Genomic DNA, 72,089 nt, shown 5'->3' with positions numbered 1-72,089 from the left:
TAAGGACCTCCAGCCCCAAAAGTCACCGACCTGGAGGAGTGGGGTGGGACATTCACTGGCCCTTGTGCCTCCTGCCAGCATGGAATTCGAACCCAGGAGTCACTGGTCTCTGTCCTCAGCAACTACCAATCTGACATCCAGGACCTTTGGCCTTTGACTGCAGAGTGCTCTGACCTGATCCCTAACCCACTGCACAGTACCTGAGAAGCAACTATGTCTGAGCCACGAGCTCAATGGACGTCACAGCTCGCAGCCACTTTGAGTAAGATGCAAGTCATCAAAGTTAACCTCTGCAATTCTACCAGGTCCCTCCTCACCGCCCTATCTCACCTCCATCTACCTGTTGTCCTGGAAAGATGCCATTCAATTGGAAAGAGTGCTGAGATTTTTCAAGGACTCAAGGGACCGAGGTTTGGCTGAGAGGGTGGGACTTTATTCCTTGCAGCATAACGAGGGACACAGAGAGGGTGGACTCACACTGAAAAGCATTGGGGCATCAAGAATTGGAGGGATCTGATTTAAGGTAAGAGTGGACCTAAGGGAGGAGAGATGTGCACGCATGCATACACGCACATTGAAAGCCACACACACACACACACACACACACACACTCTCTCTCTCTCTCTCTCTCTCTCTCTCTCTCTCTCTCTCTCTCTCAGATATACAATAGACAATAGGTGCAGGAGTAGGCCACTCAGCCCTTCGAGCCAGCACCGCCATTCAATGTGATCATGGCTGATCATACACAATCAGTACCCCGTTCCTGCCTTCTCCCCATATCCCTTGACCCCGCTATCTTTAAGAGCTCGATCTAACTCTTTCTTGAAGGCATCCAGAGAATTGGCCTCCACTGCCTCCTGAGGCAAAGCATTCCATAGATCCACAACTCTGGGTGAAAAAGTTTTTCCTGAACTCCGTTCTAAATGGCCTACCCCTTATTCTTAAACTGTGGCCTCGGGTTCTGGACTCCCCCAACATCGGGAACATGTTTCCTGCCTCTAGCGTGTCCAATCCCTTAATAATCTTATATGTTTCAATCAGATCCCCTCTCCTCCTCCTAAATTCCAGTGTAAACAAGCCCAGTCGCTCCAACCTTTCAACATATGACAGTCCCGCCATCCCGGGAATCAACCTCGTGAACCTACGCTGCACTCCCTCAATAGCAAGAATGTTCTTCCTCAAATTTGGAGACCAAAACTGCACACAATACTCCAGGTGTGGTCTCACCAGGGCCCTGTACAACTGCAGAAGGACCTCTTTACTACACTCAACTCCCCTTGTTATGAAGTCCAACGTGCCATTAGCTTTCTTCACTGCCTGCTGTACCTGCATGCTTACTTTCAGTGACTGATGAACAAGGACAACTAGATCCCGTACTTCCCCTTTTCCTAACCTGACACCATTCAGATAGTAATCTGCCTTCCTGTTCTTGCCACCAAAGTGGATAACCTCACATTTATCCACATTAAACTGCATCTGCTATGCATCTGCCCACTCACCCAACCTGTCCAAGTCACCCTGCATTCTCCTAACATCATCCTCATATTTCACACTGCCACCCAGCTTTGTGTCATCTGCAAATTTGCTAATGTTACTTTTAATCCCTTCATCTAAATCATTAATGTACATTGTAAATAGCTGTGGTCCCAGTACCGAGCCTTGCGGTACCCCACTAGTCACTGCCTGCCATTCTGAAAAGGACCCATTAATCCCTACTCTTTGTTTCCTGTCTGCCAACCAATTTTCTATCCATGTTAGTACCCTACCCCCAATACCATGTGCTCTAATTTTGCCCACTAATCTCCTATGTGGGACCTTATCAAAGGCTTTCTGAAAGTCCAGGTACGCTACATCCACTGGCTCTCCCTTGTCCATTTTCATAGTTACATCCTCAAAAAAATTCCAGAAGTTTAGTCAAGCATGATTTCCCCTTCGTAAATCCATGCTGACTTGGGCCGATCCTGTTACTGCTATCCAAATGTGCCACTATTTCATCTTTTATAATTGACTCCAGCATCTTCCCCACCACTGATGTCAGGCTAACTGGTCTATAATTCCCTGTTTTCTCTCTCCCTCCTTTCTTAAAAAGTGGGATAACATTAGCTACCCTCCAATCCTCAGGAACTGATCCTGAATCTATAGAACATTGGAAAATGATTACCAATGTGTCCACAATTTCTAGAGCCACCTCCTTAAGTACCCTGGGATACAAACCATCAGGCCCTGGGGATATATCAGCCTTCAGTCCCATCAGTCTATCCAACACCATTTTCGCCTAATGTGAATTTCCTTCAGTTCCTCCGTTACCCTAGGTCCTGACAGGATATTCCTTAGGACCTTGAGGGAAGTTAATGTAGAAATAACTGGGGCTCTGACAGAAATATTTCAAATGTCATTAGAAACGGGAATGGTGCCGGAGGATTGGCGTATTGCTCATGTGGTTCCATTGTTTAAAAAGGGTTCTAAGAGTAAACCTAGCAATTATAGGCCTGTCAGTTTGATGTCAGTGGTGGGTAAATTAATGGAAAGTGTTCTTAGGGATGGTATATATAATTATCTGGATAGACACGGTCTGTTTAGGAACAGTCAACATGGATTTGTGTGTGGAAGGTCATGTTTGACAAATCTTATTGAATTTTTTGAAGAGGTTACTAGGAAAGTTGACGAGGGTAAAGCAGTGGATGTTGTCTGTATGGACTTCAGTAAGGCCTTTGACAAGGTTCCGCACGGAAGGTTAGTTAGGAAGGTTCAATCGTTAGGTATTAATATTGAAGTAGTAAAATTGATTCAACAGTGGCTGGATGGGAGATGTCAGAAAGTAGTGGTGGATAACCGTTTGTCAGGTTGGAGGCCGGTGACTAGTGGTGTGCCTCAGGGATCTGTACTGGGTCCAATGTTGTTTGTCATATACATTAATGATCTGGATGATGGGGTGGTAAATTGGATTAGTAAATATGCAGATGATATGAAGATAGGTGGCGTTGTGGATAATGGAGTAGGTTTTCAAAGCTTGCAGAGAGATTTAGGCCAGTTAGAAGAGTGGGCTGAAAGATGGCAGATTAAGTTTAATGCTGTTACGTGTGAGGTGCTACATTTTGGTAGGAATAATCAAAATAGGACATACATGGTAAATGGTAGGGCATTGAAGAATGCAGTAGAACAGAGTGATCTAGGAATAATGGTGCATAGTTCCCTGAAGGTGGAATCTCATGTGGATAGGGTGGTGAAGAAAGCTTTTGGTATGCTGGCCTTTATAAATCAGAGCATTGAATATAGGAGTTGGGATGTAATGTTAAAATTGTACAAGGCATTGGTAAGGCCGAATTTGGAGTATTGTGTACAGTTCTGGTCACTGAATTATAGGAAAGATGTCAACAAAATAGAGAGAGTACAGAGGAGATTTACTAGAATGTTACCTGGGTTTCAGCACCTAAGTTACAAAGAAAGGTTGAACAAGTTAGGTCTTTATTCTTTGGAGCATAGAAGGTTGAGGGGGGACTTGATAGAGGTATTTAAAATTATGAGGGGGATTGATAGAGTTGACGTTGATAGGCTTTTTCCATTGAGAGTAGGGGAGATTCAAACAAGAGGACATGAGTTGAGACATAGGGGGCAAAAGTTTAGGGGTAACACGAGGGGGAGTTTCTTTACTCAGAGAGTGGTAGCTGTGTGGAACGAGCTTCCAGTAGAAGTGGTAGAGGCAGGTTCGGTATTGTCATTTGAGGTAAAATTGGATAGGTATATGGACAGGAAAGGAATGGAGGGTTATGGGCTGAGTGCAGGTCGGTGGGACTAGGTGAGAGTAAGCGTTTGGCATGGACTAGAAGGGCCGAGATGGCCTGTTTCTGTGCTGTAATTGTTATATGGTTATATGGTCCTCTGGCCACTACTACATCTGGCTCCCGCTCTTCACATACCTAAAGAAGCTTTTACTCAATGGGACATTGGAAAAAAAAGTTGAATTTCCCCATGGGGATGAATAAAGTATCTATCTATCTATCTATCTACTATCCTCCTTTACATTCTTGGCTAGCTTACCTTCGTACCTCATCTTTTCTTCTCGTATTGCCTCTTTCGTTATCTTCTGTTACTCTTTAAAAGTTTCCCAATCCTCTGGCTTCCCGCTCATCTTTGCTATGTTATACTTCTCTTTTATTTTTATACTGTCCTTGACTTCCCTTGTCAGTCACAGTTGCCCCCTACTCCCCTTGGAATCTTTCTTCCTCCTTGGAATGAACTGATCCTGCACCTTCTGTATTATTCCCAGAAATACCTGCCATTGTTGTTCCACTGTCATCCCTGCTAGGGTGTCCTTCCAGTCAACTTTGGCTAGTTCCTCCCTCATGGCTCCATAGTCCCCTTTGTTCAACTGTAATACTGACACTTCCGATTTTCCTTTCTCCCTCTCAAATTGTAGATTAAAACTTATCATATTATGGTCACTACCTCCTAATGGCTCCTTTACCTTGAGTTCCCTTATCAAATCCAGTTCATTACACAATACTAGATCCAGAATTGCCTTCTTCCTGGTAGGCTCCAGTACAAGCTGCTCTAAGAATCCATCTCGGAGGCACTCCACAAACTCCCTTTCATGGGGTCCAGTACCATTCTGATTCTCCCAGTCTACCTGCATGTTGAAACCCCCCATTACAACCGTAGCATTACCATTGCGACATGCTAATTTTAGCTCTTGATTCGACTTGCACCCTATATCCAGGCTACTATTTGGGGGCCTGTAGATAACTCCCATCAGGGCCTTTTTGCCCTTACAATTTCTCAGTTCTATCCATACTGACTCTACATCTCCTGATTCTTTGTCACCCCTCGCAAGGGACTGAATTTCATTCCTCACCAACAGAGCCACCCCACCCCCTCTGCCCACCTATCTGTCCTTTCGATAGGACGTATACTCTTGAATATTCATTTCCCAGCCCTGGTCCTCTTGCAGCCATGTCTCTGTTATTCCTACAACATCATACTTACCAACTTCCAACTGAGCCTCAAGCTCATCCACTTTATTTCTTATACTTCGTGCATTCATATACAATACTTTTAATCCATTACTCCCCTCGCTTCTCACATCGATCCCTATTGCACTTGGCCATACTCTCCGATCCCTTCCTGAGCTTTCTGCCCCGTCAATTCTGTTGTCTTTCTTAACTTTTCTTATTCTCTCTTTCCCTTTAACTCCATCCTTATATTTCCAGTTCGTCTCCTCACAAACACAAACACACACAAACACTCAGATACACACACACACACACTCACTCAGATACACACACAGGCAGACAGACACACAGACACACACACTCACTCAGATACACACACACACAGAGTTAATAATAACCTCTGGAGGAATCGGCTGTACATACTATCAGCCTCATGACTCTTTCTAATGTTGCCTATTTCACATTTCCAGTGGGGTAATACTTATTGCTTCTTAATGGCTTGGTCAATTTTTAAATTCTCAGGCTTGTAATTCGCAGATGTTCAAAGGCATTCTTTATTCTGCTCCCTTTGTCGCCTTAACCAGTTTGTCATTGAATTGGTAATTTCATTCAAGTAAGGAAGTGTAGCACAGGCAGACAATAAGTTGCTAGGGTCACAATGAGGTAGATAGTGAGGCCAAGAGTGTCTTATACTAGGGAACTGCTCAATAATCTGTGCGATTGAAGCTGTTCCCATAAGCCTGGTAGAACGTGTTGTATCTCTTGCCCAGTGGAGAGGTGCCTGAGAAGAGAGAACGTCTGGGGTGGGTGGGGTCTTTGATGATTCTGGCTGTTTCACTGAGACAGTGAGAAGTGTGGACAGAGTCCATGGAGGGGAGGCTGGTTTCCTAATGTGCTGAGCTGTATCCACAACTCTCTGCGGTTTCTTACAGTCTCAGGCAGAGCAGCTGCTGTACCAAGCCGTAATGCAACTGGTTAGGATGCTTTCTGTGGTGCATCAATAGCAATTGGTAAGAGTTGACGGGCACATATCAAAATTCTTTAGCCTCCTGAGAAAGCATAGGTGTTGATGAGCTTTTTTGCCTACGTGGTTGGACAGCCAAACAGAACAAACACCAAACCGCACAACCCTAATCACTGAGGTAGAGTCGGTTGGTTCAGGAACCGAGTGTTTGAAGGGAAGTAGCTGTCCCTGAACCTGGTGGTGTGGGACTTCAGGCTTCAGTACCTCCTGCCCGATGGGAGTTGTGAGAAGATGGGATGGCCCGGATGGTGGGGACCTCTGATGATGGACGTTGCCTCTTTTGGAAGTTCAAATGTAAAGGGAAAATATATAGTGCATTGATGTACAGAGGGATCTTGGAGTTAAAGTCCACAACTCCCTGAAATCACAGGTTGACATATGGCACACTTGCCTTCATCAGTCAGGGCACTGAGTGTTAGAGCCCTAAATCATTTAGCATGGGTCTTCAGGCTCCTGTACCTCCTCCCTAATGGAAGTAATGAGAAGAGGGCATATTCCAGATCATGAAAGTCTTTAGTGATGGATGTCACCTTCTTAAGGCATGGCCTCTCGATGTTGGGGAGGTTTGTGCCTGTGATGGAGCTGACTGAGTCTACAACCCTCTGCAGTCTCTTGTGATCCTCTGCACTGGAGACTCCACACCAGGGTCCCACTTAGAATGCTCTCCATAATTGCAGAAATTTGCAAGAGTCTTTTGTGACATGCCAATGAAGTAGAGCCACTGGTGTGCCTTCTTTGTGATTGCATTAATATGTTGGGCCCAGGATAAATCCTCTGAGATGTTAACACCCCGGAACTTGAAACTGCTCACCCTTTCCACTGCTGACCCTTGTTGAGGACAAACTACCTCATTATGACCTCGCATCTTATTGTCTACCTGCTCTGCACTTTCTTTGTAACTGTGACAGTTTATTCTGCATTCTGTTATTGTTTTACCTTGTTCTACCTCGATGCACTGTGTGATGATCTGATCTGTGTGAACAGTATAGAAGACAAGCTTTTCACTGTATCTCAGTACGTGTGACAATAATAAACCGATTCCAATTCTTCCTATAGCTAGGCGGCCAGAATTGAACCCAATATTCTGGGTGCAATCTTACCAGTGTCTTGAACCACTATAACATGGCATCCTAATTCCTGTACACCTCACTCTCTGCCCTATCTACCCGTGTCTTTACCATCAGGGACATGTACCTACTCCCATCCAACCCTCTGTCCTGCAATGCTCCCCAGGGTCACTGCCACCCTCTCGGTTAACACCATCAACTTCTGCTGGAAGTCGAACTTCTCCCAGGTCTATAACAACTAGAATTAGGCTATTCAGCCCATTGAATCTGCTCTACCTTTCCATCATGGCTGATTTATTATCCCTCTCAACCCCAGTCTCCTGCCTTTTCCCCATAAACTTTGACACCCTGACTAATCAAGAACCTATTAACCTCCGCTTTTAATATATCCAATGACTTGGCCTCCACAGTTGCCTGTGTGGTAATGAATTCCACAGATTTACCACTTACTGGCTAAAGATATTCCTCCTCATCACTGTTATAAAGGGACATCCTTGTATTCTGAGGCTGTGCTCACTGCTCCTAGACTCCCCCACTATAGGAAACATCCTCTCCACATCCACTCTATCTGTGTCCTCTGGTCCTAGACTCCCCCACTATAGGAAACATCCTCTCCACATCCACTCTATCTGTGTCCTCTGGTCCTAGACTCCCCCACTATAGGAAACATCCTCTCCACATCCACTCTATCTGTGTCCTCTGGTCCTAGACTCCCCCACTATAGGAAACATCCTCTCCACATCCACTCTATCTGTGTCCTCTGGTCCTAGACTCCCCCACTATAGGAAACATCCTCTTCACATCCACTCTATCTGTGTCCTCTGGTCCTAGACTCCCCCACTATAGGAAACATCCTCTCCACATCCACTCTATCTGTGTCCTCTGGTCCTAGACTCCCCCACTATAGGAAACATCCTCTCCATGTCCACTCCATCTAGGTCTTTCAATATTCAAAAGCTTTCAATGAGATTCCCCACTCATCCTTCTAAACTCCAGCAAGTACAGGCCCAGAGCCATCAAGCACTCCTCATACATTAACCCTTTCATTCCTGGAATCATTCTTGTAAACGGCCTCTGGACCCTCTCCAATGCCAGCACATGCTTTCTTAGATAAGGGGCCCAAAACTACTCACAATACTCCATGTGTGGTCTGATTAATGCTTTATAAAGCCTCAGGTCATCTCGAATTGGGGTGAAAAGGGTTGGCTGGAGAAGTCGAGGATGAATGATGGATGTATTTAATATTTCAGTAGTATTTAAGTAATATTGTAAATATAATGTTTGATTAAGCATTCTTTGCTTACATAATTAATTATGAGTTATATGTAAGCAAATGTGAATGGCAGACATTATTATGCCACCACATCATATATGAGCACCTCACCCAAAGGAAAACAAAGTTGACTAAACAAATCCCAGCTCCTGTGTTTTTCTTTCATTAATTTCTGGGGTTACAAACCATAACAGGGGGTTGGCCCGCCGAGATTCCAGAATGTCCAACTTAGCAGTGCTACTGTCCAGCAGAAGCATTTGGTCGATGGGGTTTGTGACGGCCTGCTCTGTCATCGGTCAGGACCACAGAATGAAAGATTTTCCACACACACACACAATCACAATCCCCACCACCTCCTCCTCTGATCGATACTGCTGGGTCTTGGTGATGTATTCCAATCAATATCCCATCAGTCAAGGATGCATTAGGGATGCCCTCGTTCCCAGCAGGTTGCTGTCATACATTACACAGCCTGTGATGACTTACGCACTGAAAAATCTCTTAGTCATTTGGGTGGGGAGTGGAGGTAGGAGGAAGGAGTGAGGCAGAGAACAGAGTCAGCGGCAAAGACATCGTATATTACAGTGGTCCGACATGCCCTTGAGGGAGGGGGGAGATGTGGGTTAACACAAAGCTGTTCTCCGCAATGGAGCTGTTGTCGATGTGGCCGATATCTTCGAGTCCCAGACATCGAGGGAAACAGTTAAAGGAAGGAGATAGAACCTTATACATAAGACATTGAACATAAAACATGGAGAGAGAACATGGAACCTAGGACAGGGGACAAAGAACATAGGACACCAAACACAGAACATTGATCAGAGGACATAGAACATAGAGTGTAGGACATAGGGCATAGAATTTACAATATTGCAGCTCTTTTCCCCTTCACCCATTCAGTTATTGAACTAAGTGGCACCTCAGCACAGTGACACTGGCCACTTGGCATTGCAATGGACTTTGTTTTGCTTTTTATTCTAATCATTCTTTCTTATAAAAATTGGGAATAACCTATGGATTAATCTATGATAAGATAGGGATTTTTTCTCTGGAATGAAGAAAGGTGAGAGGTGACTTGATTGGGTGTTCAAGTTGATAAGAACCCATAGACAGAATGGACAGCCACTGTCTTTTTCCCAGAGTGGCAATGGCCAATACCAGAGGACATTTGTTTAAGCTGGGTGGAAAAAAGTATAGGGGGGATGTGAGAGGCAGGCTCCGTATTCATAAAGTGTGTGGAACACACTGCCATGGATAGTGGTAGAGTTAGAAACATTAGGGACATTTAAGAGACTCTTGCGCATACGGATGAAAAAAATGAAGGGCTATGTGAGAAAAAAGGGTTAGAGTGATTTTAGAGTAGGTTAAAAGGTCAGTACAGATTCATGGGCCAAAGGGCCTGTATGGTGCTGTACTGTTCTAAGTTCATCTTATCATACTAGGAGACCATCCAATAATCTGATAACAATGGGGTAGAAACTGTCCTTGAGCCTGGTGGTGTGTGCTTTCAGGCTTTTGTGTCTTCTGTCAAGAATGGGAGAGGGGGAGAAGAGAGAATGTCTGGTGTGGGTGGGGACTTTGATGATGCTGGTGACTTTACTGAGGCAGTGAGTCCATGGAGGGGAGGCTGCTTTCTGTGATGTGGACACAGCTCTGCACAGGTTCTTGCAATTACGTACAGACCAATTGCTGTACCAAGCACCCAGACAGAAAACTATCTATGATGCATCGATGAAAATTGTTGAGAGTCAATGGGGACATGCCATATTACTTTAGCTCCGAAGGAAGCAGAGGTGTTGGTGAGCCTTCTGAAGTCAATGACCAGCTCTTATGTGCAGTTCTAGTCTCTTTACTTGAGGGAGATGTATTGGCTCTGGAGGGGGTGCTGAGGAGGCTGAGTCCAGAGATGAAGGGATTAGCCTATGAGGAGAGATTGAGTCACTTGGAACTATACACATTAGAAGTCAGAATGAGATGAAATTTTATAGAAACATAAAATTATGAAAAAGATAGATAAGATAGAGGCAAGATAGTTGTTTCCACTGGTAGGTTAAACTAGGATTAGGGGACATAGCCTCAAGATTCAGGGGATTAAATTTAGGACAGTGATGAGGACGGACTGCGTTTCACAAAGAGTAGTGAATCTGGAATTCTCTGCCCAGAGAAGTAGTAGAGGCAACATCATTAAATATATTTAAGACAGTGAGATGGATTTCAGCATAGCAGGGGAATTAATTGTTATGAGGAAAAGTCAGGTAGGTGGAGCTGAGTCCGCGGTCAGATCACCCATGAATGACCGTGAATGGCGGAGCAGGCTCGACGGACCAGAATCTTGTTTCGTATGTTCTTCTGTATTTAGTGAAGGCCTGTGTCCCTCCTGTGTGTCTTCCTCACCACCCTATCTATTTGTGTTGCCACCTTCAAAGATCATTTGATTTGTGCCTCAGGATGCCCACCAAAGCTGTAAATGCCTCCGTTAACAGGTAAGAGGGTGACAGTAGGAGGATATACAGTAAGAAGGACCCTTAACAGCATTGATGTACAAAGGGATCTTGTGGTCCAAGTCCACATCTCATTGGAAGAGCCACGCAAGTGCATAGGGTGACAAAGAAGGCATATGGCTTGCTTGCCTTCATCAGTCTGGGGTTGAGTTCATTAATTCAGGAAGTCATGTTGCAGCTGGATAAAACTCTGGAGTATTGTGTTCATTTCTGGTCGCCCCATTACAGGAAGGGTGTGGGGACTTTGGAGAGGGAGCAGAGGAGGTTCACCAGGATGCTGCCTGGATTAGAGGGCATGAGCTACAAGGAGAGGCTGGACAAACTTGGGTTGTTTTCTCTGGAGTGGCGGATGCTGAGGGGAGATCTGAGAGATGCTTATAAGATTATGAGAGGCATAGATAGAGTAGACAGACAGGATCTTTTCCCCCAGGGTGGAAAAGTCTAATACCAGAGGATATGCATTTCAGATGAGAGGGCGAAGTTCAAAGGAGATGTGCAGGAGAAGTTGTTTTAAGAGGCTAGTGAGCCAAGATCAGGGAGGCTAAACTCCAGCAGAACAACATGAGAGAGGTCTGGAGTGGGATGAGGACCATCACTGGGTTCCGGCAAACCAGCAACAGAGGAGCTGAAGGCAGTGTGGACATGCTGCCTGGATTAACTGTAATGAGAGGGTGGACAAAACTTGGGCTGTTTTCTCGGCAGCAGCGGAGGCCGAGGGGAGACCTGAGAGAGGTTTATAAGATTATGAGAGGCATAGATAGAGGAGACAGCCGGTATCTTTTTCCCAGGGTCCAGAGGGCGGGGGAGGGGGGGTAAGTCCAAAGGCAATGTGAGAACGGGGCAAGAGTGGTGGCTGCCTGGAACGTGCTGCCAGGGGTGGTGGTGGAGGCTGATGTGATAGAGGCAGTTATGAATATAGATAAACCCATCATTCCCCCTCATAACTTTAGACATCTCTATCAGGTCCAGAGAGAACAAACCCAGCCTATCTGTTCCCTCCCTCTAACTAAATGCTTCAAATCCAGGCCACGCCCTGAAGAATCTCCTCTGTAACCTCTCCAGCACAGTCTCATCAACCCTCTTGGCCCCCTTGGGAGTGTGGATGCTGTTAATGAATGAGAAACAGGGTGTCCAATTGGGAGTGAATGGGAAGGGATGGGGTCCCATTGGGATTTTGGATGGTGGAAGTGAATGGGACGGGGTGGGGGCTTATTGGGAGTGTGGATGGTGTGGGTGAATGGGAAACGGGTCGCATTGGAACTGAATGTGAATGGGGTAAGGTACGTTTGGAGTGTGTATAGTGGGAGTAAATGGGAATAGGTGGGATTCATTGGGAGTGTGGACGTTGGGAGTGATTGGGAAGGGGTGGGTCCACTGGGAATGCAGAGAGTGGGAGAGAATGGAAAGGAGTGGGGTCCATAGAAGACAGGACCAGTGAGACATTTTCTGGCTGGAGGTCCTTGTCTAGTGGTGTTCTGCAGGGATGTAAACTGGGACCTCTATTGTTTGTGATGTATAGAAATTACTTGGACGAAAACATGGATAGGTGGGTTATTAAATCTGCAGGTACACAAAGATTGGTGGTTCTGTGAACAGTGTAGAGGGTTGTAGAAGGATACAGCAGGATATAGGCCAGGTACAAATGTGGACAGAGACATGGCAGATGGAGTTTAATCCAGGCAGTTGTGAGGTGTTACATTTCAGGAGGCCAGATGTAAAGGGACAGGACACTGTTAATAGAAGCTCCTATGACAGTATTGATGTACAGCAGGATATTGGGGTCCAAGTCTACAGCTCCTTCAAAGTGACCGTGCAAGTATTTTTACACAGAGAGTAGTGGGTTCCAGGAATGTGCTGATGTATTAAAAGTGTCTAAGAGGCTCACAGACAGGCTGAGAGTGGAGACATAGGCAGAAGGAATCCATTTAATTAGACATCACGGACTTAATTAATATGGCATAACATTGTGGGCCAAAATGCCCATTCCTGTGCTGTATTGTTCAATGTTCAATGTTCTATGCTTTGTGTTCTGTGTTCTATGTTCCAAGTGTGAAACTTTGCAGGAAAATGTCCCAACCTCTCCTTAATTCCCCCCACCACACTCCAAATGGAACCACAGCCTTTCCCATTCACTTCCACCATCCACCCTCCCAATCGACCACATTCATGCACACTTTCTTGCCCTCTCACAGTCTCCCTCTCCTGCTCCCATAAACCTTGAGTGATCTCCTCCCTCAGTCTCACTCCCCCAGGGACTCCACCTCTCTCTGTTCCCTCCATCTCTCAAACACCTCATAGGGGGGAAAGAGTTCCTAAGATTCATCTCACCTTCTGTGGGAGGAAATCGCTCTCCATCTCTGTCCCCTCATTCTAAAACTGGGTCCCCGGGTTCTCTAAATACCCTCCTCCTCCTCCATCTCTCCCTTCGAGAACCTGTCCCGTATGTTCCAATGGGATCTTCTGTCATTCTCCAGAACCTGAGAGAAAACAGGATCCAGTCCACTTGATCTCTCCCCACAGGGCACCCCCTCCGTCCCAGGGATGGGTCTGGTGGAATCTCCACTGCTCTCCCTCTGTGCTAGGTCCATCCTTCCTCAGGAAGGGAGTGGTTCCTGGACACAGTGTGGACTTCACCAGGATTCTTGGATAATTGGGATAAGACTTCCTTGTTCATGTACTCAAACCCTCTCACAGTAAAGGCCAGTGGCCACTTCTTTCCCATTGCTCACTGCCCAGCATCTCAGCCTGGGGCGACTTGTCTACAAAGACAATCAGATCCCTTTGACCATCAACAACACCCCATCTCCAAGCTGGCTCCCCAGTTCCAAGAAGCTTTACTGGGCCCATTGCTGGAATGGCAGTAGTTGATGTACCACACCTGGGGTTGTGTGGACAGGGTCGGTCTCCTCATTGAGGGAAGGATGTGGATGTATTGGGGGCAGTTCGGAGAAGGTTTGCTGGACCCAAGCCCAGAATGGAAGGGTGTCTCACAAAGGGAAGTCAGACAGGTTGGGTTTGTATCTCCCAGGGTTTATAGAGAGCGAGAGGGAAATGTTGGGGGCAGTGGAATGAGATCAGGGTGATGGTTGACCCATGCACCTGTCTCTGTACCTCTCTGTGACTCTGTACTGATGAACTGTGGGCTCTCTCAATGAGTCGATATTTACTTGGGTGCTTTTTAAAAATTCCACACAATTATTTCACCTTCATACACACAATACACGCACGCACACACACACACACACACACACGCACGCACGCACGCACGCACGCACGCACGCACGCACGCACACACACACACACACACACACACCATATACCCCCCCCCCCCCACCAACACCACACGCATACTCATATATTCTCAACACACACAAAATCCTCAGTGCCTGAGACTATTGCTCTCAGAGAGTGAGGGAGATGTGCACATGAAGCAGGGGAGCATTAATCATTGCTACATTACTCCGTTACTTTTGCTGCTGCATATATTCTCTATTCATATTGCTGACGATGTCCCTGATGCAGTCCCAGTTATGGTCCTGGCTCCATTGTGTGCAGACCATTTCAAACGGATAAGGCACAGTAAATCAACCATCCCATTATTGCAATGGCTGTAAATTATGCAGTATGCACAATTACATCTAATGCTCAGAGGATCAGACCCTCCATGAAACATCTCCCCTACAGACATTTCCATCGATAACTATAAGACATAGCCATTTGTCACACACGTACACAGCCCTCCTTATGCTTCCGAGCTCCCTGAAAATTTTCCAGATTCTGGGGAGTGAAATTGCTCAGCTAGTCCCACTGCCTTGCTCTCTTTCTGCACAGCCATGTCAGTCCCCAAACTAATCCCACTGCCCCACTCTCTCCCCACAGTCCTGTGTCAGTCCCCAAACTAATCCCACTGTCCCACTCTCTCCCCACAGTCCTGTGTCAGTCCCCAAACTAATCCCACTGCCCTGCTCTCTCCCCACAGCCCAGTGTCAGTCCCCAAACTAATCCCACTGTCCCATTCTCTCCCCATAGCCCTCATCAGTCCCCAAACTAATCCCACTGTCCCACTCTCTCCCCACAGCCCTGTGTCAGTCCCCAAACTAATCCCACTGTCCCACTCTCTCCCCACAGTCCCCTTTCAGTCCCCAAACTAATCCCACTGTCCCACTCTCTCCCCACAGCCCTCATCAGTCCCCAAACTAATCCCACTGTCCCACTCTCTCCCCACAGCCCTCATCAGTCCCCAAACTAATCCCACTGTCCCACACTCTCCACACAGCCCTGTGTCAGTCCTCAAACTAATCCCACTGTCCCACTCTCTCCCCACAGCCCTGTGTCAGTCCCTAAACTAATCCCACTGCCCCACTCTCTCCCCACAGCCCTCATCAGTCCCCAAACTAATCCCACTGTCCCACTCTCTCCCCACAGCCCTGTGTCAGTCCCCAAACTAATCCCACTGCCCCACTCTCTCCCCACAGCCCTGTGTCTGTCCCCAAACTAATCCCACTGTCCCACTCTCTCCCCACAGCCCTGTGTCAGTCCCCAAACTAATCCCACTGCCCCACTCTCTCCCCACAGCCCTGTGTCTGTCCCCAAACTAATCCCACTGCCCAACTCTCTCCCCACAGCCCTGTGTCAGTCCCCAAACTAATCCCACTGCCCCACTCTCTCCCCACAGCCCTCATCAGTCCCCAAACTAATCCCACTGTCCCACTCTCTCCCCACAGTCCCCTTTCAGTCCCCAAACTAATTCCACTGCCCCACTCTCTCCCCACAGTCCCCTTTCAGTCCCCAAACTAATTCCACTGCCCCACTCTCTCCCCACAGCCCTGTGTCAGTCCCCAAACTAATCCCACTGTCCCACTCTCTCCCCACAGCCCTGTGTCAGTCCCCAAACTAATCCCACTGTCCCACTCTCTCCCCACAGCCCTCATCAGTCCCCAAACTAATCCCACTGTCCCACTCTCTCCCCACAGCCCTCATCAGTCCCCAAACTAATCCCACTGTCCCACTCTCTCCCCACAGCCCTCATCAGTCCCCAAACTAATCCCACAGTCCCACTCTCTCCCCACAGTCCCCTTTCAGTCCCCAAACTAATCCCACTGTCCCACTCTCTCCCCACAGCCCTGTGTCAGTCCCCAAACTAATCCCACTGTCCCACTCTCTCCCCACAGCCCTGTGTCAGTCCCCAAACTAATCCCACTGTCCCACTCTCTCCCTACAGCACCATGTCAGTCCCCAAACTAATCCCACTGTCCCACTCTCTCCCCACAGCCCTGTGTCAGTCCCCAAACTAATCCCACAGTCCCACTCTCTCCCCACAGTCCCCTTTCAGTCCCCAAACTAATTCCACTGTCCCACTCTCTCCCCACAGCCCTGTGTCAGTCCCCAAACTAATCCCACAGTCCCACTCTCTCCCCACAGCCCTGTGTCAGTCCTCAAAGTTCCAGAGCTCAGCTGAAGGAGGAGAGAGTGAAGTGGAGAGGTGTGAGGAGGGAGTTCTAAAGATTCACACCTCCCCCTTGAGGGATGAAATTTCTCCCCATCTCTGTCCCCTCATTCTGGGATCATGACTCCTAGCTCTAGACTCCCCAGAAGAATCATCCTCCTCCTCCCTCTCCCCTGTCGAGTCTCCTTCCCTATATGTTCTGATGAGATTTCCTCTCATTCTCCCAAACCCCAGAGAAGACAGGACCTCGTCCAGTCGATCTCTCCCCACAAGATACTACCTCCGTCCTAGGAACGGGTCTGGTGGGACTCCTCTGTGCCAGGTCCATCCTTGCTCAGGGAGGGAGAGCGGTTCCCAAACACAGTACTCTGGGTGCCAAAGGCTCTGGACATCACTTGTACAAAAGTCCAAGTGGTCAAGTCACACACACACACACACTCACTCTCTCACACACACAGAAACACACACACACACACACACACACACACACACACACACACACACACACACACACACACACACACACACACACACACACACACACACACACAGTGACATCATCTAATGCATCTAGGGATTTAAATGCTTCCACTCGTAAATTAACCAGTTCTCCAAACCTTGCACATTTTATTGATTTTCATTAAATAAAAATTAATTATAACAATGATTTAATTAATAAAATGCCCCGGATGGCTCACCACTGCAAGCACCCAAACCTCGGGCCCCTGGAGCTGACTGACTGATGCAGTTCTGTATTTCAAAAGCGTTTACAGTCTGACACCTTTATGGTAATTTGACACATCCATCACCCTCGCTTTGGCTTGTCTTTCATATTAATAATAATCGGAAGATTTAAATGAAATTGAAATCTTTTTACGGTGCAGAGCTAACAGGGCGAGGCAAGCATGGAGAGGCAGATGGACAAAGCCCTGGAGGAAGGCTGGATGGAGGGAGAGAGACAGAGAGGGAGAGGAGAGGGAGGGGGAGACAGAGAAATGAGATGGGAAGAACGAGAGAGAGAGAAAGGGAGAGGGTTAGAGAGTGAGGGGGATAGAAAGAGGGAGAGAGAGAGTGGGCAGATAGAGAAAAGGATAGAGGGAGAGAGGGAGAGGGAGAGAGGAGATGAGCTAGAAAGAGCAGGGAGGGAGAGGGGGAGGAGAGGGGTTTAAGAGAGAGAAGCAGAGGGAGCAAGGGAGAGGGAGTTGGAGAGAGAAATAGGGAACAAGTGACAGAGAGAGAAAGAGAGGAGTCGGGGAAGGAGAGAGAAGGGGGTAGCAAGGGCTAGATCCCTCCCCATCTTTGTGACACCCCTTCCCTCCCCTCCACTTTCCTGTCTACATGACGCCCTCTCTCTCCTACACCCCTCCCCTTCTCTGTGACCCCCCTCCCTCCCCTACACCCTTCCCCGTCCCTGTGGCTCCTCTGCTTCCCTACACCCTTCCCCATCTCTATGACCCCCCCAGGGTCTGGCTGGATAAGGGAGAGAGAGGTTCGGAAAAGCCTTGACATCAAGAAGAGTACATGACAGTGGGGGGACTTTTAATAGAAGCTTTCATCCACCTCGAACCATCTGCTGAGGGAACGGGAAGTCCCAGCTCACCTACAGTCACAAACTCGTCACATAAGCACAGAAGCTAGGAGCAGGATTCAAGCCAGTAAATCAGTGAAATGATCTATCATTGTCACATGTACCAAGGTACAGTGAAAAACATGGGACATACGCTGTGAAATGTATTGCTTGTGGCAGGAGTACAACACAAGACAGAAATAAATAATGTGAAAGAGGAATAATGAGGTGGCATTCATGAGTTCAGAAATCTGATGGTGGAGGGGAAGAAGTTCAATGTGTGGGTCTTCAAGCTCCTGCTCAAGGTGGAGCCCCTTACTCAAACCCCTCCTATGGTGCTCCTTCCTCACTGCCCCTCCCTCCTTAAACATTTCCATTCCTCGGGAACAGCTCCCTCGCCACTCCACTCGAACTCGCCCAAGGTGAATTCACAGCTCACAACATCAGGCTCCTGAGAGGTAATTGGTTTAGTATTGTCACATGAACCGAGAGGGATTGTGAGAGTGGAGAGGGAAGGGCAGAGAGGAGGTGTGGGGAGAGTTGGAGGGAGGGAGTAAGGGAGGGGATGAAGGGGGAGGAGAGGGAAGAGGAGGAGAAAGGAGGGGACAGAGGGAAGAGTTTAAACCTCAGCAAAATACAGCTGGAGACAGATGTGTTCTATTCCTCCCTCAGGAAAGGTGGGGAGATTGGTTGGGAGGAGGGCAGTGAGGGTCCCTGCCTGCTCGATCTCCCGATCTGGGTAGTGTGGTCAGCTGAGTAGCCGGGATTCACACGGCCACACGCACACACGTTTGCGCCCCTCTCGGGATCTCGGGTCGTGGGAGGGGTGACTTCCCCAGGTCGGAGAGGGCGTGGTGCTGCCTTCGCGGAGTGTCTGTTCCACACCCTCTCCCTCCCTCCCTTCCCTCTCTACCTCCATTCCTTCCTCTCCCACTCACGCTCTCTAATTTCATGAACTAATCCAGGCAGCTCTGATGGTCTGCGTTGGTCCACTCCATCCCTCCGGGAGTCCTTCCCACTCACAACCACCCTCCTCACACCCGCGCACCACCCCCCCGCCTTCCGTCTCCACCCCTCCTCCCTCAATCTAAGAACAGCCTCGCCAACGAGGGCCTGGCGCGGCCCTTTGCAGCCCCGCCAACCCTCCGTGGTCAGTCCCGCCGGCTCCTGTGATGCGACGGGCTGATGGGCGTGAGACGGGGCTGTTTTAGTGGAACTGGGGTTGGGGGGTGGGAGTGGAGATGAAGAGCTGAAGAAGAGGGCTGAAGGGATAAAATCAGAAAATGGAGATATTAAATGGTGTTTAAATGTTCAGAAATCAATACCCATTCGTGCTGCAGTTCCTTGACGCATCTGAGATCTCTCAGAGCATAAGACTGAAAGACACAGGGACAGAATCGGGCCATTCAGCCCATCGAGTCTGCTCTGCCATTCCATCAAGGCTGATTTATTATCCCTCTCAACCCCATTCTCCTGCCTTTGACGCCCTTACTAATCAATAACTTAATGCTTTAAGTATCAAAGTTCAAAGCAAATTTATTATCAAAGTACACATACGTCACCATATACAACCCGAGATTCATTTTCTTGTGGGCATACTCAATACATCTTTGGAATAGAATCAATGAAAGATCACCCGACCTGGGCATTCGACCGGAGTGCAAAAGACAACAAGCTGTGCAAACACAAAAGGAAAGAAACAATAAATATCGAGATTTTCAATCTCCCTCCTGTACGCTGATTTGTCACCACCATTGATTCAGCCTCCAACAGTGGTGACATCAGCAAACTTGAACATGGCATTGGAGCTGTGCTTAGCCTCACAGTCATAAGTGTAACATGAGTAGAGCAGGGGGCTAAGCACACAGGCTTGTGGTGCATCTATGTGGACGGAGATTGTGGAGGAGATGTTGTTAACAATCCAAATTGACCAGGCTCTGCAAGTAAAGAAATCGAAGATCCAATTGCACAAGGAGGTCTTGAGGCCAATGTCAAAGCTTGAATAAAGTGTAACAACTGCAGCGGTACAGACGGACAATAAGATGCAAGGTCATAATGAGGTAGATTGTGAGATCAAGGGTCCGTCTTTGTACAGCACTTTCCAAACACAAGGCAGTTCAAAGTGCTTTACGTAGAGCAGGGTATAAAAATCAAACATCAAATTTCAGACAATATAGAAGAGAATAAAATCACATAAAAATAGATATGATAAATAGAAGTTACAGTGTAGGAGATTCTAATTAAAAGCCACAGCGAAAAGTTTTAAGCCTCGATTTAAAAGACTTAAAGTTGAGGCAGATTTCAGATCCTCTGGAAGGCTATTCCAGGTATGTGGAGCACAGTGACTAAAAGCTGCTTCACCATATTTGTTCTGACCCTGGGGACGGTCAGCAGACGACCTGAGAGCTCGGGAAGGTTCATAATGCAGCAGGAATTTGGAGATGTATTTTGCCCCCCAACCATTCAGTGCTTTATAGACCAGTAGTAATAGTTTAAAGTCAATCCTCTGATGGACAGGAAGCCAGTGTAGTGATCTGAGAACTGGAGTGATGTGTTCTACTTCCCTGGTCTCAGTGAGGACTCTAGCAGCAGCGTTCTGAATGAGCTGCAGCTGTCTGAGGGGTTTTTAACAGAGGCCCGTGAAAATGCCATTACTGTAGTCAAGCCTACTAAAAATAAACGCATGGATGTGTTTTTCTGGATCTTGCTGAGACATAACCCCTTTAACTCTCACTATAGTTTAAGATGGTAGTAGGCTGACTTTGTAATTGTCTTAATGTGGTAGTTAAAATTTAAATTGGAGTCCATCACCACACCAAGGTTTCTGGCTTGGTTTTGTGATCTGCGATGACAGGGATTGTAAGTGAACACTGATTTCTAATCAAGCAACACACACAAACTGCTGGTGGGACGCAGCAGGCCAGGCAGCATCTATAGGAAGAAGTACAGTCGACATTTCGGGCCGGGACCCTTCGTCAGGACCGATTTCTAATCGTTCTTTTTTGGCACCAAAAACAATTATTTCAGATTTCTCTTTGTTTAACTGGAGGAAATTTTGGCTCATCCAATCAGAGATTAGTTCAATACAGTTTTTTAGTGATTGTATGGGACCATAGTCACTTGATAACACTGTTATATAAATCGGAGTGTCATATCCGCATAATTAAGATAACATATTTTGTTGCTTACCATGAATTGAGCTAGAGGGAGGATGTGTATGTTAAACAGAAGAGGCCCTAGTATGGACTGTTGAGGCACTAATGGACCATCCAATGGTCTGATAACAGGAGAGAAGCTGTCCCTGAGCCTGGTGTTACGTGCTTTCAGGCTTTTGTATCTTCTGCCCGATGGGAGAGGGGGGAGAGAGAATGTCTGGGGTGGGTGGGGTCTTTAATTATGTTGGCTGTTTTATTGAGACAGTGAGAAGTGTAGACAGAGTCCATGGAGGGGAGGCTGGTTTCCGTGATGTGTTGAGCCGCGTCCACAACTCTCCGCAGTTTCTACCGGTCACGGCAGAGCAGTTGCCGCGCCAAGCTGTGGAGCATCGGCAAAGGACATTCTGTAAAAATTGGTGAGGGTCAAAGGGGACATTGCAAATTTCCTCTAACTTCCACCAAATTCACTTGGTCCTTCTCTGGCTCCTCTCTCCCCTTTCTCAATCTCTCTGTCTCCATCTCTGGATAAACACTGTCTCTTTGTATACTTTATAAACTTACTAACTCTCACAGCTATCTTGACTACACATCTTCCCATGCTGTCACTGTTCTCAGCTCCTGTGTTTCTGTTCTCAGGATGAGACTTTCCTTTCCAGAATATCTGGGAAGTCCTTCTTCAAAGAACAGGGTTTTCACCTGCACTTCCTCCATTTTCCAGACATCCACCCTCACCCCATTTTCCCACCCCAATAACATGAATAGAGTTTCTCTTGTCCTCACCTATCACCCTACGAGCCTCCGTACCCAGCACATCATTCTCTGCAACTTCTGCCATTTTCAATGGGATCCCAGCAGCAAACACATCTTTACCTCGCCCCACTCTCTGCTTTCCAGAGGGATCACTGTCTCCATGGCAATTCATCCCTCACCATGGATCTCCCTCCTGCCAATTATCCCTACAAGTGGCATAAGTGCTACATCTGCCCCTACACCTCCTCCCTCAACACCATTCAGGACCCCAAATAGTCCTTCCAGGTGAGGCGACACTTCAGCTGCCAGTCTGTCGGGGTTATCAACTGCATCTGGTGCTCCAATCGCAGCCTCCTCCACATTGGTGAGACCCAACGTAGACTGGAGGACCGCTTTGTCGAGCACCATCATTCCATCTGCCGTAGGCAGGATTTCCTGGTTATTCTACTCCCCATTCCCATTCTTACATGTCAGTCCATGGTCATAAGACCATTCGATATAAGAGCAGAATTAGGCCATTTGGCCCATCGAGTCTCCTCAACCATTCCATCATGGCTGATTTATTACCCCTCTCAACAGCATTCTTCTGCCTTCTCCTCGAAACATATGACGCCCTTACCAATCAAGAACTTATCAACATCCGCTTTAAATCAATCCAATGATCCGGACTCACAGCCATCCGTGGCAATCAGTTCCACAGATTCGACCTCCCCCCACCCAGCTAAAGAAATTCCTCCTCATCTCTGTTCTAAACAGACGTCCTGATTTCTGAGGCCGAGCCCTCTGATCCTAGGCTCCCCCACTGTCGGAAATATTCTCTCCACATCCACTCTATCTAGCTCTTTCAATGTTCAATAGGTTCCAATGAAATTCTCCCCTCGTTCTTCTGAACTCCAGTGAGAACAGGCCCAGAGCCACCAGACACTTCTCAAACGTTAACCCTTTCACTCCTGGGATCATTCTCATGAACCTCCTCTGGACCCCTCTCCAATGCCAGCACATCCTTTCATAAGTAAAAAACAACTCACAATACTCTCAGCGCTTTATAAAGTCACAGCTTTACATCCTTATATCCTAGTCCTCTCAAAACGAATGCTAACATTGCATTTTCCTTCCTTACCACCAACTCAACCTGCAAGTTAACACTTAGGGGACCCTGCACAGGGACTTCCAAGTCCGTTTGCAGCTCTGACTTCCGAATTTGCTCCGTTTAGAAAATAGTCCACACCTTTATTTCTTCTCCCAAGTGCACGACCACACACTTCCCAACGCTATATTCCATCTGCCATTTCTTTACCCATTCTCCTCATCTGTCCAAGTCCTTCTGCAGACTTGCTGCTTCCTCAACATAACCTATCTTTGCAACGTCCGCAAACTTGGCCACAAAACCATCAATTCCAACATCCAAATCATCGATATATTGTGTAATGTGAAAAGAAGCGGTCCCAAAACTGAGCACCCAGAACACCACTGGTCACGGGCAGCCAACCAGAAAAGGCCCCCTTTATTTCCACTCTTTGCCTCCTGCCGATCAGCCAATCTTCTACCTATGCCAGTATCTTTCCTGTGATACCACGGGCTTTTATCTTGCGAAGCAGCCTTATGTGCAGCATTACCTTTTCCACCTATCAGCTGCCAGCTTCCCCTTTCATCCCCCCTCCCCCACTCACCTGTCTTCACACACCAGCTTGTACTCCTTCTCTTCCCCTCATTTTCATCTTCTGGCTTCTTCCCCCTTTCTCTCCAGTCCCGATGAAGGGGACTCGTCCCAAAGCGACAACTGTTTATTCCTTTCCGTAGATCTGCCTGACCTGCTGAGTTCCTCCAGCATTTTGCATGTATTGTACCAAATGTCCTCAGCCTCCTGAGGAAGTAGGGGTGTTGGTGAGCTACTCTGGCCAGGTTGTCCGTTGTTTGTTTCGAGTCATAGAATCACACAGACTCACATAGAGTCACTGGTCCATTCCCACCAATATCCCCATCTGATCCAATCCCATTTGCCCTTGTTTGGCCCACATCCTTCTAAACCAGGAGTTCCCAACCTCTTTTATGCCATGGACCTCTACCATTAACTGAGGGGTCCGTGAACCCCTGCTCCATGTACCTGTCAAAGTGTCATTTAAACATTGTTAATGCACCTGCCTCAGCACTTCCTCTGACAGCTCGTTCCATACACACACTACCACTCTCCATGTTACATTGTTGTCCTTCAGGCCTCCTTTAAATCTACTCCCTCTCTACTTAAACCTGTGTCCTCTAGTTCTGGATTCCTCAGGGGAAAAAATTACTGTGTTCTTTCACCCTGTCTGTGTTCCTCTATAAGACCACGGCTCAGTCTCCTATGCTCCAGAGGATAATGTTCCTCATGGTTTTAAACCACGGCTCAGTCTCCTATGCTCCAGAGGATAATGTTCCTCATGGTTTTAAACCACAGCTCAGTCTCCTATGCTCCAGAGAGATCCTGCCCAACCTCTCTCCATATGAAGGTCCACAACTCAATGTCTCGTATAACTGCAATGTTATGCCCCAGGACATCCAACTTAGAACTGGAATTGGAATTGGTATTGGTTTATTACTGTCACATGTACCGAATACAGTGAAAAGCTTGTCTTACACAATACTCCAGATTCAGCCTAACCAAAGTTCTATAAAGCTGCAACATAACTTCCCAGCTCTTAAACTTGGTGCGTGCCATATGCTTTCTTTACCACTGTCAATCCGTGTGGCCACTTTCAGTGAGTTATGGACTTGGACCCAAAATCCCTCTGTACATCAGCACTGTTGAGGATCCTGTGTCTTGTCCCTTTATATTTGACCACCCAAAGTGTTACTCCTTACACATGCCTGGACTAAATTCCACCTGCCATTTTTCCATCCACATCTGCAAATAATCTATATCTCGCTGTATCCTTTGACAATCTCCAAAACCATCCACACCACCAATCTTTACTATGACATTTACATTTTCATCCCTGTTACTGATATATATATATATATATATATGTCCCCCTCTGTCTTCTGAATCCAAATGACCAAGTCACCATGCATTTCATCTCCTGGATGAGCTACCATGAGGGTCTTGACATTTGACCTCCCAAAGTGCAACACCGCAGACTTGCCCGGGTTAAATACCATCTGCTATTTCTCCACCCATATCTGCAACTGATTTATATCCTGCTGTATCCTTTGGCAACCTTCCACATGATCCACAACACTCCAAATTTTTGTATCATCTCCAAATTTAGATAGATCTTTAATATGAAAAGGGTCTGGGTGTCCCAGTTCGTGACTACAAAGGCCTGGTATCTGGACTCAGGACAGCAAACAGGCTGTGATCAGTTAGTGCGAGGGGGTTGGACACAGAAGGGGGAGACACAAGAGGTTCTGCAGATGCTGGAAATCTTGAGCAGCACACACAAAACACTGGAGGAACTCAGCAGGTCAGGCAGCACCTGAGGATGGGAATAAACAGTTGACGTTTGGGACATAAACCCTTCAACATGACAGGAAATAAAAGAGCAGAAGTCAAAATAAGGAGGTGGGCAGAGGGAGAGAAGTACAAATTGGTAGGAGACACGTGAGATCAGGTGACAGAGAAAGGCTGATTAGGTTAGGACTTTGTTCGTTGGAGAGTTGGAGACTGAGGGGAGATTTGATAGAGATATCAAATTCTGAGGGGTATAGATAGGGTAAAGCAAGCAGGCTTTTTCCACTGGGGTTCGGTGAGACTAGAACTAGAGGTTAAATGGGGAACCAAAGGAAGGGTGGTATGGATAGTGGGCAGGATGTGAGGAGGAGGGAAGGGAAAGAGAAGATGTGGAGAGGCCAGTGCAGTGGGATGAGAAAAAACAAAGGAGGATGGGACAGAGGGAAGTGGTTACTGGCAGTTAGAGAAATCGACATTCTTGCAGTTACTGACGAGGAGGGAGTGTACTCTCCCTGAGAAAAAGACAGCACTCCAGCGTTCCGAGGGAGGCAGGAGGTGGAAGATGCGCCAGAGACGGCAGTGGAACCATTCCTGGTGCTGGAGGGACATCTGGTGGTGATGTATCCTCACTGCTGGCCCTCCCTCTGTCCCTCACACTTTTACCTTTTTTTTCTTTCTCTCTCACATCCCTTCTCTCCCTTTCCGCCATACTCCCTCTGCCTCCCTCACATTCACTCTCTCTCTCTATCTCCTTCTCTCTACCCTCTTCCCTTTCTATTTCTCTCCTTCCTCCCTGTCTCCCTCTCTACCCTTCACCCTCGCCCCTTCCATTTCCCTTCTCTCCCACCCCTCTTTCTCGCTCCCTCTTTTGCTTTTCTACCTTCTGCCCAATGGGTGAGGGAAGAGGGGAGGAGAGAGAATGTCTGGGGTGGGAGGGGTCTTTGATTATTCTGTCTGCTTCACTGAGACAGTGAGAAGTGTGGACAGAGTCCATGGAGGGGAGGCTGGTTTCCTAATATGCTGAGCTGTGTCCACAACTCTCCCCAGTTTCTTGTGGTCACAGGCAAAGCAGCTGGTGTGACCTTTCTTGGCCGTGACTCCAGCATGGTCGGACCAAGATGGGCTACTGGTGATGTTCACACCTAGGAACCTGAAGTTCTCAAACTCGGCACTGTTGGCGTGGACAGGATCCTAGGCACTGCCTAACATCCCGAAGAAAAATGATCAGCTCTTCTGTTGAGGCCACCTTTGGGATATTGTGAGCAGTTTTGGGCCCTGGATCAAAGGAATAATGAGCTGACCCTGGGCAGGGTCCACAGGAGATTCATGGGAGCAATCCCCAGAATGAAAGGCTTTAATATCTGAGGAGCACAGATGGTCAGTATTGACAGAATGGCTCAAAGGGCCTGCTTTTGTGCTGGGTACAAAACTCTCTCTCTCTCTCTCTCTCTCTCTCTCTCTCTCTCTCTCTCTCTCTCTCTCTCTCTCTCTCTCTCTCTCTCTCTCTCTCTCTCTCTCTCTCTCCCTCTCCCTCTCCCTCTCCCTCTCCCTCTCCCTCTCCCTCTCTCCCTCCCTCCCTCCCTCCCTCCAGGGTGATGCTCAAAATTTTCATTATAACCTGCATAAAGACAACCAGAAATTAATCTCCTAATCCTGTTAATAATTAAAAACATTTTTTGCCAGGAGCCAAGGATCAAAGGAATCCAATAATTGCTAAAGTCTACACGTCATTTCAGAAATTAATCTTTAACCACTGCCACCATTCTTCACTGCTAATGCACTTACACATTACAACACCATCACTGACACCTCTCACCCCAGACATTCTCTCCTCTCCCCTCTCCCCTCTCCCATCAGGTAGAAGGTACAAAAGCCTGAAATCATGTTTCACCAGGCTCAAGGGCAGTTTCTATCCCACTGTGATCAGACTATTGAACAGTCCTCAGGTATGAATAACTGGACTCTCGAGCTCACAATCAACCTCACCGTGGCCCCTGACTGTCTGCCTGCACTGTACTTTCTCTGTAACTGTGACACTTTATTCTGCATTCTGTTACTGTATTTCCCTTCTCCTACCTCAATGCACTGTGTGATGATCTGATCTGTATGGAGGACATATAAAACAAAGATTTTCGCTGTACATGTCACAATGATAAACCAACTGACCAGTTTTCAATTACACAAACACCCACATCCATCAGGCTAAAACTTATTACCTGACAAAATCCCTCGGTCAGACACACAGTGAATCTCCCTCCACGCCATCCCATCACACACTCCCAGGGTCAGACACAGAGTGAATCTCCCTCCACACGATCCCATCACACACTCCCAGGGTCAGACACAGAGTGAATCTCCCTCCACACTGTCCCATCACACACTCCCAGGGTCAGACACAGAGTGAATCTCCCTCCACACCATCCCATCACACACTCCCAGGGTCAGACACAGAGTGAATCTCCCTCCACACTGTCCCATCACACACTCCCAGGGTCAGACACAGAGTGAATCTCCCTCCACACCATCCCATCACACACTCCCGGGGTCAGACACAGTGTGGAGCTCCCTCTACACTGTCCCATCACACAATCCCAGTGTCAGACACAGAGTGAAGCTCCCTCCACACTGACCCATCACACACTCCCGGGGTCAGAAACAGTGTGGAGCTCCCTCTACACTGTCCCATCACACAATCCCAGTGTCAGACACAAAGTGAATCTCCCTCCACACTGTCCCATCACACACTCATGAGGTCAGACACAGAGTGAAGCTCCCTCCACACTGTCCTATCACACACTCCCAGGGTCAGACACAAAGTGAATCTCCCTCCACACTGACCCATCACACACTCCCAGGGTCAGAAACAGAGTGAATGTCCCTCCACACCATCCCATCACACATTCCCGGGGACAGTCACAGAGTGAATCTCCCTCCACACTGTCCCATCACACACTCATGAGGTCAGACACAGAGTGAAACTCCCTCCACACCGTCCCAATACACACTCCCAGGGTCAGACACAGAATGAATCTCCCTCCACACTGTCCCATCACACACTCCCAGGGTCAGACACAGAGTGAATCTCCCTCCACACTGTCCCATCACACACTCCCAGGGTCAGAAACAGAGTGAATGTCTCTCCACACCATCCCATCACACACTCCCAGAATCAGACACAGAGTGAATCTCCCTCCACACCGTCCCATCACACACTCCCGGGGACAGTCACAGAGTGAATCTCCCTGCACACTGTCCCATCACACACTCCCAGGGTCAGACACAAAGTGAATCTCCCTCCAGACCACCCCTCACAAACTTTCTGCATTCAGACACAGAGTGAATCTCCATCCACACCATTCCATCACACACTCCCAGGGTCAGACACAGTGAAACTTCCTCCACACTGTCCCATCACACACTCCCAGGGTCAGACACAGAGTGAATCTCCCTCCACACTGTCCCATCACACACTCCCAGGGTCAGAAACAGAGTGAATGTCTCTCCACACCATCCCATCACACATTCCCAGAATCAGACACAGAGTGAATCTCCCTCCACACCGTCCCATCACACACTCCCGGGGACAGTCACAGAGTGAATCTCCCTCCACACTGTCCCATCACACACTCCCGGGATCAGACACAGAGTGAATCTCCCTCCACACCATCCCATCACACACTCCCGGGGTCAGACACAGAGTGAAGCTCCCTCCACACTGTCCCATCACACACTCCCGGGGTCAGACACAGAGTGAATCTCCCTCCACACCATCCCATCGCACACTCCCGGGGTCAGACACAGAGTGAATCTCCCTCCACACCGTCCCATCACACACTCCCAGTATCAGACACAGAGTGAATCTCCCTCCACACCAACCCATCACACACTCCAAGGGTCAGACACAGAGTGAATCTCCCTCCACACCGTCCCATCACACACTCCCGGGGTCAGACTCAGAGTGAATCTCCCTCCACACCGTCCCATCACACACTCCCAGTATCAGACACAGAGTGAATCTCCCTCCACACCAACCCATCACACACTCCAAGGGTCAGACACAGAGTGGAGCTCCCTCCACACAATCCCATCACACAGTCCCGGGGTGAGACACGGAGTGAATCTCCCTCCACACTGTCCCATCACAGAGACTCAGGGTCAGACACAGAGAGAAGCTCCCACTTCACTACCCTCTCTACACTACCCGCCTCTCTCTGTCTCCTGCTGCTGCCTCGCCCCCAGCTCTAGAGCATGAGTAATTCAGATTTGGATTTAAGCCCGTGTTTTGTTATTACAGTTAGAGAGCTTTGTGTGATGTTTTGTAACGTGTGTGTGTGTGTGTGTGTGTGTGTGTGTGTGTGTGTGTGTGTGTGTGTGTGTGTGTGTGTGTGTGTGTGTGTGTGTGTGTTCAAAGGATATGTGCGGGACAAGTAATTTTTTTTTTACATACAGGGTGGTGGGTGCCTGGAATGTGCTGCCAGGGATGGTTAGGGAGGCACATTCAAAAGAGCTTTAAGAGGCTGTCAGACAGACACATGCCTGTTCAGAGAATGAAGAGATGTGGACATTGTGGAGGCAGAAGGGAGTAGTTTAGTGTGGTGTTTGATTAGTTCAGCACAACATCATGGGTTGAGGTGCCTGTTTCTGTCTTGTAATTTTTTGTGTTCCCTGTTCTCAGATTCTACTCTATCTAATGTCCTCATCATCTTGCCACCTCCATGAGATCATCCCTCAGACTTCACTGCTCGAGGGTGAACAAACCCAGTCTCTCCCTGCGACCGACACACTGGTGAATCTGCAGCCTCCCTGTGGTGACCAGGTTTGCACGCACTGCTCCAGCTGTGGTCTAATTGAACATTTATCATGAGCTCTTTTGTCCCCACCATCCGGGCCATCCCATCTTCTCACAGCTCCGTACATTATGGGTACCCCATCCCTCCCCACCATGGGTAGTGTCTACAGGAGGTGCTGCCTCAGGAAGGCAACGTCCATCATCAGAGATCCCCACCATCCGGGCCATCCCATCTTCTCACAGCTCCCATCGGGCAGGAGGTACAGAAGCCTGAAGTCCCACACCACCAGGTTCAGGAACAGCTACTTCCCTTCAAACATTCGGTTCCTGAACCAACCGGCACAACCCTGATCACCACCTCAGTACAGCAACACCGTGACCACTCTGCACTATGACGGACTTGGTTTTAGTTCCAAATGTATTCTGTCTTGTAAAAATTGTCTATTGTTTGTTTAATCTATGTTTCTTTGTGAGTGTTGTGTTTCTGATGCTCTGTGCCTGTGATGCTGCTGTAGGTAAGTTTTTCATTGCACCTGTACACACAGGGACTTGTACAGGTGACAATGAACTTGATCTTGTGCTGCCAGATGTGGAGTTGTTAATGGGAAGAACAATCTTACCCTACAGGCAACATTGAAGTGTTGATGAAATGGGCTGATAAATGGCAGCTGGGTTTCAATTGCAGGTAAATGCAAGGTGATACAGTTTGGGAGTATTAATGTCGCTTGGACACACCCTTTGAATGGTCGGCTCCTGGGGAAATGGAATTGGAATTGGTTTATCAGAATTGTTATTGGAAATACAGTGAAAAGCTTGTCTTACGTACTCTCCATACAGATCAGATCATTACACAGCGTATTGATGTAGAACAATAACAGAATGCAGAATAAAGTGTAACAGCTACAGAGAGAGTGCAGTGCCGGTAGGCAATAAGGTGTAAGCTCATGACAAGGGAGATTGTCAGGTGTACTAGGGAACTATTTAATAGTACTATAACTATGGGATAGAAGCTGTCCCTGAACCTGGTAGTACGTGCTTTCAGGCTTTACTAAAGAGAGAAAGTCCAGTGTGGGAGGGATCTTTGATGATGCTGAGACAGTGAGAAGTGTGGACAGAGTCCATGGAGGGGAGGCTGGTTTCCGTGATGTGCTGAGCTGTACATTGACCACAACTCTCCGCGGTTTCTTGTGGTCACGGGCAGAGCAAATGCTTCCAGATAGGATGTTTCCTATGGTTTGCTGATAAAAATTGGTAGGGTTGATGAGGAGCACCAAATTTCCTCAGCCTCCTGAGGAAGTAGAGGTGTTGATAAGCTTTCCTGGCCATGGTGTTGGACCAGGACAGTCGGTTGGTGACATTTTGTGGCAGCAGTACATTGCAATACATTAAAACAATATCATAAGTTACAAAAATAAATAGTGCAAAAATAAAGAGGAATAATAAGATAGTATTCATGGGTTCAGGGACTGTTTAGAAAATTGATTGTGGAGGAGAAGAAGCTGTTCCTAAATCATTGAATGTGTGTCCTGAGGTTCTTCCTTCCTCATGGTAGTAATGAAAGGGGTGGTGGCGGTCTTTAATGATGGGTGCTGTTTTCTTGAGGCATCGATTTTTGAAGGTGTCCTTGATGGTGGGGAAGGTTGTGTCCGTGATGGAGCTGGCAGAATCTACAACACTCTGCAGATTTTTCTGATCCTGTGCATTGGAGCCTCCACACCAGGCTGTGATGTAACTGGTCAGAATAGTCTCCACGGTACATCTCTGGAAATCTGGAAGAGTCTTTGGTGACATAGCAAATCACTTGATGAAATAAAGCCACTGGTATGCCTTCTTTGTGATTGCATCAGCGTGTTGGACCCAGGAGAAATCCTCAGAGAAGTTGACACCAGGAAATTGAAGCTACTCACCCTTTCCACTGCTGACCTCTCAATGAGAACTGGTCTGTGCTCTCCTGACTTGACAAAGTGTCTAAGTAGGCACTTGAATCACCCATACGGGGAAGTCTATGGACCAAGTGTTAGGAGACAGGATTGAGCCAAATGGCCTGTTTCTGTGCTGTAGTACTCTGTGACACTCCATGGTCCTGTGGTTGTGAGGTAACTGGGTAAGGGTGGTAGAGGGACTTATTTTTACTTTTTCTCTCTTGAAGAAAGGTCTCTCAAAGACTCACCCTACAGAATAAACAGTGTAGCTACACCCCACCCAGACCCCTGTCCCCATGACCCCACTCCCTCCCCTTCATTCCTCCCTGCATCCTGGACTCCCCTGGCCCCTACACTCCTCCCCATCTCTGTGACACCCCCTCCCTTACACACCTTCCTATCTCCATAAATCCTCATCCCCTACACCCCTCCCTGTTTCTATGACCCCTCCAACTCTGTGACTCCCCTCTGCACCTCTCCTTATTTATCTCCTTAACCCTCCTCCTCCTCTAACAATCCCCAACAACCGCCCTTTCTCCTATCATTGCCTTTAATTCCCAAATTTTCTTTCGGTCAAACAATGAGAGGTCCGAGCCGCCCTGCGCCTTTAACTGCCCCATCCCATTTAGCGCGCGTGCGCGAGTGACTTTTTCTTTCCTGCGGGTGAGTGTCGCCGTTATGGCTGCGGGCGGCGCAGGGGCAAATGGGGGGCGACCTCAATCCAATGTCATCCTCTCGGGCTGCGCCCCCCATCCCATCTGGCAGACGTTCGCATCGCTCCGGGAACTTGATCCCACACCCATGTTTTTCCTTCTCCTTTCCTTGGTGACTTTCCATTTGCTCCTCTTGCAGGAAACCTCTCGCCCTCCCCGCCGCTTTCTCCTCCTCGGGCACGGCTCTCTGCATTAAGATGGCTTGCACCCCCGCCGCCCTGGTAAATGTCTTTCAGTTGTGTTGTGGGAGTGGGAAGGAAGCAGGGAGGGAGAAAGAGAGGAGATGACTGTCACCTCAGCAATGCAAACGGGAAAGGCGCGCAGCCGAGAGTTTCATTGAAGGCAGCGCCGTTGTTTTGCAGATACTGCATCACTATCGGAGGAAGTTACATGCTGCATTTAATGCAATTCGGGACAGTACGGGTGGTCCGTCGGTACATTGCGTTGCGGTTTTCCGCTGCATTGAGGTCGGGGAAATTGCATCCTGCGTTGAATGCAATTCGGAATCGTGACAGTCCGGAAATTCCCCGAGCATTGCAGTCAGTTGCGGTAAATGCAAACTGCTGCAGCTTGAGGATGTGTACTTCTTAAGTTGCATTTACTGCGTTGCAGCCTGTATTTAAGGCAGTTTGGGTTTATTACATTACACTCTCCCCTTTCCCCTCTCTCCGTGCTGGAGGTCAGGATGGAGCCCGGGTCTCTGGGGCTGGGACCAGCATATGGTAGTGCAGAGTATTGATAGATAGATAGATACTTTATTCATCCCCATGGGGAAATTCAACTTTTTTCCAATGTCCCATACACTTGTTGTAGCAAAACTAATTACATACAATACTTAACTCAGTAAAGAAAAAATATGATATGCATCTAAATCACTATTGGTGAGATCGGGTGGATTGGATGGGGGTTCCTTGTACACTAAGTACAAAGGGACAGCATGTGGCTAATTGGCCGTGGATGCGCGGGGGTTTGATGACAGGAGTCTTGCTGTGGTTGTACAGGGCCCTGGTGAGCACCGTGTCCGGGAACTGTTCTCCCTCCTCGAAGGACGGACCTGCCACACAGTCTGGTGGATTTTATGTCCTGAAATTTGTTTTCTAGGCAGCAGTAGAGTACAAAAGCACAATTAGCTACAAATTACAAAATAAATAGTGTAAGAAAAGAGGAATAATGAGGTAGCGTTCATGGCTACTTGTGGTGGATTGGAAGAAGCTGTTCCTGAATTGTTAAATGAGTGTCTCTTTGGGTTCCTGCACCTCCTTCCTGATGGTATTAATGAGAAGAGGGCATGATCCTGATGGTGAGGGCCCTGAGTGATGGATGCCATTGCCTTATTGCTATTGATGTCTTCAACCCTCTGTAGCCTCTTGATCACGTGTTGTAGCCTCCATAACAGGCGGTGATGCACCCAGGCAGACTGTGCATCTAGAAATTTGCTATTATTTGGTGACAAACCAAATACTTCTAATGAAGTATAGCCACTGGTGTGCTTTATTTCTTTGTGATTGCATCAATGTGTTGGACCCAGGATAGATCCTCAGATGCTGACACCCAGGAACTTGAAGCTGCTCACCCTTTCCACCGCTGACCCCTCACTGAGAGTTAGTGTGGGTTGTCCTTGCTGAAGTCCACAGTCAGTTCTTTGGAAACACAAGAGATTCTGCAGATGTTGGAAATCTTGAGCATTGCACAGAAAATGCTGGAGGAACTCGGCAGGTCAGGCAGCCTTTGTGGAGGGAAATGGACAGTTGATATTTTGAGACCCTTCACCTGGATTTGAAAGGAAGGAAGGCGAATCCAGAATAAGGTGGGGAGGGAAAGAAGCTCAAGGTGAAACTGGCTGGGTGGGTGGATGGGGGTGGGGGAGATGAAGTTAGAAGCTGGGACGTGGTATGTAAAAGAAGTAAAGTGCTGTAGAAGAAATCTAAGAGGAGAAGACAGTGAACCTTGGAAGAAAGGGAAGGAAGAGAGGACTTTTAAAGTGAACGGCAAGTCCCAGGGGAGTGTTACAGGATCTTGGGCCCAACTGGTTCATAACAACCAAGATTTCCATTGAGGCTAAACAAATTTGGTGGGTCCCTGTCAACATTTTCTAATTTTTATCGATGCATCGTGGCTTGGTACGGCACCTGCTCTGTCCACGAATGTAACAAACTGCAGAGAGTTGTGGACACGGCTCAACACAGCACAGAAACCAGCCTCCCCTCCATGGACTCTGTCCACACTTCTCACTGTCTCAGTGAAACAGCCAACAAAATCAAAGACCCCTCCCACCCCTCCTATTGAGCAGAAGATACAAAAGCCTGAAAGTGTGTACCATGAGGCTCAAGGACGGCTTCTGTCAGACTCCTGTACAACAAGATGGATGTTTGCCTTCAAAATCCTATCTCGTTTATCACCTAGCTTATAGTTTACCTGCACTGCACTTACACTTTAGAGTCAGTCACAGAGTATTTCAGCACAGAAAAAGGCCCTTCAGCCCATTGGGTCTCATTGAACTATTATTCTGCCTTGTTCTAGCTCAGTATGATCTGATCTGTATGAACAGTATGCCAGACAAACTTTGCACTGGATCTCAGTACATGTGACAATAATTAACCAATGCTGATAAAAATTGGGCCAAATGTGTGCATATACCTTTAAAAATTCCCCAGATGTGTAGTTCCAACCACCTGCACCGGGATCATACCCCTCTCATTCACATACCTATCCAAATTTCTCTTGAATTTTCAAATTGTACCCGCACCCATTACCTCACTGGCAGCTTGTTCCACTCTCACCACCCTCATGAAAAAGCTCCCTCTCGTGTTCTTGAAGCATTTCACCTTTCACCCTTAATTCATGATCTCTAGTTCTAGGCTTACCTATTCTCTTGGGGGTGGGGGGGGGAACAGCTTGCTTTTAACTTATCTACACCCCTCACAATTTTCTATACCTCTCATTTAGAGGTATATGCTCTAAGGAATAGAATCCTGACCTATTCAACTTCTCCCTCCAACTCAGGTCCTCAAGTCCTTGGAAATTGGAATAGGTGACAACAATTGCACAGTCTCAGTTGTTCTCTTGCATTTCTGATGCTCCTCAAGCACCTCATTTGTTTCTTGCTTCCAATGCCTGCTATGCACCTCCTCTTCCTCCTCCTTAACAAGAGGTTCAATATCTCTCAAAAACCAAGGTTCCCTAAACTTGTGTTCCTTACCCTGTATTCTCACAAGAGCATGCAGACTCCACTCCCAAAGTTTCACTTTTGAAAGCATCCCTTTCCCAGAGGACAACCTGTCGCGATCCACACTTGCCAGATCCTATCAAAATTGGCCTTTCTCCAATTTAGAGTCTCAACCCTCAGACCAGACCTATCCTTTCCCAGAATTATCTTGAACCCTATGGCATTGTGATGGCTGGATACACAAGCTAAGGAAACTTGGAGCTGAACTGTTATTCTGCCTGATACCATAGCCCTCCACAGTCGAGACTTCGCGTGTGTTCAAGGCAGAGATGGATGGCTTCTTGATTGGTGGTGGGGATGAGGTGGGAGAGGGGTTGAAAGAGAAATCATCCATGATTGAATGAAGGAACCATCTGGATAGCAAAAGTAGCCTAATTTTGGTCTCGTATCTCATGGGTTAACAGTGTTGTGTCTGAACGCAGTAGCAGATTACGTTACACAGGCAGATGTGAATCTCTGCAGAGTGTTAATGTTAGTTTTGCTTACACACTGACAGGTTGATGAAGTAAGGATTTGCAAATATTATTTTGTAAGTGTGAACTATTTTGAGAAAAGCCCCAAGCAAGATTTAGTTCCTCATTTCAACATGATCTTTATCGTCAGGATCAGGGTTATTACTGACATGGATGAAATTAATTTTGCAGCAGCGGTACAGTGTCAGATATAAAATCACTATAAATCACAAAAATAAATAAATAAACAAACAATAAGGTAGTGTTCATGGGTTTGTGAACTTTCCAGAAATTTGATGGTGGAAGCAATTGTTCTGAAATCATTGAATGTGGGTCTTTGAACGCATGTCGTGAATGTGTTCTCCCAACTTCCCCTTCCTGCAATGCACAATCTGTTCCTTGGTCTTTGATGACGTTAATTGCAAGGTTATTGCAACACCACACAACCAGCCGATCTTTGTTGCGTAATTTATAGTTGCCAGCAGGTAGCATTGCTTAATCACAAAGTAATTCTAGGGTAGTAGGGAAAGAGTGACATACAGTACTGGTACGGGTTGCTCTGTCACAGAACACCAGGGTACAGTACCGGTGGGGGACGGGTCTGTCGCTGTGTAACACCGGGGTACGGTACCGGTGGGGACGGGTCTGTCACTGTGTAACACCGGGGGTACCGTACTGGTGGAGATGGGTCTGTCACTGTGTAACACCGGGGTACGGTACCGGTGGGGACGGGTCTGTCACTGTCTAACACCGGGGTACGGTACCGGTGGGGACGGGTCTGTCACTGTGTAACACCGGGGTACGGTACCGGAGGGGACGGGTCTGTCACTGTGTAACACCGGGGTACGGTACCGGTGGGGACGGGTCTGTCACTGTGTAACACCGGGGTACGGTACCGGTGGGGACGGGTCTGTCACTGTATAACACCGGGGTACGGTACCGGTGGGGACGGGTCTGTCGCTGTGTAACACCGGGGTACGGTACCGGTGGGGACGGGTCTGTCGCTGTGTAACACCGGGGTACGGTACCGGTGGGGACGGGTCTGTCGCTGTGTAACACCGGGGTACGGTACCGTTGGAGACGGGTCTGTCGCTGTGTGACACCGGGGTACGGTACCGGTGGGGACGGGTCAGTCACTGTCTAACACTGGGGTACGGTACCGGTGGGGACGGGTCAGTCACTGTGTGACACCGGGGTACGGTACCAGTGGGTACGGGTCAGTCACTGTCTAACACTGGGGTACGGTACCGGTGGGGACGGGTCAGTCACTGTGTGACACCGGGGTACGGTACCGGTGGGGACGGGTCTGTCACTGTGTGACACCGGGGTACGGTACAGGTGGGGACGGGTCTGTCACTGTATAATACTGGGGTACGGTACCGGTGGGGACGGGTCTGCCGCTGTGTAACACCGGGGTACGGTACAGGTGGGGACGGGTCTGTCACTGTATAATACTGGGGTACGGTACCGGTGGGGACGGGTCTGTCGCTGTGTAACACCGGGGTACGGTACCGGTGGGGACGGGTCTGTCGCTGTGTAACACCGGGGTACGGTACCGGTGGGGACGGGTCAGTCGCTGTGTAACACCGGGGTACGGTACCGGTGGGGACGGGTCAGTCGCTGTGTAACACCGGGGTACGGTACCGGTGGGGACGGGTCTGTCGCTGTGTAACACCGGGGTACGGTACCGGTGGGGACGGGTCTGTCGCTGTGTAACACCGGGGTACGGTACCGGTGGGGACGGGTCTGTCGCTGTGTGACACCGGGGTACGGTACCGTTGGAGACGGGTCTGTCGCTGTGTAACACCGGGGTACGGTACCGGTGGGGACGGGTCTGTCGCTGTGTGACACCGGGGTACGGTACCGGTGGAGACGGGTCTGTCGCTGTGTGACACCGGGGTACGGTACCGGTGGGGACGGGTCTGTCGCTGTGTAACACCGGGGTACGGTACCGGTGGAGACGGGTCTGTCACTGTGTGACACCGGGGTACGGTACCGGTGGGGACGGGTCTGTCGCTGTGTAACACCGGGGTACGGTACCGGTGGAGACGGGTCTGTCACTGTGTAACACCGGGGTACGGTACCGGTGGGGACGGGTCTGTCGCTGTGTAACACCGGGGTACGGTACCGGTGGGGACGGGTCTGTCGCTGTGTAACACCGGGGTACGGTACAGGTGGGGACGGGTCTGTCACTGTGTAACACCGGGGGACGGTACCGGTGGGGACGGGTCTGTCGCTGTGTAACACCGGGGTACGGTACCGGTGGGGACGGGTCAGTCACTGTGTAACGCCGGGGTACGGTACCGGTGGGGATGGGTCTGTCACTGTGTAACACCGGGGTACGGTACAGGTGGGGATGGGTCTGTCACTGTATAATACTGGGGTACGGTACCGGTGGGGACGGGTCTGCCGCTGTGTAACACCGGGGTACGGTACCGGTGGGGATGGGTCTATCGCTGTGTAACACCGGGGTACGGTACCGGTGGGGACGGGTCAGTCGCTGTGTAACACCGGGGTACGGTACCGGTGGGGACGGGTCAGTCGCTGTGTAACACCGGGGTACGGTACCGGTGGGGACGGGTCTGTCGCTGTGTAACACCGGGGTACGGTACCGGTGGGTCGGGTCTGTCGCTGTGTAACACCGGGGTACGGTACCGGTGGGGACGGGTCTGTCGCTGTGTAACACCGGGGTACGGTACCGGTGGAGACGGGTCTGTCACTGTGTAACACCGGGGTACGGTACAGGTGGGGACGGGTCTGTCACTGTATAATACTGGGGTACGGTACCGGTGGGGACGGGTCTGTCGCTGTGTAACACCGGGGTACGGTACCGGTCGGGACGGGTCTGTCACTGTGTGACACCGGGGTACGGTACCGGTGGGGACGGGTCTGTCGCTGTGTGACACCAGGGTACGGTACCGGTGGGGACGGGTCAGTCGCTGTGTAACACCGGGGTACGGTACCGGTGGGGACGGGTCTGTCGCTGTGTAACACCGGGGTACGGTACCGGTGGGGACGGGTCTGTCGCTGTGTAACACCGGGGTACGGTACCGGTGGAGACGGGTCTGTCGCTGTGTAACACCGGGGTACGGTACCGGTGGGGACGGGTCTTTCGCTGTGTGACACCGGGGTACGGTACCGGTGGGGACGGGTCTGTCGCTGTGTAACACCGGGGTACGGTACCGGTGGAGACGGGTCTGTCACTGTGTGACACCGGGGTACGGTACCGGTGGGGACGGGTCTGTCGCTGTGTAACACCGGGGTACGGTACCGGTGGAGACGGGTCTGTCACTGTTTGACACCGGGGTACGGTACCGGTGGGGACGGGTCTGTCACTGTATAACACCGGGGTACGGTACCGGTGGGGACGGGTCTGTCACTGTGTGACACCGGGGTACGGTACCGGTGGGGACGGGTCTGTCGCTGTGTAACACCGGGGTACGGTACCGGTGGAGACGGGTCTGTCGCTGTGTAACACCGGGGTACGGTACCGGTGGGGACGGGTCTGTCGCTGTGTAACACCGGGGTACGGGTCTGTCGCTGTGTAACACCAGGATACGGTACAGGTGGGGACGGGTCTGTCACTGTGTAACACCGGGGTACGGTACCGGTGGGGACGAGTCTGTCACTGTGTAACACCGGGGGACGGTACCGGTGGGGACGGGTCTGTCACTGTCTAACACTGGGGTACGGTACCGGTGGGGACGGGTCAGTCACTGTGTGACACCGGGGTACGGTACAGGTGGGGACGGGTCTGTCACTGTATAATACCGGGGTACGGTACCGGTGGGGACGGGTCTGTCGCTGTGTAACACCGGGGTACGGTACCGGTGGGGACGGGTCTGTCGCTGTGTAACAACGGGGTACGGTACCGGTGGGGACGGGTCTGTTGCTGTGTAACACCGGGGTACGGTACCGGTGGGGACGGGTCTGTCGCTGTGTAACACCGGGGTTCGGTACAGGTGGGGACGGGTCTGTCGCTGTGTAACACCGGGGTTCGGTACAGTTGGGGACGGGTCTGTCGCTGTGTAACACCGGGGTACGGGTCTGTCGCTGTGTAACACCGGGGTACGGTACCGGTGGGGATGGGTCTGTCACTGTGTAACGCCGGGGTACGGTACCGGTGGGGACAGGTCTGTCACTGTGTAACACCGGGGTACGGTACCGGTGGAGATGGGTCTGTCACTGTGTAACACCGGGGTACGGTACCGGTGGGGACGGGTCTGTCGCTGTGTAACACCGGGGTACGGTACCGGTGGGGACGGGTCTGTCGCTGTGAAACACCGGGGTACGGTACCGGTGGGGACGGGTCTGTCGCTGTGTAACACCGGGGTACGGTACCGGTGGGGACGGGTCTGTCACTGTGTAACACCGGGGGTACCGTACTGGTGGAGATGGTTCTGTTACTGTGTAACACCGGGGTACGGTACAGGTGGGGACGGGTCTGTCACTGTGTAACACCGTGGTACGGGTCTGTCGCTGTGTAACACCGGGATACGGTACAGGTGGGGACGGGTCTGTCACTGTGTAACACCGGGGTACGGGTCTGTCACTGTGTAACACCGGGGTACGGGTCTGTCGCTGTGTAACACCGGGGTACGGTACCGGTGGAGACGGGTCTGTCGCTGTGTAACACCGGGGTACGGTACCGGTGGGGACGGGTCTGTCGCTGTGTAACGCCGGGGTACGGTACCGGTGGGGACGGGTCTGTCACTGTGTAACACCGGGGGACGGTACCGGTGGGGACGGGTCTGTCGCTGTGTAACACCGGGGTACGGTACCGGTGGGGACGGGTCTGTCGCTGTGTGACACCGGGGTACGGTACCGGTGGGGACGGGTCTGTCGCTGTGTAACACCGGGGTACGGTACCGGTGGAGACGGATCTGTCACTGTGTGACACCGGGGTACGGTACCGGTGGGGACGGGTCGGTCACTGTGTAACACCGGGGTACGGTACCGGTGGGGACGGGTCGGTCACTGTGTAACACCGGGGTACGGTACCGGTGGGGACGGGTCTGTCACTGTGTAACGCCGGGGTACGGTACCGGTGGGGACGGGTCGGTCGCTGTGTAACGCCGGGGTACGGTACCGGTGGGGACGGGTCGGTCGCTGTGTAACGCCGGGGTACGGTACCGGTGGGGACGGGTCTGTCGCTGTGTAACGCCGGGGTACGGTACCGGTGGGGACGGGTCTGTCGCTGTGTAACGCCGGGGGTACGGTGCCGGTGGGGACGGGTCTGTCGCTGTGTGACGCCGGGGTACGGTGCCGGTGGGGACGGGTCTGTCGCTGTGTGACACCGGGGTACGGTACCGGTGGGGACGGGTCTGTCGCTGTGTGACACCGGGGTACGGTACCGGTGGGGACGGGTCTGTCACTGTGTGACACCGGGGTACGGTACCGGTGGGGACGGGTCTGTCACTGTGTAACACCGGGGTACGGTACCGGTGGGGACGGGTCTGTCACTGTGTGACACCGGGGTACGGTACAGGTGGGGACGGGTCTGTCACTGTGTAACACCGGGGTACGGTACCGGTGGGGACGGGTCTGTCACTGTGTAACACCGGGGTACGGTACAGGTGGGGACGGGTCTGTCACTGTATAACACCGGGGTACGGTACCGGTGGGGACGGGTCTGTCGCTGTGTAACACCGGGGGTACCGTACCGGTGGGGACGGGTCTGTCACTGTATAACACCGGGGTACGGTACCGGTGGGGATGGGTCTGTCACTGTGTAACACCGGGGTACGGTACCGGTGTGGACGGGTCTGTCGCTGTCTAACACCGGGGTACGGTACCGGAGTGGACGGGTCTGTCGCTGTATAACACCGGGGTACGGTACCGGTGTGGACGGGTCTGTCACTGTATAACACCGGCGTACGGTACCGGTCGGGACGGGTCTATCACTGTCTAACACCGGGGTACGGTACCGGTGGGGACGGGTCTGTCACTCTATAACACCGGGGTACGGTACCGGTGGGGACGGGTCAGTCACTGTGTGACACCGGGGTACGGTACCGGTGGGGACGGGTCTGTCGCTGTGTAACGCCGGGGTACGGTACCGGTGGGGACAGGTCTGTCGCTGTATAACACCGGGGTACGGTACCGGTGTGACGGGTCAGTCACTGTATAACACCGGGGTACGGTACCGGTGGGGACAGGTCTGTCGCTGTATAACACCGGGGTACGGTACCGGTGGGGATGGGTCTGTCACTGTGTAACACCGGAGTACGGTACCGGTGGGGACGGGTCTGTCACTGTATAACACCGGGGTACGGTACCGGTGGGCAAAGAATCGTGGGATCTCTTCTGGGGGAGGAATGACTTGCTCAAAAGTGACAGGTTGCACCTGAACCAATATTCTCGTGGGTAAGTTTGTTAGAGCTGTTTGGGAGGGTTTAAACTGTTTTAGTGATGGGTGGAAACCAGAGTGAAGGGACTCAGGATAGGAAGGATGGTTTAAAATAAAGCAAAGATAGTGTGCAGTCAGACTGTCAGAAAGGGCAAGCAGATGATAGGACAAAATTGCAGCCAGCACGTGAATATCAGTGTATCAGGGATGCAGAATCAGAAAGGGTAGCAATTACGGTACTCAAGGTGTTGTATCTCAATGCGCGGAGTAGAAGAAATAAGGTGGATGATCTTGTTGCACTTTTACAGATTGTCAGGTCTGATGTTGTGGTCATCACTGAATCGTGGTTGAAGGATGGTTGTGGTTGGGAGCTGAATGCACAAGGTTACACGTTGTATCGGAGGGATAGGAAGGTAGGCAGAGGGGGTGGTGTGACTCTGCTGGTAAAGAATGGCATCAAATCAGTAGAAAGATGTGACATAGGATCGGAAGATGTTGAATCCTTGGGGGTTGAGTTAAACTGCGAGGGTAAAATGACCCCGATGGCAGTTTTATACAGGCCTCCCAACAGTGGCTGGGATGTGGACCACAGATCACAACAGGACATAGAAAAGGTGTGTCAAAAGGGCAATCATCATGGGAGAACTCAACATGCAGGTCAATTGGGAAAATCAGGTTGGTAATGGATCGGAAATGAGCAAATTTGTTGAATGCCCAAGAGCTGGCTTTTTTGAGCAGTTTGTCATTGAGCCGCTTCGGGGATTAACTATACTGGATTGGGTGTTATGTAATGAACCAGAGAGGTCCCTTAGGAGCCAGAAATCAGGTTGGTAATGGATCGGAAATGAGGAAATGGTGATTTAGATGCATATCATATATATTTTTATTTTTTTTTACTGAGTCAAGTATTGTATGTAATTAGTTCTGCTACAACAAGTGTATGGGACATTGGAAAAAAAGTTGAATTTCCCCATGGGGATGAATAAAGTATCTATCTATCTATCTATCTAAATGCCCGTGAGATGGCTTTTTAGAGCAGTTTGTCATTGAGCTTACTGGGGGAATCAGCTATACTGGATCGGGTGTTACGTAATGAACCGGAGGCGATCAGAGAGCTTAAGGTGAAAGAACCCTTAGAAGTAGTGATCACAATATGAATGAGTTCAACTTGAAATTCGATCGGAAGAGGGTAAAGTCTGACGTAGCAGTATTTCAGTGGAGTAAAGGAAATTACAGTGGGATGAGAGAGGAGTTGGCCAAAATAAATTGGAAGGAGATGCTGGCAGGGATGACAGCAGAGCAGCAATGGTGTGTGTTTCTGGGGAAAATGAGGAAGGTGCAGGATAGATGTATTCCAAAAACAAAGAAATACTCAAATGGCAAAATAGTACAACCGCGGCTGACAAGGGAAGTCAACGTTAATGTAAAAGCAAAAGAGAGGGCATACAACAAAGCAAAAATTAGCGGGAAGATAGAGGATTGGGAAGCTTTAAAAACCTACATAGAGCAACTAGAAGAATCATTAGGAGGGAAAAGATGAAATATGATAGTAAGGTAGTAAACAATATTAATGTGATTAGAAAACTCTACTTCAAATATATAAAAATTAAAGAAAGATGAGAGTGGATATAGGACCCCTAGAAAATGAGGCCGGAGAAGTAACAGGGGACAAGGAGATGGCAGATGAACTAAGTGAGTATTTTGCATCAGTCTTCACTGTGGAAGACACCAGCAGTGTGCCAGGTGTTGAAGGGCGAGGGAGGAGAAGTGAGTGCAGTTACTATTACAAGGGAGAAGGTGCTCAAAAAGCTGAAAGACCTAAAGGTATATAAGTCACCCAGACCAGATGAACTGCACCCTAGGGTTCTGAAAGAGGAAGTGATAAAGATTGTGGAGGCATTAATAATGATCCTTCAAAAATCATTGGACTCTGGCATGCTGCCAGATGACTGGATAATTGCAAATGTCACTCCACTCTCTAAGAAAGGAGGGAGGCAGCAGAAAGGAAATTATTGACCAGTTAGTCTGACCTCAGTGGTTGGGAAGGTGTTGGAGTCAATTGTTAAGGATGAGGTTATGAAGCCCTAGGTGACAAAGTCACCATGGTTTCCTTGGAAAATCTTGACTGACAAACCTGTTGGAATTCCTTGAGATTATAAGTAGGATAGATAAAGGGGATGCAGTGGATGTTATATATTTGGACTTTCAGAAGGTCTTTGACAAGGTGCCACACATGAGGCTGCTTACCAAGTTAAGACCCATGGTATTACAGGAAAACTACCAGCATGGTTAGAGCATTGGCTGATTGGTAGGAGGCAGTGAGTGGGAATAAAAGGATCCTTTTCTGGTTGACTGCCAGTGACTTGTGTTCCGCAGGGGTTGGTGTTGGGACCACTCCTTTTTATGCTGTGTATCAATGATTTTGATGATGGAATATACGGCTTTGTTACCAAGTTTGCAGATGATACAAAGATTGGTGGAGGGGCAGGTAGTGTTGAGGCAACAGGAAGGCTACAGATTAGGAGAATGGGCAAGAAAGTGGTAAATAATAGTGTTGGAAAATGCATGGTCATGCACTATGGTAGAAGAAATAAATGTGCAGACTATTGTCTAAATGGGGAGAAAATCCAAAACTCTGAGATGCAAAGGAACTTGGGGAGTCCTGGTGCAGAACACCCTAAAGGTTAACCTGCAGATGAGTCGGTGGTGAGGAAGGCAAATGCAATGTTAGCACACATTTCAAGAGGTCTAGAATACAAGAGCAGGGATGTGATGCTGAGGCTTTATAAGGCATCGGTGAGGCCTCACCTTGAGTACTGTGAACAGTTTTGGGCTCCTCATCTTAGAAATGATGTGCTGGCGTTGGAGAGGGTCCAGAGGAGGTTCACAAGGATTTTGGAAGTGAAAGGTTTGATAGCTCTGGGTCTGTACTCGCTGGAATTTAGAAGGATGAGCAGAAATCTCATTGAAACCTTTTGAATGTTGAAAGGCCTCGACAGAATAGATGTGGAAAGGTTGTTTCCCATAGTGGGGGAGTCTAGATCAAGAGGGCACAGCCTCAGGATAGAGCGACATCCATTTAAAACAGAGATGCAAAGAAATTTCTTTAGTCAGAGGGTGGTGAATTTCTGGAATTTGTGACCACAGGCAGCTGTGGAGGCCAACACGTTGGGTATATTTAAGGCGGAGATTGATTGGCCACGGACTCAAAGGTTAAGGGGAGAAGGCCAGGGAGTGAGGCTGAGGAGGGGTTACAAAGGATCAGCCATGATTGAAGCAAATTCAATGGGCCAAATGGCCTAATTCTGCTCCTATGTCTTATGGTCCTCCAATGCTGGTGGAACCAAACTGCATCTAAAATCCAACAGAACACCATCCCCACCTCACCTCCTTCTGAAGATCCAACTGACCCTTTATCCTCAGCCAGGTAAATGTCCTTTGGCCAAACCCATACCTCCTGCTCACCAGGAGCCGTAGGACTTCTCAAGTACATAAGCAGAGGCCAAAAACACAAGGATAGTGTGTGGATCCGTTCTTTTGGATTCATGAAATGCATGGAGAGGGGGAGCTTGCTCTCCATATTGTAGTGCCTTGGCTTGTAGACAGCTAGGACACAACATCCATGGGCAACCTCAACCAACAGAGGGCCTCAGGTTTATTATTGTCATGTGTACTGTGATACAGTGAAAAGCTTGTCTTTCATACTGTTCATTCAGATCAGATCATCACACAGTGCACTGAGGCAGTACAGGGTAAAACAATAACAGAATGCAGAATAAAGCGTCACAGTCACAGAGAGAGTGCAGAGGAAAGAAGGTGTTAGGGCTGTGATGAGGTAGACTGAGGTCAAGAGTCCATTTTGTACTTGATTGTAACAGCAGGGTAGAAGCTATTCTTGAGCCTGGTGGGACATCCTTTTAGGTTTTTGTATCTTCTGCCCGATGGGAGAGGGGAGAAGGGAGAATGTCTGGGGTGGGAGGGGTCTTTGATTATTCTGGCTGCTTTACTGAGACAGTGAGAAGTGTAGACAGAGTCCATGGAGGGGAGGCTGGTTTCTGTGATGTGCTGAGCTGTGTCCACAACTCTCCGCAGTTTCATATGGTCACAGGCAGGGCAGACAGTTGTGATGCATTAGGATAGGATGCTTTCTGTAGTGCATCATTAATGTTGGTGAGGGTGGATCGGAGTAATAAGAGTGCATAAAATAAAATGTTCTCCTGTTGCAGATTCGTTCTGGCTCCAGGCTGCTGTACCGTCCGGTCTGTGCGTCATTCCAGTCGAGATTGGAGTCTCATCCCCATTGGGTAAGACAGGCGTGACTCTACCCCCACCTTGCATTCTCAGTTCCACACACTATCCTTGTGTTTTTGGCCTCTGCTTATGTACTTGAGAAGTCCTACGGCTTCTGGTGAGCAGGAGGTATGGGTTTGGCCAAAGGACATTTATCTGGCTGAGGATAAAGGGTCAGTTGGATCTTCAGAAGGAGATGAGGTGGGGATGGTGTTCTGTTGGATTTTTAGTTGAGGGGGGCACAAGAGTGGACCTTTCACCCACCCTGTTGGCTACTCTGACCCTTTCCTTGAGGATGGTGAAGGTTTAACAGACTGCATCGTCAAAAACATCCCTCTCCCTTCCTCTCCCTTATATATCCCCCTCCCACCCTCCCTCCATGGATCCTGTCCCCTTCCTCCCCCCCCCTTTTATATCCCATCCTTTTCATCCTCTCCCTTGCCCTCCTTCTCTTTACTCCTCTCACCCTCTCAATTACCACCCTGTCTTTTTACACCCTCTTCCTTCCTGTCCCCTTCCTGTTATTTCTTCCCCTCTCTGTCCCTCCTATCTGTTGTAGCAGAGTTTTAACACTTTACTTAAAATAAAAGACAGAGACTCTGTGGGCTCAGTTCGCAGCGAGAACCTTTATTGTCGTGATGATCACGGAGAGCCAACCCTCACGGTTGGAGAGACTGACTCTGACCAGACGCTTATGCGAGTTGACCTTTTATACAGAGAGATAGATAGCTTATCATACAGAGAGGTCATTATATCTCATGCTATGTCTAGTCTGCAGTTTTAACTGGACCAAGCTGTGCTTAGCCTTGAAGCAGGAACTCAGGCTGCAGTTGACAACTAATCTAAATATGTTGCAGTTCTTGTAAGACCATTGCTCTTCAGAAGTGAGGTGTTAACAGACTTGACAGCAAATCAAGTGCTACAAAGGGCTTTTAGCAGTCATCAAAGAGGAGCGGCAAAATGCAGTATTTTCACCACCACACTATCCCACTCTATTTTTATTCTATCTCGCTCTTTGCATATTTCCCCTCTTCTATTGCTCATCACTTTATTCCTATGTCTCTCTCCCTCTATGCCACCTCCCTCCTCTATCCCACTTTATCCTTCCCTTTATTCTACCTCACTCCCTCCCTATCTCTTTCTCACTCTCCATTTCCCCTTCTTCATTCCTCTATCCCTTCCCTCCCCTCCTTTTATCCCATTTTTTATTTCTCCACATTCTCTCTCTTTTCTTATTCCCCACTCTCCCTCCTCCTTGTTTTCCTTCCTCTTTCTCTCCCCCATCCCACTCTGTCTCTGCCTTTATTCTATCTTACCCCCTTCCATCTCTATCTCCTCTTTACTTCTCTCTCCCTCCTTTTATTCCTCCCCTTTCCCTCGCTTTACTCCTTTCACCCTGCCTCCATTTATTGACCCTCTTCATCTGCCCTCCTGGTATTTCCCTCCAGCTCCAGCCCCAGCCCCATGTGACCCTACGGCCATTCCAGACCAGCGCCCTGACCTGTGACATCGACACTGCGGCAAAGTTCATCGGTGCTGGAGCGGCCACAGTGGGAGTAGCGGGATCAGGAGCCGGAATTGGCACCGTCTTTGGCAGCCTTATCATTGGATATGCCAGGTATGTTCCCAAGTGGTGTGATACACTGTGATATTAGGGGACCAGTACTGAACACATTACTCCCAAGTGTAGTCTGACTAGAGTTTTGTAGAGCTGCAACATCACCACACAGCTCTTGAACTCAATACCCAACTAATAAGGGCCAACGCACCACGGCCCTTCTAAACCATCCTATCACCTTGCACTGCAACTCAGTACACAAGTGCAATTGCAAAGAAAGGACAATAGCACCTCTATTTCCTGAGGAGTTTGTGAAGATTTGGCACAACATTGTAAACTTTGACAAACTTCTATAGATGTGTAGTGGAAAGTATATTGACTGGCTGCATCACAGTCTGGTATGGAAACATCAGTGCCCTTGAACAGAAAATTCTGCACAAAGTAGTGGATACGGCCCAGTCCATGATGGGTAAAGCCCCCCCCCCCCCATTGAGCACATCTGCATGAAACGCTGTCACAGGAAAGCAGCACCCATCATCAGGGATCCCCACCACCCAGGCCATGCTCTTTCTCACTGCTGCCGTCAGGTAGAAGGTACAGGAGCCTCAGGACTCACACCACCAGGTTCAGGAACAGTTATTACCCCACCCAACCATCAGGCTCTTGAACCAAAGGGAATAACTTCACTTGCCCCATCATAATCAGTGGACTCTCAAGAACTCTTCATTTGACATTATCAATATTTGTTGATTTATTTATTATTATTTTTTGTAGTTGCGCAGTTTGTTGACTTTTGCTCACCACTCGTCCGTCCTGTTGAGTGCAGTCTTCCAATGATTCTGTTAAAGTATTGGATTTATTGAGTATGCCCACAAGATAACAAATCTCATGGTTGTATATGATGACATATACTGTATGAACTTTGATAATAAATTTACTTTCAACTTAGATCTTCCAAAGTGAATTACTTAACACATTTCATGGAAAGGAAAATGACAATTCCACACTCTAATCCCACACTTGGTGTCTGTCCTCAGGAACCCTTCCCTGAAGCAGCAGCTGTTCTCCTATGCCATTCTGGGCTTCGCTCTCTCCGAGGCAATGGGACTCTTCTGCCTAATGGTAGCGTTCCTCATTTTGTTTGCCATGTGAGTGACAGATTATCCGGAGTCCAGCCTGATCGTCCATGGGGACGCCTCTCTCCCCTACCTGCCTGTAATCTCAGGGATGGCGTGCTTGGTTTTGGAACGTGGGTGAAAGATCGAAAAGAAAAGTAAATCAATAAATGTTCCTTTTGAGTAACAGGTGCTCTTTGTCTCAGTTTTTCAGATCATAAGACATAGGAGCAGAATCAGAAAATTTGGCCATCACGTCATGGCTGATTTATTATCCCACTCAACCACATTCTCCAGCTTTCTTATAACCTCTTACACCCTTACTAATCAGGAACCAATCAAACTCAACTTTCAATGCACCCAATAACTGGGCCTCTGCTGTTTTCACTGACCACCGATTTGAATGCACCTGATAACTTACAAAACAGGCACGTCCGAATCGTTTGGTAAATAATGAATGAAAAAAGGGGACAGGAACTGTGCACGGTGCTCCCGGTGTGGGTCTGACCCAGGGATGGGGAGATGGGAATTGTAAATGGTGCTCCCGGTGTGGGTCTGACCCAGGGATGGGGAGATGGGAACTGTGCACGGTGCTCCCGGTGTGGGTCTGACCCAGGGATCAGGAGATGGGAATTGTAAATGGTGCTTCTGGTGTGGGTCTGACCCAGGAATGGGGAGACGGGAACTGCGTACGGTGCTCCCAGTGTGGGTCTGACCCAGGGATAGGGAGACGGGAACTGTGCGTAGTGTGACCTGTGGAACTGTCCTCTGCAGAGTTCTGGAGTTGCGGTTGAAAAAATACTGGTTGAGCAAGTGTTAACCTTCTACACCTCTCCCCTTCCCTCTGCGTCATTCTTTTCATTGTGAGTTGGTTAGGGGGAAGTGAGATTACTGAATTCTCTGTCAGAAGAAGAAGAAGTTATTAGAGCCCTCAGGAAATCTGAAATGTGATCTTGAACTGAATGTGGAACTGAAAGTCAGGTGGCAGGATTGTGTCACGTTATTGCCCAGACCCTGATCTGTCAATCATCTCATCGTTACCTGCCGCTTCCCAGTAGTGCTGCGCTCCCTCCTCACTGCCCCTCCCACAGCGTGACACTGCCTCCTCACTACCCTTCTCACCACACCTGCTGCGGTGCTCCTGCCACACTGCCCGTCAATCAACACGGTGCTCCATCCTCATCGTCTCTCCACAACGTGGTACCGCCCTTCCTGCAGTGCTGCGCTCCCTCCTCATCGTCCATCCCACAGTCCGACACTCGTTCTTCCTCCAGCAGCACTCCTCTCTCACCACCACCTCCAACGTTGTGCTTCCTTGGTTTGCGGGCTTCTGTGGGAGGGGCAGATTCTACTCTCTCACTCTCTCTCTCTCCCCCCTTTCTCTGTCTCTGTTGCTGTCTTTCTGCCTCTCTCTCTCTCTCTCTCTCTCTCTCTCTCTCTCTCACACACATACTCTCTTTTGCTTTCTCTGGATGCCAGTTCTGAGGTTACTAAAGAGGCACATTTGTGTTATCTGTGGTTAAATTTGGCCACCTTCCTCTTTGATCACGCAGCCACTATGAGGAAGGAAGTGATGAGTGAGAGATTAGTCTATGCACTCCACATCCACCACATTACCTCTCCACTGTCTACAGGTCCGGAGTGTGATGGAACACTTCCCAGTTGCCTGGGTGGAGTTAGTGTATGTACTCCACATCCACCACATTACCTCTCCACTGTCTACAGGTCAGGAGTGTGATGGAACACTTCCCAGTTGCCCGGGTGGAGTTAGTGCATGTACTCCACATCCACCACATTACCTCCCCACTGTCTACAGGTCAGGAGTGTGATGGAACACTCCCTACTTGCCTGGGATGAGTGCGACTATAACAAGTATCGATAATCTTTATACTGCTGGGACAAAGCATCCCATTCGATCAGAACCCAATTCTACCTCCCCCCTGAACACCCCCCTCCCTCCACCACTGACACACAGTAAATGCGATGCGCACCGTCTACAAATCACACTGCAGACTCTCGCCCGGGCGACTCCAAAACCCCACAGAAAGAGAGGGTGGATGTGCTGGTTTGGCGTTGGTAGAGGGGGTATAGGAGGGCAGATACAAAAATTGGGAGGGGAGTGTGAATGACCTCTCCTACCACATTACCTCTCCACCGTCTACAGGTCAGGAGTGTGATAGAACACTCCTCACTTGCCTGGGTGGAGTTAGTCCATGTACTCCTCATCTGCCACATTACCTCTCCACCGTCTACAGGTCAGGAGTGTGATGGAACACTTCCCAGTTGCCCGGGTGGAGTTAGTGCATGTACTCCACATCCACCACATTACCTCCCCACTGTCTACAGGTCAGGAGTGTGATGGAACACTCCCTACTTGCCTGGGATGAGTGTGACTATAACAAGTATCGATAATCTTTATACTGCTGGGACAAAACATCCCATTCGATCGGAACACCAATTCTACCTCCCCCCTGAACACCCCCCTCCCTCCACCACTGACACACAGTAAATGCGATGCGAACCATCTACAAATCACACTGCAGACTCTCGCCCGGGCGACTCCAAAACCCCACAGAAAGAGAGGGTGGATGTGCTGGTTTGGCGTTGGTAGAGGGGGTATAGGAGGGCAGATACAAAAATTGGGAGGGGAGTGTGAATGACCTCTCCTACCACATTACCTCTCCACCGTCTACAGGTCAGGAGTGTGATAGAACACTCCTCACTTGCCTGGGTGGAGTTAGTCCATGTACTCCTCATCTGCCACATTACCTCTCCACCGTCTACAGGTCAGGAGTGTGATGGAACACCCCACTTGCCCGAGTAGAGTTAGTCCATGTACTTCACATCCACCACATTACCTGTCCACCGTCTACAGGTCAGGAGTGTAATGGAACACTCCCCACTTGCCCAGGTGGAGTTAGTCCATACACTCCACATCCACCTCCCCCTCCTCCCTTTCCCTATCTTCTCCTTCCCCCTCCCTCCCCTTCCCTCTCCCTCTCTCCTTTCCCCTCCCCTTTCCAACCCTCTCCCCTCTCCTCCCCTTCTACCCCCTTTCTCCTCTCACCTGACCACTCTCTGCCAAGACAAACCAGGCAGTGTCACACAGGCAAACATTTAAAAACTTTATTTCATATGCGTGTTTTGACACTGTGTGTAGAGGTGAAAAGGGACCATGTCTTTTTTACACAAATGGTGGTATCTACTGTATATGGAACAAGCTGCCAGAGGTAGTGGTTAAGGCAGGTACATTAAGAACATTTAAAAGGCATTTGGTCAGGTACATGGATAGGGGAGAGTTAGAGGGATATGGCCCCAACGTGGTCAAATTGGAGTAACATACACAGAATGCTGGAGGAACTCAGCAGGTCAGGGAGCATCTATAGAGAGAAATTACTGTCGACTTTTTCCGTAGAGTCTCATCATCAGGACATGACCCAGGCATTGTTTATTCCCTCCATAGATGTTGCCTGACCTGCTGAGTTCCTCCAGCATTTTGTGTGTGTTGCTCAAGATTTGCAGCATCTGCAGAATCTCTTGTGTCTTGAGCAAATGGGACTGGCATAGATCAACTGGGCGGAAGGGTCTGTTTCCGTGACTCTCTAACACCAGGACTGTGAGAGTCTGGAGCTGAATATCTTGACGACGGTGTGACTACAAGACTCGACCATTCCAGGGCAGTGCAGAGGAGGTTCGGCTACACACTAGAATTTGAAGAATGAGAAGGGATCTTGTAGAAACATACAAACTTATGAAATGGTTAGATAAGAAATGGAGAAAAAACGTTTCTACTGACAAGTGGGACCATAACTAGAACTAGTCTCAGACCAGAGGGCACAATCTCGGAATAGAGTGATGTCCCTTTAGAACGGAGATGAGGAGGAATTTCTTTAGCCAGAGGGTAGTGAATCTGTGGAATTCATCGCCACAGACAGCTTTAGAGGCCAAGTCATTGGGTACATTTAAAGCAGAGGTTGCTAGGTCCTTGATTAGTAAGGGCATCCAATATGGGGAGAAGGCAGGAGAATGGGGTTGAGGGAGATAATACAGCAGCCATGATAGAATGGTAGAGCAGACGTGATGGGCTGAATGGCCTAAATCTGCTTCTATGTCTTATAAGTTTGTGGAAGCAGATTTAGGATGGAGCTAAGGAAAGATTGCCCAGAGTGTAGTGAATCTGTGGAATTTTCTGCCCAGGGAAGCAGTCGAGTCTATCTCAGTAAATATATTTAAGGCACAGTTAGATAGATTTCTGTATAACAGGAGAATTAAGCATTATGGGGAAAGGGCGGGTGGCCCTGAGTCCACAACCAGATCAGCCATGATCTTATTGAGTGGCACAGCAGACTCGATGGGCTGATGGCCGACTCCTGCTCCTGTTTCTGACGTCCTTATGTTAGGACCCAATGACCTGGGATCCTTAGAATTCCAGGGCCCCACCACTCTACGCCTTGGTGACTCCCGGACTCAATGGCCCAATGATTCAATAACCCCATGTCTTCAGGAGTGAATGACCTGGACTTGATGTCGCAGTGACTCTATGACTAGATGACTCCACGTCTCGGCAGCTTGGTGGCTGCTTGGCCCCACTAAGACCTCCCGGGGCAGAAGCAGCGGGTGAACAGGCCAGCAGCACGCCTCAGCACCCCGAGGTAGGCGGTCTGGAACTGGCGGTTCATCACTGCGTAGAGCAGGGGGTTGAGGCAGCTGTTCAACCAGGTGCAGTTACCGGCGATCATGTGCAGGAGGATGGGGGCCCGTTTTTTCCCGTCCGCCACGTGCATGATACAGAAGGGGAAGTAACAGGCCACGTAGATCAGGAACATGGCGAAGCACATGCGGGTTACCCTCTGGAACTCCCGGCTCCCATTCCGCTTGGATGAGGAGACCGCCCCCTTTTCTTTTTCTCCACCGCCAACAGACGCGGAAGGAGGGTCAGGGGTGGGGGTGGGGGTGGGGGCAGTGGACTGGGACACCGTCCCTGGCTCGGACGGCCCCTCCCATGCCGCCACACTAGTCCCCTCCGTGGTCTGGGAGCGGCTGGGGTCCTCGTCCACGGCCAACCCGCTGTCGGAGGGTGCGGCCCCGTGGGGTTGGGCTCTCTGGACCTTGGGCCGACCCCGGTTCTCCAGCCGGTGCTCCTCCAGTGCCTGTGACACGCTGCGGACCTGCGGGGGAGGGGAAGGTAGGGATTAGTTTGCTGTAGACTGTGAGACATAGGAGATAGAAAATAGGTGTGAGCTTTTAACCTACACTAAGATCAATCTAACCCTTCCCTCCCACATAGCCATCCATTTTTCTATCATCCATGTGTCTATCTAAGAGTCTCTTAAATGACCCTAATGTATCTGCCTCTACCACCACCACTCTGTGTAAAACCCTGCCTCTAACATCCCCCCTATACTTCCCTCCAATCACCTTAAAATTATGCTCCTCAAATTAGCCATTTCCGCCCTGGGATAAAGTTTGTCTCTCCACTCGATCAATGCCTCTTATCATCTTGTACATCTCTGTCAAGTCACCTCTCACTCACCTTTGCTCCAAAGAGAAAAACCCTAGTTCACTCAACCTTTCCTGGTCAGATATGCTCTTTAATCCAGCAGGATCCTGGTAAATCTCCTCTACACCCTCTCTAAAGCTTCCACATCCTCCCTATAATAACATGACCAGAAATGAACATAAGTGTGGTCTAACCAGAGTTTTATAGAGCTGCAACATTATCTCAGACTATGCTTCTCCAAATGCTCATAAATCCCGGCTCTAAGAATATTCTCCAATAGTTTGCTGACCACTGACATAGGGCTCACTGGTCTATAATTACCAGAGTTATCCCTTTCTTGAACTTTTGCCACCCTCTAATACTCATACTATCCTGTGGCTAGGGAGGATGCAAAGATCATCATCAAAATTGCAGAAGTCACTTCCCTTGCCTGTGGTACATAATAGCATCTAAGGACTTAACTATACTAATGTATTTTTCAAAGATAACAGCACATCTTTCTTAACAGCACATCTTCTTTCTTAACAGCACATCTTCTTTCTTAACAGCACATCCACTTTCTTAACAGTTCCATCTACATCTGTGGACTCTGTCTACACTTCCCACTCCTTTAGTAAAGCAGCCAGCATAATCGAAGACTCCACCCACCCTGGACATCCACATATCACCAGACTGAAGGAAAGTTTCTGTCCTCTACTGTTATAATACTATTAAATAGTTTCCTAGGATGATAAATTGGACTATTGGGCTCACAATCTACCGTGTTATGACCTTGCACCTTATTGTCTGCTCTGCACTGCACCTTCCCTGTAACTGTGACACTTTATTCTGCATTCTGTTATTGCTTTACCTTGTTCTACCTCAATGCACTGTGTGATGATTTGATCTGTATGAATAGTATGAAAGACAAGTTTTTCACTGTATCTTAGTACGGGTGACAATAATAAACCAATTCCAATTCCAATTCCCGCTGAATATTGAGAGGTGCATGGGTTAGCACCATCAGACTGACTGCACCATCCCTACTTCTGAACTCCACTGAAGTTGTCTTGGTGGATGAACTTGCCAGGATGTCCCCTCGGAGTGCAGCTATGATGTTACCCCTGTTCAGGAGAGCAAACCCTTCCTTTCTCCTGGGATACAGGAGAGGAGTGTGTGGTTGATGGGCAGATGTAGAGGGTGGAGGGGGGGAGAAAGACAGGGTGATGGGGAGCTTGGGGGGATCCATTTTGGAAAGGGAGAGAAAGGTAGAGAGAGGGAGAACAGTTCCCTTAAATTGGAGACTTGTGTGTTCATGCTGTCAGGCATAGACTATCCAGAGGAAATACGAGGTTTGTTCCTCTTGTACTTCATCCAGCAACCAGCTACTCGGGGTTAACTCCTTCCCTTCAGGAACTGAGAACATCAAACAGTATAGCATAGGAGCAGGCCCCTCGGCCCACAATATCTGTCCTGAACATGATGCTGAATTAAGTTAAATCCCTTCTGCCTGCACAATATCCCTATCACTCAATTCCTTGCACATTCACTTGGCTGTCTAAGAGCATCTTAAAACCCTCTATTGTATTTACCTCCTCCACCACCACACCTGGTGTCCACCACTCTCTATGTAAATAAAAACTTCCCCTGCAGATCTCCTTGGAATTTACCCCCTCTCACCTTAAAAACATGCCCCTCTGGATTTAGATATTTCGACCACAGGGAAAGAGATACCGGCTGTCTACTCTATCTATGCCTCTCATAATCTTATAAACCTCTTTCAGATCTCCCCTCAGCCTCCCCCACTCCAGAGAAAAACAGCCCAAGTTTGTCCAGCCTCTCCTTCTAGCTCTTGACTCTAATCCAGGCAGCATCCCAGTGAATCTCTTCTGCTCCCTCTCCAAAGCCCTCACACCCCTTCCTGTAATGTGGTGACCAGAAACTGAGTGCAATACTCCAGATGTGGCCTGACCAGAGATTTATATACACAGATGCAGCAAGACTTTTGACTCTTATACTCAGTGCCCCCGGCCAATGAAAACAAGCAGACCGTTGACCACCCTATTTGTCCTGGCCACTTTCTGGAAGCTATAATGGGACGACCAGGGGGCACAACCTCAGAATAGAAGGATCTCCCTTTAGACAGGATGCCTTCTTTACAGGCCCGTCAACCTGTGCGGCCACTTTCAGGGAGGGTCCACAAGATCCTTCTGTACATCGACACTGTTAAGAGTCCTGTCCTTACCGGTGTTCTGTCCCTTTCGGTTTGACCTCCCAAAGTGCCACACCTCGCACTTGTCCGGATTAAACTCGATCTTCCATTTCTCTGATCAGACCTGCAACTGGGCTGTATCATACTGTATCCCTTCACAACCTTCTACAGGGTCCACATCATTAATCCTTGTAATTGCAACATCCCAACTTTATATTGACTAATGAGGGTAAAGCCATCCGTCCTCTCCATCAACCTGTCTACTTGCACTGACTAGGACTCCCAGGATCCCTCTGTACTTCTAAGACTCTTGCTATTAACGGTGCCCCATCCCTTTACATTTGCCCTCCCAAAGTGTAACCCCTCACCCTGGCCCGATTAAACACCACCTGCCTTTTCTCTCGTCCCGCTGAAACCTCAGACGACCTTCCTCCAACTCCAGTACCGTACCACCCCGGCCAACTCTCCTCTCGCCCAGCCTCTCGGGATGGGGAACCGCGCTCCCGAGCCCCAGAAGTAGCCCCCCGACCCGCCGCCAGCCCTCGTGATGGAACCGACCTTGCGATAGATGAGGTAGTAGAAGATGCCGATGCAGCTGAGGCCGAAGCCGAACATGAAGAACATCAGGATGGTTGTGTAGGGGCCTCCCCCTGGAACGGTGGAAGGAGCAGGTGCAGACGGCCGGCAGGAAGACGTTAGATGTTCCAGAGGGGGCCGAAGAGAGCCAGCCCCAGGGCCCAGGGCAGGGCCAGGATGAAGGGGAGGGTACGCGATTAGAGGAGAGGAGGTCGAAGCGGCGGGAGTCTGTGATGAGGATGTAGCGGCCCACAGCGATCAGGATGAGGGTTGAAGATGGAAACGGCGTTGGCCACGAAGAGGACAAGACCGAAGACGCGGCAGGCGAGGGCGCCGCCCCTCCAGGTGAAGTGGATAAAGGTATCGACCGTGGCGGGCTGCAGGAAGGGCGCAGTATAGCAGGTCAGATACGGTCAAGTTGAGGATGAGGAAGTTGAAGCGGGAACGGAGGCGGGGGGTCGGTGGCGAAGGCCAGCAGGGTCATACACGTTGCCCACTGTCCCCACCAGCGTCACCACGATCCCCAGCATCGCCCCCGAAATAGCGGTACGTGTAGACGTCAGGGTGGCAATAGCCGCTGGCCGCGGTCTGATTGCTGTGGTCCATTCCCGATCGAGGAGTTGCAGTTTGCTGATTTCCTCTCTCCCTGCCGCCGGGGGTTTTGTCGCGGGACAGTCGGCGGCTGCAGGTTTATAGGGGCGGAGGAGGAGGGGAAGTGGAAGGAGGGAGGGCAGAGGGAGCGGCTGGTCTTTCCTCTGTCCGGGAGGGGGGGAAGGGTGGGAGATGTTCTGTGTGCGGGAGGAAGGGAGAGGAAGAGAGGGGGAAGAGGGGTAAAGAGAGGAGAGAAGGGAAGAATGTGAGAGATAGTGGGAGAGCTGGAAAAAAGTGAAAACGAGAGAGAAGCAGATATCTCTCTCTCTCTCTCTCTTCTCTCTCTCTCTCTCTCTCTCTCTCTCTTCTCCTCCTCTCTCTCTCTCATCTCTCTCTCTCTCTCTTCCTCTCTCTCTCACTCTCTTCTCTCTCTCTCTCTCAATCTCTCTCTCTCTTCTCTCTCTCTCTCTCTCTCTCTCTCTCTCTCTCCCCCCCCCCCCCCCCGTGAGGGAGAGAGAGAAATCTTTGTGTCCTCTTTAGCCACAAGCGAGGTCCCAGAGGGACTGATGAGCGAGACGATGTTCCTAATGCTGGGGATATATTATAGGGATAATCCAGGAATTTATAGGACGGTGAGCCTTGCATCAATGGTGGAGTAATTATGGAGTAAGATGCTCAGGGACAGGATCAACTCACATCTGGGAAAACATAGACTTATTCCGGGATAGTTTGTGCGGTGGATGCTTGGAATGTGGGGGTAGAAGCAGATATAATCAGAGGTGTTTTAAGAGGCAGTTGGACGGGCAGGGCATAGAGGGTATACAGCCGACATGCAGGCAGATGACACCATCGTAGCATTACTGAACGGTAGTGCAACGATATGATAAGACTCTTGACCTCCCAGTCCACTTCGTTGTGCAACATCTGCATCAACCTGTCGAGTTCTTCCCTCACTCTGCTGCACCACCTCCCTCCCCAACCCCCACCCCCCACCCCACCGGTCGAGAGGCAGAAGGAAACAGCGGGGTTTTCAGAGACATAGTCGCCTTCTCCCGTCACGAGATGGTGGTTTCCAAAGTTGAGACACAACCAATTACTCAAACGTGCAGGGGGTGCTGTGTTGCAAGACCGGGAGGGCTACAGGAAGTACTTTCAATCGCAGAGTTTAGAGGAAAGCACAGGATGTCTTGATCGGAATAAACCACATGATCCAGTTTGTGTAATAGCTCCCTACCCCTACCCCCCCCCCCCCCCCCGCCCACCACCACCACTAGAGAAGAGAAAGTCTACAGGAACAGATTTTAGACCATAAGACGTAGGAGCAAAATTAGGCTACTCGGCCCATCAAGTTTGCTCCGCTATTAAACCATGGATGATTTATTACCCCTCTCAGCCCCATTTTCCTGCCTTCTCCCTGTAGCCTTCGACACACTGACTAATTAAGAACTATCACCCTCTTCTTTAAATATACCAAATGACTTGGGATCAACAGCTGTCTACGGCAATGAGACGATTAATACAAAAGTCAAAAGTAGTGCTGCAGTTGTATAAAACTTTGCTTAGCTTGCATTTGGAGTATGGTGTGAAGATTCACTATCCTCTGGCTAAAGAAATTCCTCCTCATCTCTGTGCTAAAGGGACATCCCTCTATTCTGAGGCTGTTCCCTCTGGTCTGAGACTTCCCCACTATTGGAAACATCCTCTCCATCTTCACCCATTCTGGGCCTTTCAATATACAATAGGTTTCAAAGAGATTTCCTCTCAGTCTTCTCTACTCCAGCGAGAACAGACCCAGAGCCATCAAACGCTCCTCATACGTTAACCCTTTCACTCCCAGGATCATTCTTGTGAATCTCCTCCAAACCCTCTCCAATGTCAGCACATCCTTTCTTAGATAAGGGGACCCAAATCTTCTCACAATACTCCAAGTGAGGCCTCACCAGTGCCTTTTCAAGCCTCAGTATTGCATCCTTGTTTTTATATTCTGGTCCTCTTGAAATGAATGCTAATATTGCCTTTGCCTTCCTCACCAATGACTCATCCTGCAAGTTAACCTTCAGGGAATCCTGAACAGGAAACCTACCCTCCAAGTCCTTTTGCACCTCTTCTGCTATCTGAATTTTCACCCCATTTAGAAAATAGTCTACATTTTCATTCCTTCTACCAAAATGTCTATACACCTCCCTACACTATATTCCATCTGCCACTTTTTTACCCATTCTATTAATCTGTCTCAGTCCTTCTGCAGCCTCCCTGCTTCCTCAACACCATCTGCCCCTCCAACTTATCATCCACAAGCCGTCATCCAAGTCATTGATAGAAACGTGATCCCAACCCCAAACCTGGTGAACCACTAGTCACTGGCAGCCAATCAGAAAAAGCTCCCTCTATTCTCACTCTTTGCCTCCCGTCAATCAGCCAATGTTCTATTCATGCTAATACCTTTCCTGTAATACCATGTGCTTTTATCTTGTTAAGCAGCCTCATGTGCGGCACCTTGTCAAAGGCCTTCTGAAAATCCAAGGAAACAACATCCACTGACTCTCCTTTCCCTATCTTGCCTGTTATTTCCTCAATGAGTTCCAACAGATTTCCCTTTGTAACCATGCTGACGTCAGCCTATTTTGTCATGTGCCTTCAAGTGCCCCGAAACATCAACCTTAATAATGGACTCCAACATCTTCCCAACTTCACCCTGATTGCCATGGCCCATTACATCCTCATCTTGAACTCCCACTGCTTTGACCACCTCTCCTCCAACCGCATCCTCCCCCTCATCTGGACCCTGGAACTGGCCCTTTACAGCTCCCTCTGGAACATCTATATCTGTACCTGTTCCTTCCACCACTTCTGGGGGAGGTCCTGCACCACCATCCTGATGTTCTTCATGTCTAGCTTCAACCTCAGCTCAACCTCAGGCATCTTCTACTACCTCATCTATTGCAAGGAGCTTGGGGAGGTGGGCGGGGGTGGAATGAAAAGCTGGCAGAGGGACGGGTGAACCTCGGGGGTTTGAGTGTGCGGTTCCCTATCCCGAGAGTGCCCCAAGTGGCTGGGCAAGAGGGAGGGTTTGACCAGGTGCAGTGAGAGGAAGCTTGTCTGAGATTTCACTGGGACATGGGAACATAGACAGAGGAATGGCAGATGGAGTTTAATCCGGGCAATTGTGAGGTGTTGCAGTTTGGGAGGTCAAATGTAAAGGTACAAGACTGTTAATGCCAGGAGTCTTGGAACCATTGATGTGCAGGGGAGATCACAGGGTCCAGGTCCACAGCTCACTGACAATGGCCACACAGGTTGACAGAGCAGTAAAACAAAAGTGTTCGATATGCTGGCCTTCGTCAGTCGAGTCACTGAGTTCAAGAATCGGGAAGTTATTTTGCAGCTTCATAAAAAACTTCATCCAAAAGATGAAGACAGATGGGATTGAATTCTGAATTAGCTTGTCCATAGAATACTGAGGGTGATGGTGGACGGGTATGTTAGCTGGAGGTTCGTGACTAGTAGTGTTCTGCAGGGATCCGAACTGGGATCTCTGCTGTGTGTGATGAATGCCAATGACCTGGATGAAAACATGGATGGGTGCAGACAATGCAAAGATTGGTGGTGTGATGGATAGTGCAGAAGATTGCCAATGGGTACAATGGAACATAGACCAGTTGCAGATATGGACGGAGAGATGTCAAATGACGTTTAATCTGGGCAACTATGAGGTTTTGCACTTTGGGAGATCAAATGTAAGGGGAACGTATGCAGTGAATGGCAGCATTGACGCACATAGGGATCTTAAGGTCCAAGTCAACAGTCTCCTGCAAGTGGCAACACGAGTAGACAGCATGGTAATGAAACTGTACAGCATGCTTGTCTTCTTCAGTCGAGGCCATTAATATAAAAGTCAGAAGTCATGCTGCAGTTGTATAAAACTTTGGTTAGTTTGCACGGAGTATGGTGCGAAGGTTTGGTCTTTATACCATATGACATAGGAACAAAATTAGGCTATTCAGTCATGGCTGATTTAGTTTCCATCTCAACCTCATTCTCTTGCCTTCTCCCCAACCTTTGGTGCCCTTACTCATCAAGAACCTATCAACTTCTGCTTTGAAATCACCCAATGAATTGGCTTCACAGCCATCTGGCAGAAGAAATTCCTCCTTATCTCTGTTCTAAAGGGAGATCCTTCTATTCTGAGGTTGTGCCCCCTGGTCGTCCCATTATAGCTTCCAGAAAGTGGCCAGACAAATAGGGTGGTCAACGGTCTGCTTGTTTTCATTGGCCGGGGCACTGAGTATAAGAGTCAAAAGTCTTGCTGCATCTGTGTATATAAATCTCTGGTCAGGCCACATCCGGAGTATTGCACTCAGTTCTGGTCACCACATTACAGGAAGGGTGTGAGGGCTTTGGAGAGGGAGCAGAAGAGATTCACTGGGATGCTGCCTGGATTAGAGTCAAGAGCTAGAAGGAGAGGCTGGACAAACTTGGGCTGTTTTCTCTGGAGTGGGGGAGGCTGAGGGGAGATCTGAAAGAGGTTTATAAGATTATGAGAGGCATAGATAAAGTAGACAGCCGGTATCTCTTTCCCTGTGGTCGAAATATCTAAATCCAGAGGGCATGTTTTTAAGGTGAGAGGGGGTAAGTTCCAAGGAGATCTGCAGGGGAAGTTTTTATTTACATAGAGAGTGGTGGACACCAGGGGTGGTGGTGGAGGAGGTAAATACAATAGAGGGTTTTAAGAGGCTCTTAGACAGCCAAGTGAATGTGCAAGGAATTGAGTGATAGGGATATTGTGCAGGCAGAAGGGATTTAACTTAATTCAGCATCATGTTCAGGACAGATATTGTGGGCCGAGGGGCCTGCTCCTATGCTATACTGTTTGATGTTCTCAGTTCCTGAAGGGAAGGAGTTAACCCCGAGTAGCTGGTTGCTGGATGAAGTACAAGAGGAACAAACCTCGTATTTCCTCTGGATAGTCTATGCCTGACAGCATGAACACACAAGTCTCCAATTTAAGGGAACTGTTCTCCCTCTGTTTACTTTTCTATCCCTTCCCAAAATGGATACCCCCAAGCTCCCCATCACCCTGTCTTTCTCCCCCCCTCCACCCTCTACATCTGCCCATCAACCACACACTCCTCCTCCTGCATCCTCTCCCTTCACTGATCCCCTCCATCATGTCGACTTCCCTCCCTCCATTCCCTGCTCCAGCTTCCTCCGCCATCTGATTCCATCCACGTGCAGCCTCATGTCACCTCCATCCCTCAACTTCCACCCTCTGTCCCTATCTCCAACCCCTTCTTCTTTGTCTGCTCATCACCCCGCTCCTGACCTGAGTCCACCTATTACCTGCTTCCACCTCTTAATCTCCGCTCTGCTCCTTCAGTCCAGGTGAAGGGTATCAACCCGAAACGTTAACTTGCACAAATGCTGCCTGACCCCCTGAGCCCCTCCAGCAGAGTAGTGTAGCTTCGGATCACAGCATCTGCTGTCTCCATGGCTGCTTTTGAGTTTCTGTATCAGACGTGGCGGGGAGGAGTTTGCTCTCCTGATCAGGAGTAGCATCACAGCTGCACTTAGAGGGGACGTCCTGACATCTTTAGTGGAGCTCAGATGGTGCAGTCAGTCTGATGGGGCTAAACCATGGACCTCTCAATATCTAGCAGGAGTTGGAATTGGTTTATTATTGTCACATATACTGAGATACAGTGAAAAGCTTGTCTTGCACGCTGTCCATTCAGATCAGATCATTACACAGTGCATTGAGGTAGAACAAGGTAAAACAATAACAGAATGCAGAATAAAGTGTCACAGTTACAGAGAAAGTGAAGTACAGGCTGAAAGTAAGGTGCAAGGGCCATAACGAGTAGATTGTGAGGACAAGAATCCAACTTATTGTACAAGGGAACTATTTAATAGTTTTATAACAGATCAGAGTTCAATACCGACATGTTGCCATAAGGAGGAAGGAAGAGGATGGGGGAAGCTCGGCCCTCAAGAGAGCTTGCTATTTTAGTCAAAAAGGAAATGGAAGCATGTCTGTGAGGTGCAGGAGCTGAAATCTGACCAGAGCCTTGAAAATATTACAGGAAAGTACTCATGCAAGGGGGGAGGAAAACCAGAAGGACCCTAAAATGTTCAAATTTCAAAGTAAGTTTATGATTAAAGTCAGCGTACACAACCCTGAGTTTCATTTTCTTGTGGACATTCACAGTAGAACAAACTAAAGCAATAGAATCAATGAAAACCTACCAATGTGGAAAAAAGGACAAACTGTGCAAATACAAAATAATAATATATAAGTACGTTAATAAATAATACTGAGAAGATGAGTTGTAGAGTCCTGGAAAATAAGTCCACAGGTTGTGTTCAGTGATCAGCTCAGTGTTGAGATGAGTGAAGATGTCCATGCTAGTTCAGAAGCCTGATGATTGAGGGGTAATAACTGTTCCCAAACCTAGTGGTGTAGGACCTCAGGAACTGTACCTCCTTGCCGATGGCAGTAGCAAGAACAGAGCATGGCCTGAGTGGTGGATCTTTGATGATGGAGATACTTTCCTATGGCAGCACTCCTTGTAGATATGCTCCAAGTGGATCACTTCTGACAGGGCCACAGGTACCCGCATGGGCCCCAGCTATGCCTGCATTTTCATTGGCTACGTGGAACAGTCCATGTTCCATGACTTCCCTGGTAATGCTCCACAAGTCTTTCTGTGCTACATTGAAGACCGCATTGATGGTGCTTCCTGCACCCCTGCTGGGCTTGTCGATTTCATCAACTTTGCCTCCAACTTCCACCCTTAAATTTGCTTGGTCCATTTTTGACTCCTCTCTCCTCTTTGTCAAGAGTGGAGAGGTAATGTGGTGGATGTGGAGTGCATGGACTAACTCCACCCGGGGAAGTGGAGAGTGTTCCATCACACTCCTGACCTGTAGACAATGGAGAGGTAATGTGGTGGATGTGGAGTGCATGGACTAACTCCACCCGGGGAAGTGGAGAGTGTTCCATCACACTCCTGACCTGTAGACAATGGAGAGGTAATGTGGTGGATGTGGAGTGCATGGACTAACTCCACCCGGGGAAGTGGAGAGTGTTCCATCACACTCCTGACCTGTAGACAATGGAGAGGTAATGTGGTGGATGTGGAGTGCATGGACTAACTCCACCCGGGGAAGTGGAGAGTGTTCCATCACACTCCTGACCTATAGGCAATGGAGAGGTAATGTGGTGGATGTGGAGTGTATGGACTAACTCCACCTGGGCAAGTGGGGAGTGTTCCATCACACTCCTGACCTGTAGACGGTGGAGAGGTAATGTGGTGGATGTGGAGTACATGGACTAACTCCACCCGGGGAAGTGGAGAGTGTTCCATCACACTCCTGACCTATAGGCAATGGAGAGGTAATGTGGTGGATGTGGAGTAAATGGACTAACTCCACCCGGGCAAGTGGGGAGTGTTCCATCACACTCCTGACCTGTAGTCAGTGGAGAGGTAATGTGGTGGATGTGGAGTACATGGACTAACTCCACCCGGGCAACTGGGAAGTGTTCCACCACACTCCGGACCTGTAGACAGTGGAGAGATAATGTGGTGGATGTGGAGTGCATAGACTAATCTCTCACTCATCACTTCCTTCCTCATAGTGGCTGCGTGATCAAAGAGGAAGGTGGCCAAATTTAACCACAGATAACACAAATTTGCCTCTTTAGTAACCTCAGAACTGGCATCCAGAGAAAGCAAAAGAGAGTATGTGTGAGAGAGAGAGAGGCAGAAAGACAGCAACAGAGACAGAGAAAGGGGGGGGGAGAGAGAGAGAGTGAGAGAGCAGAATCTGCCCCTCCCGCAGAAGCCCGCAAACCAAGGAAGCACAACGTTGGAGGTGGTGGTGAGAGAGGAGTGCTGCTGGAGGAAGAACGAGTGTCGGACTGTGGGATGGACGATGAGGAGGGAGCGCAGCACTGCAGGAAGGGCGGTACCACATTGTGGAGAGACGATGAGGATGGAGCACCGTGTTGAGAGAGGGGCAGTGTGGCAGGAGCACCGCAGCAGGTGTGGTGAGAAGGGTAGTGAGGAGGCAGTGTCACGCTGTGGGAGGGGCAGTGAGGAGGGAGCGCAGCACTACTGGGAAGCGGCAGGTAACGATGAGATGATTGACAGATCAGGGTCTGGGCAATAACGTGACACGATCCCGCCACCTGAAGTCACCTGACTTTCAGTTCAAGATCACATTTCAGATTTCATGAGGGCTCTAACAACTTCTTCTTCTGACAGAGAATTCAGTAATCTCACTTCCCCCTAACCAACTCACAATTAAAAGAAAGACGCAGAGGGAAGGGGAGAGGTGTAGAAGGTTAACACTTGCTCAACCAGTATTTATTCAACCGCAACTCCAGAACTCTGCAGAGGACAGTTCCACAGGTCACACTACGCACAGTTCCCGTCTCCCTATCCCTGGGTCAGACCCACACTGGGAGCACCGTGCACAGTTCCCGTCTCCCTATCCCTGGGTCAGACCCACACCGGGAGCACCGTGCACAGTTCCCGTCTCCCTATCCCTGGGTCAGACCCACACCGGGAGCACCGTGCACAGTTCCTGTTCTCCCTATCCCTGGGTCAGACCCACACTAGGAGCACCGTACACAGTTCCCGTCTCCCTATCCCTGAGTCAGACCCACACTGGGAACATGGTGCACAGTTCCCGTCTCCCTATCCCTGGGTCAGACCCACACCGGGAGCACCATTTACAATTCCCGTCTCCCTATCCCTGGGTCAGACCCACACCGGGAGCACCGTGCACAGTTCCCGTCTCCCTATTCCTGGGTCAGACCCACACCAGAAGCACCATTTACAATTCCCGTCTCCCTATCCCTGGGTCAGACCCACACCGGGAGCACCGTGCACAGTTCCTGTTCTCCCTATCCCTGGGTCAGACCCACACTAGGAGCACCGTACACAGTTCCCGTCTCCCTATCCCTGAGTCAGACCCACACTGGGAACATGGTGCACAGTTCCCGTCTCCCTATCCCTGGGTCAGACCCACACCGGGAGCACCATTTACAATTCCCGTCTCCCTATCCCTGGGTCAGACCCACACCGGGAGCACCGTGCACAGTTCCCATCTCCCTATCCCTGGGTCAGACCCACACCGGGAGCACCATACACAGTTCCTGTCTCCCTATCCCTGGGTCAGACCCACATGGGGAGCACCGTGCACAGTTCCCGTCTCCCTATCCCTGGGTCAGACACACACCGGGAGAACCGTGCACAGTTCCCGTCTCCCTATCCCTGGGTCAGACACACACCGGGAGCACCATTTACAATTCCCGTCTCCCTATCCCTGGGTCAGACCCACACCGGGAGCACCGTGCACAGTTCCCATCTCCCTATCCCTGGGTCAGACCCACACTGGGAGCACCGTACACAGTTCCCGTCTCCCTATCCCTGGGTCAGACCCACACCGGGAGCACCGTACACAGTTCCTGTCTCCCTATCCCTGGGTCAGACCCACACAGGGAGCACCGTGCACAGTTCCTGTCTCCCTATCCCTGGGTCAGACCCACACCGGGAGAACCGTGCGCAGTTCCCGTCTCCCTATCCCTGGGTCAGACCCACACTGGGAACATGGTGCACAGTTCCTGTCTCCCTATCCCTGGGTCAGACCCACACTGGGAACATGGTGCACAGTTCCCGTCTCCCTATCCCTGGGTCAGACCCACACCAGGAGCACCGTTCACATTTCCCGTCTCCCTTTCCCTGGGTCAGACCCACACCGGGAGCACCGTGCACAGTTCCCGTCTCCCTATCCCTGGATCAGACCCACACCGGGAGCACCGTGCACAGTTCCCATCTCCCTATCCCTGGGTCAGACCCACACCGGGAGCACCGTGCACAGTTCCCATCTCCCTATCCCTGGGTCAGACCCACACCGGGAGCACCATTTACAATTCCCGTCTCCCTATCCCTGGGTCAGACCCACACCGGGACCACCGTGCACAGTTCCCATCTCCCTATCCCTGGGTCAGACCCACACCGGGAGCACCGTACACAGTTCCCGTCTCCCTATCCCTGGGTCAGACCCACACCGGGAGCACCGTGCACAGTTCCTGTCTCCCTATCCCTGGGTCAGACCCACACCGGGAGCACCGTACACAGTTCCCGTCTCCCTATCCCTGGGTCAGACCCACACCGGGAGAACCGTGCACAGTTCCTGTCTCCCTATCCCTGGGTCAGACCCACACTGGGAACATGGTGCACAGTTCCTGTCTCCCTATCCCTGGGTCAGACCCACACTGGGAACATGGTGCACAGTTCCCGTCTCCCTATCCCTGGGTCAGACCCACACCAGGAGCACCGTTCACATTTCCCGTCTCCCTTTCCCTGGGTCAGACCCACACCGGGAGCACCGTACACAGTTCCCATCTCCCTATCCCTGGGTCAGACCCACACCAGGAGCACCGTTCACATTTCCCGTCTCCCTTTCCCTGGGTCAGACCCACACCGGGAGCACCGTGCACAGTTCCCGTCTCCCTATCCCTGGATCAGACCCACACCGGGAGCACCGTGCACAGTTCCCATCTCCCTATCCCTGGGTCAGACCCACACCGGGAGCACCGTGCGCAGTTCCCATCTCCCTATCCCTGGGTCAGACCCACACCGGGAGAACCGTGCACAGTTCCTGTCTCCCTATCCCTGGGTCAGACCCACACTGGGAACATGGTGCACAGTTCCTGTCTCCCTATCCCTGGGTCAGACCCACACTGGGAACATGGTGCACATTTCCCGTCTCCCTTTCCCTGGGTCAGACCCACACCGGGAGCACCGTACACAGTTCCCATCTCCCTATCCCTGGGTCAGACCCACACCGGGAGCACTGTTCACAGTTCCCGTCTCCCTCTCCCTGGGTCAGACCCACAACAGGAGCACTGTTCACAGTTCCCATCTCCCTATCCCTGGGTCAGACCCACACCGGGAGCACCATGCACAGTTCCCGTCTCCCTCTCCCTGGGTCAGACCCACAACAGGAGCACTGTTCACAGTTCCCATCTCCCTATCCCTGGGTCAGACCCACACCGGGAGTACCGTACACAGTTCCCATCTCCCTATCTGAAAGCGGCTCTTCGGCCCACAATGTTGTGCTGAACCAATTAAATTAGCAGTTAAATGGTCAACTAAACTAATCCCCTCTACCTCCACAATATGCATATCCCTCACATTCATGTGCCTGTGGTGACCCACTTTCTGCGCAGGCGAACCGGCTCACAAATAGCCAGCGCGCGGGGGGAGACTTTGGTAATACGCCTCTGACGTCATTTCCGCCCGGAGAGGGCTTTAAATGCCAGCGCCGCGAAGTTTGAATAAACTAGTCTCGAAACGACTAACCAACTGCGTGTCGTTATTTCAGCGCTGTGTGTAGCACATCGCTACATGCCTATCTAAATGGCTCTAAAACGTTTCTCATGTATCTGCCTCCACCACCACCCCAGGCACCCACCACTCTCTGTGTAAAAATTTGCCTTTCACATCTCCTTTGAATTTACTACTTCTCACCTTAAAGTGCATGTCCTCTGGTATTAGACATTTCAACCCTGGGAAAAAGATACCGACTGTCTATGCCTCTCATTATCTTCTAAACCTCCATTAGGTCTCCCCTCAGCCTCCACTGCTCCAGAGAAAATAATCCCAGTTTTTTCAAACTCTTGTTATCCCACATGCCCTCTAATCCAGGAAGCATCCCAGTGAACCTCTTCTGCACCTCTCCAAAGTGTCGACATCCTTTCTACAATGGGGCAACCAGAACTGTCTGCAATACTCCAGATGTGGCCCAACTAGAGTTTTATAAAGTTGCAACAAGACTTCTTGACTATTAAATTAATAAAGACAAGCATGCCCTATGCCTTCTTAACCACCCTATCAACCTGTGTAGCCACTTTGAGGGAGCTGTGAACGTGGACCCGAAGATCTTTCTGTTCATCAACACTGTTAAGGATCTTGCACCTTAACAGTCTCTCTGCATCTGACCTACCAAGGTGCAACACTTCACATTCCATATCTGCAACTGATCTATATCCTGTTTTATTCTTTGTCAGTCGTCTACACTATCCGCAACACCACCCATCTTCATATCATCTGCAAACTAACTTATCCAGTTACATTTTCATTCAGGTTATTTATATACTGAACATCACAAACAGCAGGGGTCCCAGTACAGATCCCTGTGGAACACCACTAATCACAGACCTCCAGTCCCTTCAACACTACCCTCTGTCTTCTACGGGCAAGCTGGTTCTGAATCCAAATGGCCAGTTCAGCATGGATCCCATGCATCTTAATCTTCTGGATGAGCTTCCCACAAATGCCTTAATAAAATCCAAGTAGACTACATGCACAGCTCTACCTTCAACAATCACATTCATCACCTTGTCAAAAAACTCAAGTTAGTAAGACGGAACTTGCCCCACACAAGTTTCAGACATGATATGTCCTGCATAAATCCATGCTGGTTCTTCCTAATCAGGCCATGGTTTTCCAAATGCTCATAAATCCTATCCCTAAGAATTCTCCCCAGTAACTTCTCTATCACTGACATGATACTCACCGGTCTATAGTTTCCAGAATTATCCCTGGTTCCCTTCTTGAACAATGGGACAACATTAGCTTCTCAGCAATCCTTCAGGACCTCGTCTGTGGCTAGAGGACACAAAGATTTGGTCAAGGCCCCAGCAATCTCTCCATTTGCCTCTCTCAGTAACTTGAGGGCTGATCCACTTCAATGGTCTTCAAGAGATCCAACACATCCATCTCCTATGCATCAAAATGCCCCAGTATGTCAATACCCTCAGCACTGTTGTCCCTATCTCCAAGTCCTTCTCCTTGGTAAATACTGAGACAAACTACTCATTTAGAACCTCACCCACATCCTCCACATCCCACCCTCTCCTGAGGTATCCTCTTGCCCTTGATGTATGTACAGAATCCCTCAGGGTTCACCTTAATCCTGCTTGCCAAAGACTTTTCATGTCCCCTCCTGGCTTTCCTAATTCCATTGTTGAGTTCTTTTCTGGCTTCTTTATAATCCTCCAGGACTCTGTTTGGTTCTAGCTTCCTAAACTTTTCATACTTCTCCTTTCTCTTCTTGACTCAATCCATCCACTCTCTCGACAAACCTTCCCATCCTTGTCCCTCCTTCTGACCGGAACATACCTACTCTGTGAAGTTGGTCTGTAAACACTATCCACATGTGGACTTGCCCAAAGACACCTCTTTCCAATTCACTCTCTCTAGTTCCTGCCTAATGCTCTCATAATTTGCCCTGCTCCAGCTTAATACTCTCTCGCAAGGTCCACACTTATTCTTATCTATAGCTATCTGAAACTTTAAAGAGCTGTGGGTCACAGTTCCCTAACTGTTCACCCACTGAAAGATTGGTCACCTGGCCAGGCTCAATACCCAACACCAGGTCCAGTACAGCCCCTCCTCCGGTTGGACCACCCACATATCGATTTAACAAACCCTCCTGGGTGCGCTTAACAAACTCTGCCCCATCCGAACCCCTTGCACTAAGAGGGCACCAGTTTATATTAGGGAAGTTGAAGTTCCTCATGACAACAACCCTATTGTTTTCACACCTTTCCTCATTCTGCCTGCATATCTGCTCCTCAATGTCCT

At 49.5% G+C, this 72,089-nt stretch overlaps 1 protein-coding gene and 1 pseudogene across 1 annotated transcript; one reads left to right on the top strand and one right to left on the bottom strand.

Annotated features, from left to right (window-relative positions):
• The first annotated feature begins 32,480 nt into the window (after positions 1 to 32,480).
• LOC140741267 (uncharacterized) lies at positions 32,481 to 49,760 on the top strand. The gene is made up of 5 exons (XM_073071262.1): positions 32,481 to 32,533; positions 32,723 to 32,804; positions 46,837 to 46,914; positions 48,349 to 48,518; positions 49,496 to 49,760. Exons 2-5 carry the CDS (start codon positions 32,781 to 32,783, stop codon positions 49,608 to 49,610), a joined length of 387 nt encoding a protein of 128 aa, XP_072927363.1. The 5' UTR covers positions 32,481 to 32,533; positions 32,723 to 32,780; the 3' UTR covers positions 49,611 to 49,760.
• Positions 49,761 to 53,273: 3,513 nt separating this feature from the next.
• On the bottom strand, positions 53,274 to 58,446 carry LOC140741644 (G-protein coupled receptor 84-like; annotated as a pseudogene).
• Between the last annotated feature and the right edge of the window lie 13,643 nt (positions 58,447 to 72,089).

This window comes from Hemitrygon akajei, chromosome 18, assembly GCF_048418815.1.
Source record: "Hemitrygon akajei chromosome 18, sHemAka1.3, whole genome shotgun sequence".
NCBI lineage: Eukaryota > Metazoa > Chordata > Chondrichthyes > Myliobatiformes > Dasyatidae > Hemitrygon > Hemitrygon akajei.
The sequence above is the reverse complement of the archived record's forward strand: the minus strand, read 5'-3'. Positions and strand labels throughout refer to the sequence as shown.

Excerpts from the sequence above, each read along its gene's own strand:
- LOC140741267 (XM_073071262.1), top strand. The coding sequence starts at position 32,781 with ATGGCTTGCACCCCCGCCGCCCTG. Across the intron at positions 46,915-48,348 it reads TGGAGTCTCATCCCCATTGG|CTCCAGCCCCAGCCCCATGT; the intron begins GTAAGACAGGCG and ends ATTTCCCTCCAG. Across the intron at positions 48,519-49,495 it reads CTTATCATTGGATATGCCAG|GAACCCTTCCCTGAAGCAGC; the intron begins GTATGTTCCCAA and ends GTCTGTCCTCAG.